The sequence below is a fragment of the Epargyreus clarus genome, unplaced genomic scaffold (assembly GCF_041222505.1).
Source record: "Epargyreus clarus isolate Ecla_fem2 unplaced genomic scaffold, WU_Ecla_fem_2.2 ptg000023l, whole genome shotgun sequence".
Taxonomy (NCBI): domain Eukaryota; kingdom Metazoa; phylum Arthropoda; class Insecta; order Lepidoptera; family Hesperiidae; genus Epargyreus; species Epargyreus clarus.
This window is the reverse complement of record NW_027332230.1, coordinates 111,410-172,357: the sequence shown is the minus strand read 5'-3', so window position 1 is coordinate 172,357 and position 60,948 is coordinate 111,410. Positions and strand designations below refer to the sequence as shown.

At 36.7% G+C, this 60,948-nt stretch overlaps 4 protein-coding genes and 1 pseudogene across 4 annotated transcripts; 1 reads left to right on the top strand and 4 right to left on the bottom strand.

Annotated features, from left to right (window-relative positions):
* Nucleotides 1-3,679: 3,679 nt before the first annotated feature.
* LOC140751729 (uncharacterized) lies at nt 3,680-9,843 on the top strand. Its single transcript, XM_073085762.1, has 3 exons — nt 3,680-3,892; nt 8,605-9,549; nt 9,838-9,843. Exons 1-3 carry the CDS (start codon nt 3,680-3,682, stop codon nt 9,841-9,843), a joined length of 1,164 nt encoding a protein of 387 aa, XP_072941863.1.
* A 9,932-nt stretch (nt 9,844-19,775) lies between these two features.
* LOC140751728 (tyrosine-protein phosphatase non-receptor type 9-like) lies at nt 19,776-20,675 on the bottom strand (annotated as a pseudogene).
* A 1,098-nt stretch (nt 20,676-21,773) lies between these two features.
* On the bottom strand, nt 21,774-22,418 carry LOC140751724 (tyrosine-protein phosphatase non-receptor type 9-like). Its single transcript, XM_073085756.1, has one exon. It carries the CDS (start codon nt 22,416-22,418, stop codon nt 21,774-21,776), a length of 645 nt encoding a protein of 214 aa, XP_072941857.1.
* Nucleotides 22,419-35,270: 12,852 nt separating this feature from the next.
* LOC140751723 (uncharacterized) lies at nt 35,271-40,483 on the bottom strand. Its single transcript, XM_073085755.1, has 4 exons — nt 39,802-40,483; nt 39,232-39,339; nt 37,088-38,893; nt 35,271-36,646 (listed from the first exon to the last, which is right to left on the bottom strand). Exons 1-4 carry the CDS (start codon nt 40,481-40,483, stop codon nt 35,271-35,273), a joined length of 3,972 nt encoding a protein of 1,323 aa, XP_072941856.1.
* A 7,087-nt stretch (nt 40,484-47,570) lies between these two features.
* Nucleotides 47,571-49,961, bottom strand: LOC140751654 (uncharacterized). Its single transcript, XM_073085630.1, has one exon. It carries the CDS (start codon nt 49,537-49,539, stop codon nt 48,703-48,705), a length of 837 nt encoding a protein of 278 aa, XP_072941731.1. The 5' UTR covers nt 49,540-49,961; the 3' UTR covers nt 47,571-48,702.
* Between the last annotated feature and the right edge of the window lie 10,987 nt (nt 49,962-60,948).

The window sequence follows — 60,948 nt, the reverse complement described above, 5'->3', positions numbered from 1 at the left end:
TTTTATTGTAAAAGTTATGCATTATACTAAGGAAGATTTGCTAGACTTTACGTAAAACGTCGTTTTTAAAAAAAAATCATTTAATGTTATGGAAAGAATAAACACATTAAAATGTTCCGTTAATCTAAACGGAGTTTAAACAGACCTTGTCTTACATTGAGTTCCTCGGAAGCGGATTTTTTTTTCCGTAGTTATCAAACGGATAGTATCAACGGATAGATTGAATACATACTCGTAAACTACCTACCAAGAAAAATGACTTCGGAAACCGGCCATTATTTAACTATACTTATTTGTGTCTACAACTGATAAAAGATTTTTTTTAAACACGCTTTTATTTTTGCCACGCTTTTATTAAACTTTGAACGGTCAGATTTATTTAAAAATTTTGAAATACTTATGACATGACATGATTTTAATAATCTTGTCCAATTCTAATTTTGTCTCATCAGGATCGTCAGATTTAAAAGTATAACTGTTTTACATAACATGTGGCTCCTTATCAATCACAACCTAGAATTTCTATGACCTGTAAAAGGTCTTTTAAAGTTGATCATGATTTTATACCAGCCAGCCAAACAAACAGTTAGTCAAACTATCTTATGATACACCTTATTACCGAACAATTCATATTTATTATATATATTTCAAACGCCTCGGATTCACCTGACTTTTATATAGTTTGTAATAAAAAATATATTAGTGCGTAATATCTGTATAGATTATATTAATATAATATGTATCATTTACAACCAACACTCTCAAGGAGACGCTCGATGTTTCTATAGAGAATACCTAGACATGACGCAATTGTGAACCGTATGAAATTTATATGAAAAGTAAATTATTGTATAAGAAAATCCCATCGAAATGTACACCTATGCTTTTATTTGATTATATTATTAAACAACATTATTATTCATTTGGCTATGATATACATATAATAAAAGATATGATATGATATAATATATGATATGATATAATATGATATACATATATTAGATCAATAAAATAAATAAATAAATAATAAGAATGAAATCTTCACGTGTTTACATCGAATATATTAGAAAAAGAAAATTTTTTGTCTGTCGGTTTGTATGTTTGAAAATGCGTTAAAACCAAAACTACGAAGTTGATGTCAAAAGTATTCATTTTTTTTAAACATTACATGACCAGGTAATGGAGAATTCCAAATTACCCACGTACTCCGTGATCTTGACAGAGGGCTTTGTATAATTCAAATTATATTTTGAATCCACATGAACAAAGTCGCAGGCAAGACTCGTTTTAAAAATGCAATTCAAATTATATTCTGAATCCACATGAACAAAGTCGCAGGCAAGACTCATTTTAAATATGGTATCCAAAAGACTATCTAAATTTATGTAGGCTTCAGTGACCGTTTCTCACTTAATACGTATAATAACTCAATTGCTGTAACTTGTAAATAGAACTAAGCTCAAGTTATAAAAGCATCAATTTATTATTATTATTATTATTATTTTACTTAAAATAATTTATTCTCAATCCCATACAAAGTGGATCCCGTTTATCAGTGACGTCACGGACGTCAGTGAAGAAGTTACACTCTAAGTCTACGCCAAATTAAAAATTAATATTTCGGAGTATACGCCGTGTTTGTGATCCTTGAGCATACCAATCTGTACGGAACAAACTGTTTGATAAGTGGATTATATAGTGGTGACGCGAAGTGCTGTGTTAACAACAAGAAAACCAAAGTAAATATTGAAATCATTCCTTTAATTGTTAAGAAAATTATAATTAACGTCATTAACATTAATCGTTACCCTCACGTTATTTAACATCTCAGTGCACAGAGGAGACGTCTGGTGAGACAATTTAACATAGCAACGCACAGAAGTGACATCTAGGGAGGATTAATCAAACTAGTTTGTATCTACATCCACCAAACATGGCCAAATGCAACGCGTGCGGAAAGTTTATGTCGGCGGCAGAGGGCGTTACCTGTCCAAAGTGCTGTAAACAAACGCACAGAGCTTGCGTAAATATTCCCGAGGGCGTCAAAGTCCAACCTCATTGGCTCTGTCCGGATTGCAAGCTGCTAGCACCACGACTGATAGACTCGAGTACCCCCGTCAAGGGTTTCAGTTCGATTTACGTAACCGAAAAATGCACACAAGAATCCCCAAATTACACCGACCAGGACATTGGTTTGAAATCTCATGAGACTGAGCTGACAGGTGAAATACGTAAACTTCGACAGGAAATGCGGGAGACTCGGGATGAATTTCGTTCCTTGAGACAGGAATTGTCAAATGTACGCCAGCTAATAAAGTCATGCGAAGAACGTGTAGATACTCTCGAGAAAAAAATAGAAATTATAGATAAGACACACCACGGACAAGAAGAGTTAAACACAAAAATACAAAATTTTGAGGTCACTATAGACGAATTGAAGCAGGACTTAAATGATCAGGAACAACAGTTGCTTCTGACGGATATAGAGGTTGCCGGTATCCCGGAGGAGGGCGACGAAAGTGTCCATCATATAATTAATGCATGCGCCACTAAACTCGGCGTACCGTTAGAAGAGCGAGATATAGTTAACTGCGTGCGAATGGGTCGTATACGCAGTGAACAAAAGGACGCGCTTAGACCGAGGCCCATAGTGGTGCGGCTTGCGCGCCGGCACACACGCGATGCGCTCCTGCACGCCGCACGCGTGCGCCGCTCGCTCACTACGGACGGACTTGGACTTCGAGCGACCTCTCGACCGTTCTTCGTCAATGAACATCTTACGAAAAATAATCGATCTATATTTTTTAAAGCTAGAGAGATAGCTAGGCGAGTCGGGTGGCGTTATACTTGGACGAAAGACGGAAAAATTTACGCTCGTAGGGAACATGGCGCTACGGCACATCGGATCCGAAATATAATGGACCTTGACAGGGTTTTTGGGAAGGTCCCCGTTGGATCAGTTGAAGACGTTCCAAAAGTCAATAATTAACTGTTGTTCAGAAATAGTAGTCTGTGTAAGTAAGTGTTGTATTGTCATGTTTATGTGGCTCACATATAAGAGTCTTGTAATTATGTTTACATATTTGTTACACTGTCCCTATGTTTGTATGTCATATAGAATACCGGTCCTTATTCTATCCACAGTAATGGTGATGCGTAATACTTATCATGCAGTGCATTGCTTACATTTATATAACAAAGTCAATAACAACATCATAAATAACTTTAAAGTATTACATTACAATATATATATACAATATAAATCTTATAACACTATTAAAAATGTAAAACGCAATTTAATTAGAAAAAATAGTAATAAAATGAAAATCAAAACACTTATGAATATAAAACAACTCAATAATAATAACTGTAATAAAGTAACGATGCAAAACAATTATAGGGAACAAATCAAGGCGGCTTTTTACACAATAAAATTCAACACACAATTACAAAATATTAATTATATAAATTACAATAACATATACACAACTTCTCCATTAAATTTTGTTCAATTAAAGACAAAAATTAGACCAATTGACCCTGCTTCTACTTGGATAGTTAGATATGTACAATTACAAATAGTCAATCTCTCCTAGGTATAATATAAAAGTTGGTCTTCTAAATGCAGGGTCTTCAGGCACACGTCACGACGAATTTATAGTTGCAATGCAACGTCATAATGTTGATATCATGGCCGTCAACGAAACATGGCTTAGAGAGGGCGAGGAAGGACGCGCGCCTGCGGTTCCCGGCTACCGGCTGCGGCATACGCCGCGTCCGCGCGATGTGCGCTCGCGCGGTGGTGGCGTTGGCTTCTACATCAAGCGAGGCATCAATACGCGCGCATTGGCGCATCCTCCCTCCCCCCCTGTTGAGCAAATGTGGATATCAAGTACGTTTAGTGGCAAAAAAATAGTTATTGGCACTGCATATAGACCGCCTTGGCTCCATATTGACATATTTATTGACGCACTTACGGCCGCGCTTGGTAGCTTCTCCTGGAGTGACAACATAGTGCTACTAGGGGACTTCAACATTAACATGTTGAATGCCACACATAATAGTACCATAAAACTGAATAACCTACTTATCTGCTTTAAACTTAACCAATGCGTTAATAGTCCTACCCATATGACGGAACACAGCGAAACTTTGATTGACGTAATATGCACGGATGCTAAAGTTAACTCAGTTCAAATAGACCATATAAATGCATTAAGCAGCCACGCATTTATCACATGCCAATTAAATATTTAAAAAAAATAAAACTCAAATGGCGACAATTGTAAGAATTTGATAAGGATCTTAAGTTAATTAACTGGAATGAAATTGAATCTATCGAAGATATAAATGAAATGGTCAACGTATTTAACTTACTACTACCTAACTTACTTTTATTTACTACTCTTATCTCATTGTATGACATACATGCCCCTATGAGGAAAATAAATATTAAGCATCAAAAGTATCCCTGGATCACGTACAATATAAAATTAATGATGAGAAGTCGTGACGAGGCCTACCTACAAATGAGAAAAAATAGAAATGATATTCATAAAAAAAAGTTTTATATAACATTAAAAAAGTCAGTAGAAGAAGCCCTATACGGAGAAAAACAAGCCTATTATAATCATTATATCAACAAAAATCTCAAAAATCCCCGTGTAATGTGGAAGCACATAAAAAATAATATTAAAATTAAAAGCAAATATGATCTCCCAGAAAATCTTTTAAAAGATGCTAATAAAATAAATAACCATTTTTTTAAATGTGCCCGGTAATCGTAATGTCTCTATTTCATATTTAAGCCATTTTGAATTTATTGTGTGCATAAACGATGTCTTTGATTTGACTGTAGTCTGCGAAACTGATATTTTAAAAGTAATCCGGTCAATCAAGTCAAATGCAACTGGCATAGATGGCATATCTTTGGACATGTTAGTTATAAGTCTACCTCAATCATTGCCCGTAATCACAGCTATGGTAAACAAGTCTATTACTTCTTGTGTCTTTCCAACAATTTGGCAACACGCACAAATAAAACCTATTCCGAAAATCTCGAATCCCGTATCGGAGAATGATTTAAGACCCATAAGTATTCTCCCGTGTGCATCTAAAATTTTGGAAAAAATTGTCGCAGCGCAGCTCTTGAAATATATTGAAGAAAATAATATACTCCCAGAGATGCAATCCGGGTTTAGAAAAAACCATAGCACGACGACCGCCTTAGCTCAGGTAGTAGATGATGTACTGAGTGCTCGTGACAACGGCCAGGGCACGTTATTGGTGCTACTAGATTTTTCCAAGGCATTTGACTGTATCAACATTACTCTCTTATTATCAAAATTACATTACTACGGTTTTAGTAACAATGCAATTAAGTGGTTTGATAGTTACTATAGATATCGGTCACAATCGGTCAAATTGAGTAATAATTCAAACATGAACATGACGTCCAGTTCTAAAAGTATCAAAGCTGGTGCACCTCAGGGCTCGAATCTTGCGCCGATCCTGTTTGCAATTTATAGTGCTGGCGTGGTGAAAAATATACAGAATTGTAAATACCACCTATATGCGGACGATCTGCAAGTATATATACATTGCAACCCTCGTGATACTCATGAAGCGGTAAATAAAATTAACGAAGATCTAGATCGAATAATAACTAACAATATAATAACTCGTTTGTAGTAGCTCTATTTCGTTTGTAGTAGTGATATTTTTGTTTGTAGTAACACTATTTCGTTTGTAGTAGCAATAATTCCGTTTGTAGTAAGTCTATTCTGTTCATATTGACGATAACTCGTTTGTAGTAGTTCTATTTCGTTTGTAGTAGCAATAATTCCGTTTGTAGTAACTCTATTCTGTTCATATTGGCTATAACTCCTTTGTAGTAGTTCTATTTCGTTTGTAGTAGTGATATTTTTGTTTTTAGTAACACTATTTCGTTTGTAGTAGCGATAATTCTGTTTGTAGTAAATCTATTCTGTTCATATTGGCAATAACTCGTTTGTAGTAGCTCTATTTCGTTTGTAGTAGCGATGTTTTCGTTTGTAGTTGATCTATTTCGTTTGTAGTAGCGATAATTCTGTTTGTAGTAGTTCTATTTCGTTTGTAGTAGCGATATTTTTGTTTGTAGTTGATCTATTTCGTTTGTAGTAGCGATAATTCTGTTTGTAGTAGTTCTATTTCGTTTGTAGTAGCGATATTTTTGTTTGTAGTTTTTCTATTTCGTTTGTAGTAGCGATAATTCTGTTTGTAGTAACCAGGGCTCGCTTCAATGTCGAAATTTAGAAATTGGAACCCAAAAAAATTGATAGTTAGAAAAAAAAAAATATTTTTACACCCAAAACATTCTGTAAATTCAAGGCCTTTATTGTTTTCTACTGATAGAGGAGTAGTATCATTTTGAACCAAAACTAAACTATAAATTATTTGGGTTTTCATCAACTCAAAACTTTCCTTTTTTTTGAATTAACTTTCATGGTATATTTTGAAGGGTGTTTTACTAATTAAAAGTCCGAAATGTTGCGAATTTTCACTTTATTATCCAAAAAAACATCATCATTATCAACATACTCAATTGTAATCCCATTGGTATCTACATCAAAAATATTGAAATAGTTTATTGTTAAAAGTGCTACATAATAAGGAAAATTTAACTAATTAGTGATAAAATTAGTGATACACATGGTTCTTAAAACTGACGATAAAATCTATTTATAATGCGCAAAATAAATTGTTTTTTCCCTATTAATCATTAACTAATCCAGTTGACCATAACTTCCATCAATTATATTGTTGCAGTTGAATAGTTCTAAAAGTTATAATTATGTTTTATGTTTGCTATTAAATATTTTTGTCTAATAATTAGTACACCTATAATTAATGGTATCAGAAATTAATATAGAATTTGTCTATATTTTCCTGCTTATAATGTATTTGACTAATCTTATTACGAATAAAATGGTTTCACATATATTTTATCTCAATTTTAATATAAAGATATTGGGATTATTCTTCGTCTGTTAAAAATTAACAATAACTAACTAATTAGTGCTTTTGTTATTTATATGATTCATATGAAGCCCTATAAAGATGCTCGCTCTCTAAAGTGACAAGATACATTCATTAAAAATACATGGATGTTTTTACCATAAAAAGTTTTCTATTGCGCATCAAAAAGTCTATTCTGAAAACAGACATTATATGACGATGAATGACCTACACTGAAAAAAAAATTTCTTGACTACCCGGGAAAAAATGAATTTGCCTAATCATATATATTTATATATGATTATATATAGAATATATAAAATTATAAATGATTATATCTAAATTTTTATATAAAATATATATAATCATATATAGACTAATATATTGTATGTATATTTTATATAAGTCTTTATATGATTATATATAATCTATATATAATTAGATCTTATTAGACCTGAGTTATCTACGCCTATATATGATTATATCTGATCAGATCTAATTGATATAGGATCATGTATATAATTAAACGTAAAGCTATGTACATAATTATATCTAATCAAATGTAAATTATAAATTTATCTTTATTAATATATAATAATAGATAATTAGATGCAGCATTTTTTAATGATTATATATGTGAATTTGTTTCACTTGCAATATCATATGATATGAAGATTGCTTATAAATAAAAATCATCTTTATAAATTATTTCCATTAATTATTTTACATTATTATAACGGTTATTGTAACATATACCGAATTCTATCACAGCTCATAATTATCTTTTAAATTTTTAAATATTAATAACGTTAATTTATTTAGTGATTTGAATTATTATCATGTGTTACAGTTATGTATTCCAGCTGTCGGGTTATAAAAAATGTCAAAAGAAAATTGCTATTCTTGTTTTTGATTTTAAATAAATATTTGTTAACTGTTAACAAATATTTATTAACATTTAATAAATCGTATTCAATAAATAATTTATTAACTCGTAATAAATATATATTAAATCTCATGATGTTAAAAAATCACTTATTAACAGTTAATAAAGCTCATTAAATATAAACAAATCCTTCTATCAATATCAGTGTAACTATACGGAAATCACATATAATTATATATGAATCATATATAATTATATATGCATTTTGTGATTACTATAAAACATTCTCTGTTTTTATCTCAGAGTCTGCTACTCCAATGATTAATAACCTTTTAAACTATAGTATTTTGTGGATGAAAAATATTATATTATATTATTATTATTATTCGATTTGCATTACTTGTAGTTATTTCAAGCTTTCTCCAGTAAGTCTTGTATAGGTAAACAGGTAGCGTGTTAGTCTTTGAAGCGTCAGGTCCCCGGTTCGATCCTCGCTCACGCTGAGTTTTTTTTTATTTTAATAGAAATAATTATATCTAATTATATATGATTATATATTCGGGATTCGGGTGTCGTATGCGCTCGGTGACGGACGCAAACACAGCGCTTACGAATATACTCTATTTTATATTCGCGGTTTGCGCGGCGATCGCCGCTGCACGGCTAAAATGGCTATGAGATCTGAACAACTCATAGCCAATGAGGTGTTGGCGTTTCTACAGCACGCCATCGACACCATGGATGAGGTCAGCATTATCCAGATATGCAAGACCAACTTCACACGTGAGGAGATCGGCAGTGCCAAGATCCTGCTGTTTGAGTCGCTCGGGATGAGCGACCGTATGCCTTCCCGCAGGAATGACGAGAAGGGAGAGAAAGGAATCCAGGACATCATCAATCTTCTTAAGGTGACTGATCCTGATGACATACCAGCATTCGTGGTGAAGAACATCCACAAGCTGCCGCCCGTCACGTTCGACCATGTGGATGTAACCAGGCTGTTGAAGGACATAACAACATTAAAGACAAGCCTGGCAGAAGTAGTGCTGAAGTTAGAAGCCTCGCAAGACACCATCAGCGACCTACGGGCTGAAGTTGCTACATTACGCAATACGCTAGCAGTAAGTAGGTCGCCAGAGGTTAATAACGTCAACACGCGTCGTGGGGCATGTAACACCTCGTCAGCAAGTTTCGAGTCGGCGAAACTTGACACGACACCGACCGCTGCGCCCGCATGTGGTGACACGTGCGTCACCCGCCCCGCACCTCCCCCCGCCGAGGTGTCGCCGTGCGTCGTCATGTCTACGCCTCAACGTGACTACGCTGCAGCTGCCTCCCGCCAGCTACCCGGGAAGCGGAAAACAACGAGGCCAGAGAGGGAAAGTGGGAACCCCCGCAATGAACCCCCTCGCAGTGCGTTGTCCAACCATGCGGCGGACAAGGATGGCTTTATTAAGGTGGTGCGTAAGAAGAAAAAGCCTCCTTGTCGTAACCAATGTGGCACAGCACCGACGGGATCTAACCATCTCCTGCGTCCTGCCGTTCCTGTGTCGCACGTGTATGTCTCACGGCTCCACTACAACACGAAGCCGTCTGACATAGTGGAGTATTTGGCGGTAAAAACCAAGTTCCGATTGGTGGTCGAAAAGTTGGAGGCGCGTAACGCGGTGAACTTTAGTTCATTTGTTGTACGCGTCCCAACTGAGCAATTGTCGACCTTCCTGAAGGAGGAGCTGTGGCCGAAGGGAGTTGTGTTCCGGAAGTTCCGTGGACGAAGAGGACCCCCGGAAGTCACCAGACTCGCGTCTCACGTCGCCGCAAATACGTGATTTAGTAATAAGTATATATTAGTATGTATGTTAGTCTGTAAAGTATATGTAATATGGACCTTGTTGTCCGAAATAAATGAATAAATAAATAAATAAAATATATGATTAGATCTGGCCAATTTTCAGGTCTAATTATATATATTGTTGTGCCGTGTGGTTCCGGCGGCGAATAGACCACCCCATGTCTGCCCGTGGGTGTCGTAGAAGCCGACTAAGGGTATCTACCGGGTAGATGGGCAGCAGCGTCTACTCGGGCATTTAACATCTTACTGCGACGGTCCCACTGGTCGCTGGGTCTGACACTGCCTGGCGTAATTCCCAAAGGTGTCACGCTTGGTGGTAAGATCTCTTCGTGGGATCTGCCTGGCTAGCTACCACCCTCAGGCCGGAGTCTACCGTTGATAACGACTCGTCGTGTTTCGGTAGTGCGCCTGGGAGCCAGTTCATCCCCTTAACCCCCCCTGCCCATCCTCTTGTGGTGTTTCCGACGGCGTAACCTTCGGGTCCGGTGGGTCTCTTTAAGCATCGTTGCTCTCGGAGGCGTGGTGCGTTGGCGCGGGGGCCAGGGAGACCCGGTGAAACGGTTGTCCGCTGGCCGCCCGCCGGTTAGTTGGGGACCCGAACCCGGGCAACACCGTCAACCTTTGGCCCGGGAGGCTGTCCCGCCAACCGGCGAAAAGTCCCGTTGCACGATTACCCTGCCGGAGTAAGAGACCGGAGTGGAGCCGGGTAGTCGTGCACGGGGGGGACCGGGGGCCCTTCCGTCCCCCGCGCCAGCATCCCACATTACCACTGTAAGCACGGCGCTACGAGACCCGCACTTTGTCCCGTGGAGTGTCGGCGGAGCACCGCAAATCCTTTCTAGTCCTTCATCTCTTTGGACCACCAATGAAAAGGCAGAAAAAAAAGGAAAAGTTATTCACAGCGGCGACCTCCTCCACACTTACCGTGGATATGTGCAACATCAGGGGGCTCCATTCCAATCTGGATGCTGTCCACCACCACCTTGAGACAGCAAAGCCGGCTTTCCTCTTTTTGACGGAGACGCAGATATCGCCCTCGGGCGATACATCGTATTTAGATTATCCCGGCTACAGTTTACAACATGCTTTTAGGCGTCGAGCCGGGGTATGTGTGTATGTTCGGGGTGATATCTGCTGCCGCCGTCTCAGCTGCCTTGAAGACAAGGACCTATCTTTGTTGTGGGTGCGCGCAGATATTGGGGGGCAGACCCATGTCTACGCGTGCCTATATAGGTCCTATAGCGGAGATGTCGAGACAACTCGATTATTCGAGCACGTCCAGTGGGCAATTGACAGGATGCTGCAGCAGTGTCCTTCGGCGGAGTTGGTGATTCTGGGTGACTTTAATGCCCACCATATTGAGTGGCTGGGCTCCCGAACCACTGACTTTGCCGGAAGAACTGCGTATGACTTCTCTTTGGCATATGGGCTCTCCCAGGTCGTACCCGGCCCTACAAGGGTACCTGATGTAGAGACCCATACTGCCTCTTTGCTGGATCTTCTGCTGACCAACCGTCCTGAAGACTACCAAGTAATGGTCAAGGCTCCTCTTGGATCTTCTGACCATTGCTTGGTAAGTTCTTCTGTGCCCTTGTCGCGTCCCATGGGGGCTCGACCCCCTGGGAAGCGACAAGTTTGGCACTACAGGTCAGCAGATTGGGACGGGTTACGGGAATTCCTGGCATCATACCCGTGGAGGCAGCTGTGTTTCGTCTCGAGTGATCCTAGCACGTGCGCTGACTCTGTGGCCGACGTGATTCGGCAGGGCATGGAATGCTTTATTCCAAACTCTGTCGTATCCGTCGGTGGGCGGAGTCAGCCCTGGTTTGATGGGTCTTGCGCTAAGACATCACGTCATAAGCAAGAGATCTACCAAACCTGGGCGTCAGCGCACGCGTGCAAGGATCCGAAGACCGCCGAGCTTCGAACGGCTTTCAACGCTGCCTCCCGTTCAGCAAAGAAGCATATGGCTAAGGCGAAGTCTAGGCACATCGGCAGAATTGGCGAGCGGCTACTTGGTTACCCCTCCGGGAGTAGAGCCTTCTGGTCGCTGGCCAAAGCTGTCGAGGGTAATTTCTGTCAATCTTCACTACCGCCCCTGCGGAAACCAGATGATTCTCTGGCCCATACGGCAAAGGGGAAAGCCGACCTTCTGGGTACCCTCTTTGCCTCAAACTCGACTCTCGACGACCGAGGGGCCACACCGCCTACCATCCCGCGGTGTGAGAGCTCTATGCCTAACATACGGTTTACACAGAAAGCTGTCAGGCGAGCTCTATTGTCTCTTGATGTCAAGAAGTCGAGTGGGCCGGACGAAATCCCCGCGGTGGTGCTGAGGACGTGTGCTCCCGAGTTGACTCCCATCTTAACGCGCTTATTCTCGCTTTCCTACACCACAGGACAAGTACCGTCTTCGTGGAAGGTTGCTCTTGTACATCCGATCCCTAAAAAGGGTGATCGCAGTGACCCGGCCAACTACAGGCCTATAGCGATAACCTCCCTGCTCTCAAAGGTGATGGAGCGTGTTATAAACACACAGCTCCTGAGGTACCTCGAGGATCACCAGCTGATCAGCGATCATCAATATGGTTTTCGCAAGGGCCGTTCAGCTGGTGACCTTCTAGTCTATCTCACACACCGATGGGCGCAAGCCATTGAGAGCAATGGTGAGGCATTGGCGGTTAGCCTGGATATCGCGAAGGCCTTTGACCGGGTCTGGCATAGAGCCCTTCTCGCGAAGCTTCCATCTTACGGTCTTCCTGAGAGGTTATGCGCATGGGTAACCAGCTTTCTGTCGGAGCGGCACATCAAAGTCGTCGTCGACGGATGCTGCTCTGATACGAAACCTATAAACGCTGGCGTGCCCCAGGGCTCAGTCCTATCTCCCACACTATTCATTCTGCATATCAATGATATGTTGCAACAAGTAGGCAACATACATTGCTATGCAGATGATAGTACGGGAGACGCTACGTATACAGGCCGCGCAAATACCTCTCGGACTCTCGTGGAAGAAAGCAGAATCCGACTTGTGTCTGAAATCGAGGACTCTCTGGAGCAGGTCTCGATATGGGGTCGACTTAACCTTGTTGAGTTTAACCCTACGAAGACACAAGTCTGCGCGTTTACCGCTAAAAAAACCCCATTCGTCATAGCGCCACGGTTCCAAGGTATCCCGCTCACCATTGGTAAAAGTGTGGGGATCCTGGGAGTTGACATATCGTGTGACGTGCAGTACCGGGGTCATTTGGATGTTAAGGCGAAGTTGGCATCAAGAAAACTGGGCGTCTTGAACAGAGCGAAGCGGTACTTCAGCGCGGGGCAACTCCTTCTGCTTTATAAGGCGCAAGTGAGACCCCACATGGAGTACTGCTCACATCTCTGGGCAGGGGCGCCCCAATACCAACTTAACCCACTTGACTCCGTGCAGAAACGCGCGGTCCGAATCGTCAACGACCCGGTGATCTCCGATCGGTTAGAACCTTTGAGTTTGCGGAGGGACATAGGTTCCCTCTGTGTGTTCTACCGGCTTTACAATGGTGGGTGTTCCGAGGAACTATTTGACCTGGTGCCTACGTCACCATTCCTCCATCGCACCACTCGCCGAAGGATGAAGTTCCATCCACACCAACTGGACTCGTGGCGGTCCTCCACGGTTCGGTTTGCACGGACGTTCTTGCCGCGGACGTGTAAGATGTGGAATGAACTTCCTCCTGAGGTATTCCCGGAGCGCTATGACATGGGGCTCTTCAAAAAAGGTGCAAAAAGAGCTCTCATACAAAGCCGGCGATGCATTGGCGACTCCTCTGGTGTTGCAAATGTCCATAGGCGGCGTTGACTACTTTCCATCAGGTAGCACGTCTGCCTAATCGTTAGGTTAAACGATAAAAAAAAAAAAAAAAAAAAAAAAAATAAGTGATTATACATAATTATATATGATTAGGCAAATTCATTTTTTCCCGGGTATAGGGTAGGGTAGGGTAGGTAGGTAGGGTATAGGGTATAAAATAATTTTCGTTTTCTTTAAAATTTTCTTGGCGCAAGAAATTTGTTTTTTGTGTGTAGTTTTCATTATAGGAATTTGTAGAATGTTTACATGACTCAATGTTTTAGCAAGAAACTCGAGTAACTTTTGTTTTCAACAAACTCATTAATTACAATGAAAAGTTTTACAATGAAAACATTTTATATTTTTATCCAGACGTATTTTTATATGAATCTGCGCAGTCTAGTTAATAACACTCTAATTAACATATTAATAGTAAATTAAAATAAAAATAAAATAAAATAAAAATAAAATAAAAATAGCCTTTATTTCTACTATATCCTATACTTACATATTATAATTAATGTTACTTAAGATAACAACTTTCAATTTACTTTTTTTACTTGTAAATTACTATACATACTTTTTTTATAAAATAAATATTTAGTGATTTTTAACAAATAAACTATTTCTAACAAAACATTGTAAGTAAAGTAAATTTAAATATTAAATATAGTAGTCGCCTCTTCGGCGTAGGCCTCTCCTAAACTTTTCCATTTATCACGTTCCCGTGCCTCACGCATCCATAAGGGTCCACGTCTCTTGTTAAAGATGTCATTCCACCTTTTACTTGGTCGTCCTCTTTTCCTTTTCATGTCCCTTGGTATCCATTCCGTTAGTCGTTTTGCCCACCTGGTATTATTCATCCTACAGATATGCCCCGCCCAGTGCCATTTGAGTAGCCTTATTCTTTTTGTTACATCTACTATTTTAGTTTTTTTTCTGATGCTGATATTACTAACTTTATCTGATAGTTTTAGACCAAGCATACTTCTTTCCATCTTACGTTGGCAGATGGCCATTTTATCTTCGTCTTGTTTCCTCAATGACCACGTCTGGCATCCATATGTTAGACAAGGCAATATCGTTATTTCGTAGAGTTTTTTCTTAATATTTATATGAATTTCGTTGTTTTTCATTATTTCCTTTAATCCCCAGTATTTCTTCCAGGCTAGAGTTATCCTTCTTTCTATTTCTTTTCCTGTATTGTTTTCAAATGCCACGAGTTGTCCCAGATATATATACTCTTTTACATATTCAATCTTTTCATTTTTTACCATAATGTCTTGAGGAATTCCATTGGTTAGGATCTTGGTTTTCGTCATATTCATTGACAACCCTACTTTTTGACTTTCCGTTGCCAGTTCATTCATCATGCTCTCTAGATCAGTGGCGCATTCTGCGAAAATGACTATATCGTCCGCGAAACGTAAGTGGTTCAATAGTTCTCCGTCTATGTGTATTCCCCTTGTTTCCCATTCTAGACGCCTGAAAATAGATTCGAGCACTGCTGTGAATAATTTCGGAGAGAGCGCGTCTCCCTGCCTAGCTCCTTTTTTAATTGGAAATTCAGCACCTTCGCATTCTAGGCGTATTTTGGCAAGACCTTTTGTATATATATTTTTAATTAAGTTTACATATTTTTGGTTCACGCCTTGTTGTATGAGTGCTGTCCATATGGCTTCGAAGTGTATAGAATCGAATGCCTTTTTGTAGTCTACGAAACAGATATATATCGTCTTTCCATACTCTTTTGTTTTCTCTATTACTTGTGTGACAGTTTGAATGTGGTCTATAGTCGAGTATCTTTTCCGGAAACCTGCTTGTTCGCGCGGTTGTTGTTCATCTAGAGTCCTCGTTATTCTGTTCAATATAATCTTTGAAAAAATTTTGTATACGTTGGACAAGAGACTAATAGGCCTGTAGTTGCTTAGATTGCTTCTATCTCCCTTTTTGAACAGTAGAATGATGGTGGAGTTTGACCATTGGTCTGGTGTGGTTTCCGTTCTAAGGATATTATTGAACAAAGCTTGCAGAGGTTTCAAGAGTGCAGTGGATAGAGTTTTGAGGGTTTCGTTTGTAATATTGTCGCTCCCTGGAGTCTTGTCATTTTTTTGGCATTTGATAGCGTACTCGATCTCTGAAGTAAGAATCGTTGGTATCTCTTGGTCTGCATTTTCCCCATTAGTCTCGTTCGGTTTTATGCAAAGGGGAGAGTATGTTTTATCTATACTAGTGTAGAGTTCTTTGTAGAATTGTGTGGCTTCATTTATGATATCAGGACGTTTTGTTAGTGTAATTCCCTGTTTATTCTTCAGATTTCCTGTCCATTCTGATTTATCACTTAACTCTTTGTAGGCTTTACGTAGACCTCCCGTTTTACTTATGAATTTTACGAAGGTATTCTGTCGTATTGTCCTTTTCTGTTGCATAAGATTTCTATTAATTTTTTTGCTTATTCTTGTTAATTCGAGTTTTACTTCATTCGTTCTCTTTTCCTTATATAATTTTTTCCTTTGCTGTAGTAGACACTTTGTTTCGTCATTTATATATTTATTTGTATGTTTGTTCTTTCGAGGTAGTTGTTTTGAAAAATTTTGTAACTCCTTTTCTAGGTTATCGTATTGATTTTGTACCCCTGTATGTGTATTAATCGTTTCAATAAATTTATTTTCCCAATGTCTGGCGTCGTTATCTGAGATATTCAGTGTGACTCTAGTATAGGCAATAGATTTTATTTTTCTTCTTGGTGGCTTTGAAGTCAATGACAGCTCACATCTAATCATCCTGTGATCAGAGTTGAAGTTCAAGCTTTTTATTATGTCGAAATTCTTTATACTGGTTGGTTGGTTTGTTAGTATGTAGTCAATCTCGTTGAAATGTTGATTGTTTGGTGATCGCCATGTCCATTTTTTGTGCGGTTTGCATGGAAACATGCTGTTCATGAAGTAGTAGTCATTTTCGATGGCAAAATCTATCAATTTTTGGCCATGTGGGCTTCTATTTCCGTGTGCATATTGCCCTATGTTATTTTCATTCTTTTGAGCTTTCCCTATTTTTGCGTTGAAGTCTCCGAGTAAGATTATATTTTTTGTGTGAATGGAGTCTAAAGCGTATTGCAATGTTGTATAAAAAGTCTTTAAATCTTCTTCGGTACCTTGTTCTGTGGGGGCGTATGCTTGTACAAGGGACCAGATAGAGTTGTCAGATATTTGTAATTCTAGTAACGCCACGCGGTCCGAGAAACTTTTGACATTTATTATATTGCGTTTTAAATGTTTTTTAATTAAGAACCCTACTCCATTTCTTCCGTTCATTCCAGGCGAATGAAATAGGATAAAATCCGTGTATTCTTCTATCATTTCCTTTTCTTTTCTTGTCTCACATAGACCTATAATGTCCCATTTTATTGACTTAACAGCGTATCTTAGCTCTTCTATTCTACTGTCCGATAATAGTGTTCTTACATTGAGGCTTGCTATGTAGAGACTTTGTGTTGTTATTTTCTTTTTTATGTTTTTGCTACTAAAAATGGTATTTTGGTTTTGAGTGTGGTTTAGGAGGCAGTGGTCTGGCTTCTCCACGGTGACCGGCCGGCTTGGAGAAGGTAGAGAGGTTACGGAGGCGCTAATTAGTTTTTTGGGATATCTTCCACATTTACAGTTGGTAGAGCCGGGGTATTAATATTCAGCTGTGACGGGCGTAAGAAACCAGTTATGGTTTGAGACTTGTTTCTTTTCGGTAATTGTATAGTCTTTTCGTTGTTGTGATGTTTCCTAGTTTCATTCGTGGTTTCTTCGGGTGATGTAGACATATAACGTTTGTTTGTATTTCTTTCTGTAGGTGTTTGGACTTCTGATTTTCGTGGTTTTATAGTCACAATTTTGTCATAGCGTAGGGCTACCTTCTTCCCCGCCTCCCGTTCGCGTTTAAGATCTTCTTGCAATTCTCTTCGTTTTTGTAGCACGTTAGGGGGGAAATCTTCTTTCAGATAAATGTTTGTACCGTCCAATGTTTTCTTCTTTTTAAGTAATTCTATTTTCCTACTTGTAGTTGTTGTTGTAACGACCACTGGTCTAACTTTTCCTGTATTTTTCCCCATTCTGTTAACGTGTTCGATTTCCCACCTTTGACAAGGTATTTTCATCATATTGTTTATGATGTCGAGTACTACTGAGAGTAGGCTTTCATAACCCTTTTCCTTTTCTTCGATTCCAAAAAATATGATGTTTTTCTTTCTTAGTTGTTTGTCTAAGTTTTCAATCGTTTTTTGTTGTTGTTCTATTTTTGTTTCCAATTGTTTGGTTTTTGTTTCAAAAATGAGGAATTTTTCGTCTATATTTTGATTTATCGACTGTTTAATGTTATGTTCCATCTCTTTCATTTCTTTCTTGTTAATTGCTATGTCAGCCTGTATTTCTTGTAAGATTTTCGCGATTTCTTCCATTGTGCACCTACTGGTCGTGCCCTCTTTTGGCAATGTAAGGAACTGTTAGGTAAGATTACTAAGTAACAGTTTGTAAGTAATCTTGCGCAAGATTCAGATCGAAATAGTTTTGTTGCCTGCCGATAGATGGCGTTATCTTCAATATCTTTATTGCGTGTGATGACTGTATTGTACGTTATGTGTAATTTTAGGTTATCACATATACAATATTGTTTAATATACGTCCTTTGGCACTTGTTCCTTACTTGGAATTTAGGTAAGCGGTTGTTTCCGTCTGTATGAGTTGCTTTCTTCGATATTCTTCGGTATAAGTATCCAAACACTATCTTTAACTGTCCGTGGTTTTATGGATATTTCTACGTAATTGTTCAATTTATGCAGCACATAACATTAGTCCTGTTGAGTCACAACTTATTTCACCTTTTTATCACTTTTTCCCGTAGGGTTACTTATTCTTATAATATTAAACGATTTTAAATAACAGAGACAATGTCAACAGTGGCACAGGTGCGCCCTCTCTCTCTCATTAAATGATTAATAGTAAATTAGTCTATCTTAATTATACAGAGTATTAAACATGATTACAACGTTAATTACACGGAAAAAGCAGTTTTGTTGAAACTGAAATTGATTTTTGTTATTTATATTACACTTACAGGTTAAAATGAGTACACTTATGTCAAGTCAAATAATTTTTTAGGCACATAATATATATTTTAATAACAATTTTTTTATTTAATATAATAAATAATAACATTAAGCATAATCTTTTTTGGACGTCCGTGTATGAATGGGTGTATGTAGCAGGGAAATTGGTCGAAAAAATGATCATACCGGAATATTTTTTTTTTAATTATCTAAAGTAACACACGACAGAATATCTTAGTTAATATGAGCGTTCAATTCACTGTCGTTAAATTATTATTTATAAAAAACTAATGTATGACTGTGGATTTTTTTGTATTTCTATCTATACATTTTATTATAGTATTTTTTTTCCTCACCTTGGAGTTATGGCGCCACTAAACCATAGCAGTTTTTTCTGTTTTTTATTATTTTGCTTTCTATATTTTATTTTAATCAAATTTATTTTTAAAAATGAGATTATGAGGCGTGCACTTTTGGATTTTCCAAACTTTTCTAATTTTGTATCACGGCGTAGCCATTTTTTGGTTCAGTGATATAGTATATGCTGTTTTTAGTATAATAAGTGTATAGATATAATACATATGTATTATAAGATATAAATTTTAGAACCACTATTTTGTTGAAGTTCTTATATCTAAAATTATTTATTATATTGAACCCCAATGAAGGTACTTAAACTATTTTTGGTTAAATATGGGCTTAATAGTCATCTTGATTAACTTTAACACAGAATATAAAAAAAATAATTCGGACATCCTCGGCCGGGAATCGAACCCAGTTTCTTTTGGTTACGCACCAAGAGCTCGGACAGTTAAGCTATCTGAGACATCGTCCGTAACAACCTATCAGTCTAATAATTTTTTTGTTTAATACAATAGAAAAATACTTATTGAAATATAGTCGATATAATTATTTATCAATACTTAAACTAATCCATAGAGTAACTACAAAAAAAAAGTATCGAAAACTGTATTTTTATACTTGTAACATTATAATTCAGCTAATTATCCACTTTTCTCTAAGTGCAAACTTTTTTTCACAATTCCATCATGATTCTCTCCAAATAACATGAGTTCTAATATTAAAGCGACGTACATTCAATTGTATCTTCACCAAAACTTCAAAGAACAGACATTTGTCTAAAAACCAAACTATATTTCCTAACATGGTCAATAAAAGCCTTACCTTCCACTTCACCGTCCGAAGATCTAGCCTTTTTCAAACGCAATGCTCTTATACTACCCAGTAAGACCTTATTAATAAACTTATACTCTTCCAAACTGAAAAACTCAAAGGACACTTGACTTTTGACACTTAAAACATTGCCTATCACTGAAACTGAATTGGTCGCCATTAACTGATCGAAACAAATGTCCATCACACAGATAGACACTGCCCTTTCAAAACAACCTACACTGTGGATCACAATAGGGCCAGAAGCACTTTCCTTGCTTTTCGCTCCACGATTTTTGTTCACCATCTCCAAGAAGGATATCAGCTGTGCAGATCCGCTTGAAGGAAGTTTATCCAAATAGTGCAAATGATACTGCAAGTGCGTTATTTTCCTTGACTGTCTTTCCATTATGTTCCTTATCGTAATTTGCAATTCTGTGTAATATTTGCAAGAGATATTTGCCGTTTTCTTCCGAATAAGGAATTCACCAACAGCATATGCGTCATCTTGAGAATTGTTCAGCCAATTACGCTTCTTTGATGTTCAGTCGATTCTAACAATCACTTCGTAACACTTTTCCCAAATGAAGCTCCAAAAATTGTAGGAATCAACTTCTGGTCCAGAATTGTGGACTATCACAAACTTCCTTTTGATGCTGAACCCGTCGACGTGATAAGTGGAAAACATATCGAACCCAATGTTCCCAACAATTGACTTACGGTCCCATTTTTCCGCCTTTTTTGTCAATTGGTGTTTGCTAACCAACAAATGTTCATTTTTGGTTATTTGCTCAAAATTCAGGCGGCTTCTTCGATTTTGAAACTCTTGGATGCTTTCTGTCTTCATTTTTGTTAAGAATGATTGTATCATTGATTGTTATCACGATCACTGACAGTATTAGACTGAACGCTGAAGATGTTATAGTCTGTTTATAAAGCTTCCACGTCGCATTTAGGTAAATCGTTTCACAGGAAATTACATTTTGAATAAATCACGACAGCTTTATTTCTGCGTTGTTAGTTTCATGTAAACGATTGAGCGGCCAATTTCCAATGAACAGTATACAGTTGTCATGTTTTATATGAATTTACGGACCATTATATTATAGAGATATTAAAAAATAAATTTTGATGAAAACAATTTTTGAATGATGTTAAGAAAACTTTTGAGAGATTTACGATTGCATTGTAAATCTTTAAGATGATTCGCAAGATGGGTTAAATATAAATAAGGTGATTAACAATTGACTTCAAGGTGTTTATTGTTTAAAAAGCGTGAGATTATTTTGGGAAAAAATAGAGTGGATTATAAAAACATCTTGATTAACTTTAACACAGAACGCAGAAAAATAATTCAAATAGCCCAAGCCGGGAATCGAACCCTGTACCTTTTGGTCACGCATCAAGAGCTCTTCCAGTTAAGCTATCTGAGACACCGTCCGTGACAACCTTTCAGTCTAATATTTTTTTATTTCACACGATAAAAAATTATTTATTAAAATATATATAGTCGGTATAATTATTTATCAATACTTAAATTAATGCATAGACTAATTACAAAAAAAAGTTTCGAAAACTGTATTTTCATACCTATCACGTTATAATTAAGCTAAACACTTTTTTTCAGTGCACATAATACTATTCTTTATAATTCTATCATGATGCTTTTCGAATAACATGAGTTCTAACATTAACGCGACTTACATTCAATGGTATCTTAAACAAAGCTTCAAGTATGAGACATTTGTCTAAAAGTCAAACTAAATTTCCTAACTCGATTAATAAAAGACTTACTTTTCAGCTCGCTATCAGAAGATCTAGCCTTTTTCAAGCCCAACACTCTTGGACTACCGTTTAAGATCTTATTAATAAAATTATACTCTTTCAAATTGAAGTCAAAGGGCACTTGACTTTTGACACTTAAAATAGCGTCTAGCACTGACACTCAGTCAGTCTCTATTAACTGGTCCAAACAAATGTCCAGCACACAGATAGACACTGCCCTTTCAAAACAGCCAATACTGTGGATCACAATAGGGCTGGATGCACTTTTCTTGCTTATCGCTCCACGATTTTCGTTCACCATCTCCAAGAAGGATATCAGCTGTGCAGATCCGCTTGAAGGAAGTTCATCCAAATAGTCGAAATGATACTGCAAGTGCGTTATTTTCCTTGACTGTCTTTCCATTGTGTTCGTTATCGTAATTTGCAATTCTGTGTAATATTTGCAAGAGATATTTGCCGTTTTCTTCCGAATAAGGAATTCACCAACAGCATATGCGTCATCTTGAGAATTGTTCAGCCAATTGTGCTTCTTTGATGTTTCATCGAGTCTAACAATCACTTTGCAACACTTTTCCCATGTAAAGCTCCAAAAATTATAGGAATTAACTTCTGGTCCGCGATTGTTGACTATCAAAAACTTCCTTTTGTCTCTGAATCCGCTGACACGGTGAATAGAGAAGACATCAAGCCCGATATTCCCTACTATAGATTCACGATCCCATTTTACAACCTTTTCCGTCGGTTGTTGTTCTTCTTTGCAATAAATGCCGTTAACTAACGGATTCTCACTGTTTTCTGTTTTCATCTTGGAAAAACAAGAATTTAGTGTTATCACGATCACGGACAATATTAGACTGAACGCTGAAGACGGCACAAGCTGATTATAAAGGTTCCTCTACGGCGTATTTCCCGACAAAAAATAACATTTTGAATAGATCACGAATAAGCTTTCTGCGATATTAGTTCCATGAAACGATTGAGTGATTTTTTAACAGCCAATTTCACGAAAAGTACACAGTTATTAGTAAAGTATTAGATGAATTTATGAATCATTGTACTAAATATTTCTATGAATATTAGGGTGGCGCAAAAAAACCGACTATTTTTTTTTTTGAGTCTCGGGTGGAAAAATGTTAGTTTTTGATGTTTTAAGAGCCCTCACCAAAGGACAGCTCAAAAAAAAATTTTTAAGAGGTCACTCCAAATTTTTCAAAATTTCAAAAATCGTCAAAAATCGAACTTTTTTTTTTTAATTTTTTTTCTCGTTAGGGTATAATTTTATAGACTAAAAAAAAAATAAGTTTCTGAAAATTTCAGTTCAAAATTTGAATTTTGAAAGGTCGCTCATAATTTTTTTCAATTTATTAGTGCATTAGTTTAGATTTTTTCGAGCGACCTTTAGCTATTCAAATTAAAATTCCATGCATTTTTTTTTGTTTATTTAGTACAATAATCGATAAAAATACATCACGAGATGAACTAAAAATCAAGCACAACATAGAAGATATATATTTTTTTTAATTTAATAATTTTATTTAACCAACTGCCAGACGTGGGTTCGAATCCCAAGCTGGTCTTAGAAACCAGCTTGGTTGAGATTTGACCTTGCCGCGTAGGTTAAGATTTTTTCAAACCAAAAAGACCCCAACGTACCACTCCCAACACTTAAACTCGGCGATATGACTAATTAACGAAAAATAAAAAAAATTATGAGCGACCTTTCAAAATTAAAATTTTGAACTGAAACTTTCAGAAACTTATTTTTTTTGGTCTATAAAATTATACCGTTACGAGAAAAAAAATTAAAAAAAAAAATCGATTTTGATTCGAAGCGAAATTTGAAGAAATCTCTCGAACTTAAGGTATAAGTTATGAAACCTAATGGATCTTGTCCGAAAAGAGCAACTTTAGAGAGTTTTGACTAATTCGTCAGCCTATAATGTATCTGCGCATTAAAATATTTCCACAAAATTACAAGGAAAAATATAAACAATAGTGGGATAAATGGGGTTGATTTTCCAAAAACGGTAGAACAAAAGTTCTGTTATATCGAACCAGTAAAGCAATGGCTAACTTTCATAGTGCTGGCTTTCAAAATGGCAAAATTTAAAATAAGCTGTCAACCCCTATTTAATCACCTTTAGGGTTGATTTTGGAAAAATCCTTAGATTAGATTTTTATTATTTTAAATCTGAAAGCTAAATACCAATTTTCATCTAGTTTACCTTAAAACTGACGGACTTTCATACTAACTTTCAACCCCCATTTAACCCCCTTAACGGTGGAATATCAAAAAATCCGTTCTTAGTGCGCATCTACATTATAAAATAAAGCTATATTTCAAATTTCAAGATTGTAGCTTCAGTAGTTTCGGCAAAACCTTGATTAATACGTTTTGAACGTGAGTATCTTTTCGCTTTTATATATATAGATAAATAACATTATGTAATTATATTGACAATAAATTGTAATAAATTAGAATGGTACACTTGTTAAATTGCGTTACCAACGAAATGCGTTTTTAAAAAGATTTATTTCTAGTTACTTAAACTAATACAGAATTTATAGAACACGAGCGGTATTAAAAATGTGTCCGAACACTGAGAAGCCTCTGACAGAACTGCTTGTCCCACCTATCTTTCTCACCATCCACTCACTGTAACACTACACTTAATGTTTCCTCTTCTGAACATTACGCTAACGTAACTCCTCCCCTCTTAGGAGAGAAGCACACCGGTAGACTGTTGCTGCACGGTAGGTTGCGATGCTAGCTGCATGTCTGCTGGTGCTGCTGATGCTGTTGCTGCTGCTGACGTCTTCTTACGGTACGTTATGTACCACCTGATGACCAGTACTGCGCCGATTGATATGATGATGATGTAGAGGGAGATGGATGACCAGCTAGGCCTTGATGATACTGGCGGCATGTAGACAGGTTCCTCGAGCTCTTTAGCTTTCTGTAGGATGTCTTCGAGGTTGTCTAACGGGACATCTTCCAACTTCACACTTATTGTGAAATTACTCGGGATGCTATACGTCTTAGGTAGCGGGATGCTCTCTTGGACGTTCAGGAACCGCCGATGCGTTGTTAGGGTTCTTTCTGCTATCTTCACTCTGCATTTATTGTTCACAGTAATAAGGGATACCCCTCTGCTGCGTTGATATATGACAACATTTCCACAAGTGGATTTAATTACTTCTTCTCTTTTCAGGATGACGATCCAGCTGTTCTCTTTTATTTGTTGAATGATGTTACCCTTAAAACTTGCTTTGGCGTAGGAACAGTTATGTGGTTCCTCGTGTTGTATATAGTTGTGCTATACAATCTTCAGACTTCTTCTAAGGTTGCCATTTTAAGTGCCGGCAAATTGCTTGTGTTTCTGTCACGTGCAGACATTGCTCGCGAGGATAGGCGAACTCATTACTACCCAAGATGAGGTAAGGGTTCTTAGGAATGAGGACTGTATCATTTTTATTCGGGATTGAATATAAATGAAGTAAGGCATAGGGAATGTTAGTAACTAATAATATTTCAAGTACAAAATTTAATGATTCGTTTGTATTATATGCTTTGACAATAATTGATTTCGTTAATAAATGAATGTTTTGTAATATAGGTAAATATGGAATGTTTAAATCTATTTCCCTCTGCATATTCGCTAATTCTTGCAACAAATAATTTGGATCTACCACACTGGGATGCAGCTGACCTAGGTTAGAAAATGTTATAGCATTCTCCAAGGTAAGTAATCTATCATAAATCTGCTGTAAGCACGTGCCTATTTGATTGTATATTGCTACTGCTCTAGTGAAGCTTTGCATGCTATTTATTTAATTTATTACCTCTACTATTTTTTCCTGATTTTTCTTAATTCTATCTAACTTATCATTATATTGACTCATAAAGTCTTTCATTAAACCTACTGCTTGATTGTTCCTTCTTTCACTAGCTACTGCGTAATTTCTAATTTCTCTAATTTGGGTTTCAAATCTCCTTGCATCTTCTTGATCTAAATTTCCTGTTATAGCTTTTATTACTGATCCTAATCCATCAATTAAACCTCTCCTACTCCTTCTACGTGCTTCTGCAATTCCTAATTGCTTAGAACCTAAATAAACTAACTTACTTTCTATAGTTTCCATTAAGTATTCTATCTGATTTTGTATTTCCTGTTTTTGTTGTGGTGCCTGTCTATAATTACGCACAAAAATAGGGGTACTATCTGTTAATCGAAGTTTATGTTTAACCTGGTGTGTGAAAATTAAAGGAATTTCTTCACAATAAAATAAATCCCTGTAATTAAAACAAAGTTTCCTAATGTCCCTCTTTTCTTCTTCGTTCATATGAAATGAAATATATTTATTTTGTATAGGCCAACGGCGGCACTTACAAATTGTCAGTTACAATATTTTCTTAAACTACTACCGGATCGGAACGCGACCTCTACTGAGAAGATCCGGTAAGAAACTCAGTGGGTTTGTCTTTTTTAATTTTAAAAATAATTATTCTTGTACGGGTTAGACCGTAACTGTTTAAAGGAACTTAATAAAAGAAAGATAGAATCTTAAAATTTTATATTTCCTTACTTAATGGAAATATACTAAAAATGGGGTGAGTGACGCGCGGTACGCTTAATGACCGATTGCGAACTAATTAACAATTCTAAAGTAAAGCAATGAATGGGTGTAAATTGCTGACACAGGACTGTACGTGCATTGCCCGTACATGCTCCCGGGCGCAAGAGATGAGATTAGTAGAGATGAGATGAATACCCTGTGAACTTAGACTAACAAGGTGAGGACATATTTTTTTTTTAAATCTAACATGCTGGTTTTGTTAATGATGATTTTGAAGGACATTCTTATCTAACTAAATGAATATGAATGTTTTAATTGCTAAAAGGGGTAAAAACGGATCGAAGTACGACCGGCGAAGTACTCCGATTAACACTTTTAGACACCTTTCGCGCACTTTCCACTTTATCAGTGTCACTTTCACTTACACTATATGCCCTATTGGGTCACTACGCACTGCGGGGTGCGGCCTCGGGGCGGCCGCGCCTGCCTCCGCGCCGCCGCCGCCTCCGTCGCTGCTGGCCGACGCTGATGACGACGTAAATGTCTCCATTCAAATTCAAATTCAAATTCAAATCTCATTTATTCAAAATTGATTCATATAGAATACTTTTTGAAAGTCAACAAACTACCACCGCTTCGGAAGGTATTTCGCTATGGAGAAGAAGCGGCGCAAGAAACTCCATACGTGTGCATATTTGCATCTTTTAAAGAGTAAATAATATACAATTTTACATAGTGGTACATATAATTATTTTTTGATGTTGGAGCTGGAGTTGTCATACCATACGGATTTATCATTTAAGTATTGATTTACATTATAATAAGCTTTTTTACATAAAGTTAATTTTATAGTAGATTTAAACCTTTTCTCGGATAGATTGATAATGTCTTTTGGTATTTTATTGTAGAAACGAATACAGTTCCCCATAAAAGAATTACATACCTTGCTTAATCTAAATTGAGGTATGGCCAATTTATCTTTATTTCTAGTATTATGACTGTGCCTATTATATTTTTTTTCCAAAGAAGAATAATTTTTGCGAGCATATAAGATATTTTCATAAATATATTGACTAGGCACTGTCAAAATATTTATAGATTTAAACAGTTCTCGTAAGGACTCACGGGGGCGAAGACTATAAATGGCTCTAATTGCACGTTTTTGAAGTATAAAAATGACATCTATGCTAGCAGCGTTACCCCACAGCAGAATACCGTAAGACATAATGCTATGAAAATAACTAAAGTAAACAAGCCTAGCGGTTGGTATATCGGTAAGATGTCTTATCTTCTTTACCGCATAGGCTGCCGAACTAAGTCTACTACATAACTTTGCTATCTGAGGGCTCCATTGTAGTTTAGAATCTAAATTTATCCCTAAGAAAACTGTTTCATCTACAAATTCTAAGTGATCATTGTTAAGGGTAACATTCATCGTCAGCTTTTTAACATTAGGCAGAGCAAATCGGACACATTTAGTCTTTTTATTATTTAATACAAGATTGTTTGCGCTAAACCAGTTGTGAATTATGTCAAGTGCTTTATTGACAGCGCTCACGTCGTTAGATTGTCTTTTAACTTTAAATATTAAGGAAGTATCGTCAGCAAACAACACAACCTTTGATATGTCCTGCATTACATACGGTAGATCATTAATGTATACCAAAAACAAGAATGGCCCCAAAATAGAGCCTTGTGGGACGCCTACTTTAACACCAGAACCTAACGATTTGTGTCCCTTAACCTGAACTCGTTGTACTCTATTATCTAGATAAGACCTAAGCAGTTTTAGAGACGTACCGCGTATACCATAATATTCCAACTTTAACAAGAGAGTTTTATGTTCTACACAATCAAATGCCTTAGAAAGATCACAGAATACACCTATAGTATCCTGCGCATCTTCCCAAGCGTCAAAAATGTTTCGCATTAATTCAACACCCGCATCAACGGTTGATCTACCTTTGGTGAAGCCGAACTGTTTATTATGGAATAAATTATAAAAATTAAAGTGCACTAATAATTGATTAAGTATTAGTTTTTCAAATATTTTACTAAAAACAGGCAAAACAGAAATTGGTCTATAATTACTAGGATCTTTGTTGTCACCAGACTTAAATAGAGGAATGACCTTACTTTGTTTCATTAGATCAGGAAAGCAACCATGATCTACGCATAAATTAAAAATTTTGGCTAAGTAAGGAGCTATAGTCTCAATAATAAAACTACAAATTTTTATAGACATTCCCCATAAATCCTCAGTAGTTTTAATATTTATATCTTTGAACACTTTAATTACTTCTTTGCTATTAACATGTCTAAATATAAATCTATCACTGCAACTTTTTACATTTTCTTTAAGGAAATTTACAGAAAGAGCAGGCGAAGACTTTAGAAATTGTGTAGTTTTCATGGGAATATTAGTAAAGAAGGATTCAAATTCTTGTGCCACATCCTTATGTGATGTGACAATGCCTTTTTCAGTATTAAGAGTTATATCATCAGTATACATATTTGACTTACCCGCTTCGGCATTTATTACTTTCCATACTGCCTTTATTTTATTATCGGATGATTTTATTTTGTTATGATAATAATTTGACTTAGCAATTTTGCAAACCCTTTTAAACAATTTAGAGTACCTTCGAACATGCTCGTTAAGCTTGGGGCTAGGACTATTGGCCCTTTCATTATACAAGTCAAAAAGAGTTTCCCGACTTATCCGAATACCCTTAGTAGCCCATTCATTGAATTTAAAACCGACTGATTTCTGATATTTTTTAAGTATAAATATTTTTTTAAACTCCGTATTTATTATTTTAAAGAAATTTGAATAAACACTATTGACATTGTTATTATAATTTAAAAATTTTAAACTATTTAATAGCTGCTGGTTAAACTTTTTTAGACGCATTTTTGTTATTAGTCTATATTCCAAAAATACTTTATTTTCTGTGTGATTATTACAGAGAATATGAACACTTTGGCCACTGTGATCCGACTGAATGCAATTTATTATGGACTTATCTATAATATTACAATTACAAAAAATGTTGTCAATACATGTAGCTGAAGATGTTGTCACCCTTGTAGGTTCACAAAAAACATTGTTTAAGTTAAATGATTTAAACAAAGACAATAATTTAGTTGTTAATAAGCTATTGTGCAAGATATTTACATTAAAATCTCCACATATTATAATTAATTTATTACTTTTGGAAATTATGTTTAAAACATCCTCCATAACAGTTTCAAAACAATAATAGTTATCATTACAAGGGGGCCTGTATACGCAAACCACAATATGTTTCTCCAGCTCAACACAAGACAATTCTATAGAACGCTCAACCGAAAGATCCACAATGTCTGAACGTTCTTTAAATTTAATATTATTTCTCAGTAATATTAAGGTACCACCATGAACTGCAGACTTACGGTTGAATGAACTGGCTATAATATAATTTTTATAACGTATAAGCAATTCGTGATTTCTTAACCAATGTTCAGTTATACACATTATGTCATATTTATATTTCTCTAAAAATAATTCCAGTTCTAATTCTTTACTCGCAAGACCTTGTATATTCTGGTGTAAGATTTTTAATATTCCACTTTTTATTTTATTTTTGCCAGAAATACCTTGTTCAGTACATTTACTTAATATAGTTTTATGTGGTATTTCTGTTGTCAGTATATTTAATTTAAAAAATGATTGTTAGTAATACTACTAACATCAGTCTGTAAAGAGGACTGCGTTATAGTGTCTATAACTGAATCGTGTATATTAAATGCTACTAATGTAGCAAGTCGTTTTTTCAATTTTTTTGACAGGTACATAGTATCCTGAGTCAAGATAAAATTGTATATAAATTTATTTATGTCAAAATACATAATATCATTATGACGACATGTCAAATTATAGATATGCATATTATTTTTATAAATTCTATTATTTTGCTCCTTTGTTAAGTTAGAGCAATATGGGAGGGCACATAAAATAAATCTGCACTTGTAGTTACTACTTAACTTTAACAATATATTTATACACCTATTAATGTCCTTATAACTCACCTTAATATGATTTCCTAACATAATAACTAAGGTAGTATGCTCATCATAGCAACCAGCAGCTATTTTGTCCATAATATAGTTAAAAGAAGCCTCCGGATAGCACATGTTAATAACCGTTTGCCTCAAACAATTATGTAATAAAGAACCAAATCCTACACCTATTCTATCTGAGAAAATTATTGTTTTTTTGGAAACACTCGGTGTAATTTCAGGTTGTGTGGAGTGTTTAACCATAGGACTTTTATATTGTGTGGGCTCGGTATTATCTGAATTGCAGTATTTGTATTGGAGGTCCTTCAATTTTGTCATTAATTTTTCTATACTTTTTTCAGACTCCAGGTACTTATCACTACATTTTGTAAGTTTATCCTGAAGATCTATAACATTTTGTTTCAATGATACTTCTTTTACTTTATTGGAATAACTTTTTTGAATATTTTTTAATAACTGAACTTTCTTGTGAGCTTTTCTTATGAAAACTTTTAACTTTAGATATTTTTTTACTTTTTTATTAGAATTAAACTTTATACAACGTGCAGATTCATTTACGGCCTGAAACTCCTGACATAAAGAAACTGAATGGCTGGTCTCATATACTTCTTTCTCTTGGTACAACTCAGCCAGTTGTTGATGTGCTTCAAGAAGTTGCTCGTCAAGAATTTTGTTGCGCTCGAGTGCCACTTCCAGTTTAACATGCAGGTCTTCACATGCTTGCATTGCTTTCTTATAATTTTCAATTTCCTCAAGAGACTCATCACATGATTGACGCAGCAATGCCAATCTGTTGTTAAGAGCCGCATTCTTGGTTTTTAATTTTTTAATCTCAAGCTCTAATTCATTTCTTTCTTCTAATAAGCGGTCACTTAAGGCTTGAGTTTGTTTGAGCTCATCTTGGGTCTTCAGCAACTTCTTCTCCACAACTTCAACAGCAATTTTCCTGGTTGAGATCATGATGCTATTGTTGTACGACCGACCACCTACAATACAGAATCAGAAGGTTAATATATTGTATAAGAATGAAAGTTTATTCTAGTGAGTGTAACCTAACCTATATGCTACACAGTAATAGAATTAAGTAACAGCTTGAAAACTGTTTAAGATAATGAAACAACCAATGTTTGAAGGTGGTAGAACCCTTTGTGGTTCGACTCCGGCGGCACCACCGCCACACCTATTTCTACCTAATAACAGCAGTGTTAGATGCTGCTGTGTTCCGGTTTGAAGGGTGTGGTAAGGGAGACAGACTTTTCCGAGGCGTTCCAGCTTAGTCCTCGAGGTAGCGGCGCATCTGTGGCCGACCTCAGGTAGGAATATCGAATCCTATCTGGGTTCATTACAGATGTCCATGGGCGGCAGTAGCCACTTACCATCAGGTGGACTGCATGCTCGTCTGCTACTCTAATATTATAAAAAAAAAAAAAAAAAAAACCTAAATAATTTACTCAACTAAATAAACGGTGCAGTGTTATAAGTGTTATATTTGACTGTGGCTAGTATTTGTCATCAAATTTTGCTTCCACTTATATAGTCAAGCAAAAAGAGGCAAATAGCGGCGCCGAATGTATGAATTTGACGTTTCTCACGAAGTGAGATATTGAATAGAGTACTGTTATAAGTGTAGTGTTCTAAAGATTATGTTAATCGTGTTTATGTATTACAATAGTTATAGGAAAACAATACTCCCCGGGTTTTTAACGAAGAACGTTAGTTGAAGTTCAAATTCGATTTGACAGCATCCACCGGCCAGATTTTAGATGAAGTTTTTTTCTCCACAGTTATTGTAAACTTGCACTCCGATTAGTAGAATACACTAGTTGGTTGTTCAAAATTAATAATATAATAAGCTTATAGCCCTAAAAACTTGAATTAATTAGAAATATAATCAATAAACCATATATAACCATAAAAACACTGCGCCTATCACTGTAATTATGGCCACGATGCTATATATCACTGAGTAGTGATGGACGTCATGGTAGGACACCTGACTTGTTAAGGGTTCGCTCTTCTTCATTCTATTTATTTTTTCTTCTAAATGTTGCAGCTGGTTCCGGTAATCTTCTCGTATTGTCGAGTTTGAGACTATCTCGGAAAGTCGAGGAATGGATATGTTAACTACGTGATTTATGGGAGGTATTTTGGGTAACTCTAATTCTGGACTGATGGTAATCTTGTTTGCATAAGATTGACGCTGCGAGTACATGTAGAAATCAGCTTACTTCATTATACATCCTTCTACAATTGCGAAAAGGCCGGCTCGGGTCATTTGCACCGAAGTAACTTGATCTCCGCACAATAGTTTCAGCTGACACATGTCACAGCAAAAGTAAAAGTATTTATTTATTTCCTTTAACGGAATCCATTGGTTTTCACAGGGTTTAATAATTTCCTTACACGTTCTTGAATTTAATTTGGTTTTACATAATACTTGATCATCCTTAATGTGATAAATCGGTTTATTTAAATGGCATAAAAGTGAACTCGACGCCTGCAAACATATGTTCATATCGTCCGCTGTTACTTGAATTAAAATATCTTTATGTAAATTTATAGCTGCGTAACTCGATACAGGTACTACACTTATCATTTGACTTTCAGACTTCTGGGGTATGGGAATAAGTCTAAATATTTCAAATCTGTCTCTATCTATCAAGGGAATTCTTATTTCAAATAATAAATAATTACTAAGCAATCTTGCTTTAATTTTTACTAAATCGTATATAGCCATTAATTCCATATTTTCTATAGGTGTTGATAGATCTCTCGGTAGCTGTCCTCCTATTATGTTTAATTCCTTTTGTAACTGTTCTGGAGTTATAAGATGAAAGTTTAATTTTCCACTGTACAGATTTGTGAGAGTAGCCATTATTGATTCCTGTGTATTTTTTAAACTAAACAAAATATTATTTGCAATCATTGCGGACGTAAAGAAATCACTCAAGAGTGTAACATTCTGTAGATCCGTGTTAATCATTTTAACAGAGTTTTCTAAGTTAGTTAGCCGTTGATTTATAATTTTATGCTGCTTATCCATTACGTTTTCAGTACGCTTTAAAATATTAAATTCCGCTTCTACAATAGAAGTCTGGTTTTTCCACAATTTTGCTAAATGATTTTGATTATCCTTAAGAAGAGTGATATCCTTTTCATATTTTTCGGCAAAACTTTGATCTAAGACACCAAATAAACTATTTGCTAGGGAACCAACTCCATTGATAAGACCGCGCCGGCGCCTGGCACGCGCGCTGTCTTGACGATTCAGTAAAATATTATCATTGTGTTTTAATTCTGAGAACTCGTGCCTTAGTTGCAACAAGACCCCTTCGCAATTTATTTGTGTTTTTAGATAGTTAATTGTATCAGGCGTTACTTTGCGGAAATCCATGCTATTAAGTTAAGATTAAAACTACTTCGCAACAATCCGCTACAAATATGTATGATGGTATATATTTTAAACCATGCAGTATGTACCACCCTCCCTCCCTCAAAGGATGCATGCAGATGCAAAAATTAAAAATATACACCACCATACATACCACCACCAACACGTGTTTCGCTCCAAAACGGAGCATCATCAGGGTAAGTTGACTCTACGACGGTTAATCGCTAAGTGACGCTGTCAACCTAATGCATGCCTTTTATAATGATATCCAACCCTCCCCTCCACAATGAAATGTAAACAACTGATGACAGTTGTGTGATAATAAGGTTATAGATTAATTATTCGCATTAAATCTGCGAATAATCATCTGTTTACTGATTGTTGGTAAAAATATGAAGTAAAGGAGAGCTGGACACATTAATTTGTTCATTCAGCAGTGTAATCCTACTGTTGTTATTGTGCTTAATAATCTCCCGTTGTTCTAATATATTAAGTCTACAGCCCTTGTCACCCGTGTGTAAAATTTCATACGTATGGTTACTTGGCACATTATGGCCCGCGTCTAATAGATGTTTAGCGAAATTTGACTTGTCTGCGTGACCACTTGTATACGCGGCTAGATGTTCGCGATAACGAATATTAAAATTTCTCCCAGTTTGACCGACGTAAACGCCATTGCAATCAGAACAAACAATTTTGTAGACGCCTGATTGTTCATGTCTACCTCTTTTTTCTTTACAGTTACAGATGGATTTAATATTATTGTTTGTTCTGAAGGCAACGCTGATGTTATGACGGCGAAGTGTTTTAGCAATACGCTCTGAAATAGGACCGAGATAAGTCAAACTGGATCTATACTTAAGAGGAACCACAGGAGGAGGTTTGTGTTTTTATCCGTGCGCATGTGGTCTCAAGATATTTGATATACTGAGTCACCGCAGTATTCCCTTGTTGATATGGATACATGTCATAGTAGACAATGAGTCTCCAATCGTCGCGTATTAAATGTAGGTTCGTTACACTATCAAAATAGAGACCATTATTTTTTGGCAAAGGCGTAATGTTGTAGTAAGCCGCTTCCGAAGACGATATTATAGTCATAAAGAATAGAATTAAAGACATGCAGATTGAAATGAAGCTGTATGTTTTCTTCTTCCTATGACGCTCGGTAGGGACTTCTTTCTGGTCAACTTTTGGCTCTTTTAAGTTAACTGAAGTGCTTGACGATGAAATTTGATCAGTCTCATGCACGGGTAATATTGCAAGTTTTACTACAGGACGTTGCATAGAACCATTCTTAGTTTTAAGTGTAACTACTCTTACAAAGCCGTCTGCTCCCGGATGCAGTTTGACGACCCGACCTAACGTCCATTTCCCGGGCGGGAGGTTATCATCCTTAATTATGACAACATCATTTAAACATATATTCTCCCTAGGTGCTCTCCATTTACTTCTTACGGTTAGAGATGTCAAATATTCCTCACGCCAACGACGCCATATATCTTTAAATATCTGCTGAGTGAGATGCCATCTCGTTCTCAGATCGTTCTCCGTATCATAAATAGTTAAAACGGGTCCACTAGATAAAAAATGGGATGGAGTTAAGAAATTTAAGTCATCGGGATCTTACGTGAGGGGACAGAGTGGACGGGAGTTAAGACATCCTTCTATCCGGGTAAGTAACGTTGTAAACTCTTCAAATGTGAGCTTTTGGTCACCTAGCACTCGTTTAAGGTGGTGTTTTAAGCTTTTTACAGCAGCCTCCCATAGACCACCTGCTGACGGCCACGATGGAGAGTTGAAGTGCCACTCTATGCCCATACTAGTCAACTCTGTCATAAGTTCTTCGTTGTAGGTATTCTTAATGTATTCTAATTGCTGTCTTAAAGCATTGTCAGCTCCAATAAAGTTTTTACCTTGATCACTATAGATATGGTCGGGAACGCCTCTTCTAGCAACCATGCGGTGTAGCGCTGCAAGAAAGGCGGACGCCGTGAGGTCTGAAACGAGTTCCAAGTGTACAGCCTTAGTCGCCATACATACAAAAACTGCCACGTATCCCTTGTTAGTCCTGATACCTCGGCCCTTATTGGCTTTGACACTCACGTGGCCAGTATAGTCGATACCACAGTGAGAGAATGGACGGGACGGGTTTATACGTGCAGAAGGTAAGTCACCCATTAACTGACGCTCAAGAATTGGACTCTGTTTCTTACACTGGACACACCGACGAAGTCGCTTCTTCGTAGCATTATTTCCACCAATTATCCAATACTTGCGCCGTATAAATGCCGTAGTAAGTCTCGCTCCACCATGAAAGGTAAGTTTATGCGTCTCATCTATTATGAGGTCTGATAATCTTGTATTATTCGGTATTATAACAGGATATTTCATGTCACAATCTATATTTGCATGCTTAAGTCTACCTCCGACCCGCAGAATGCCGTGTTCATCTATTTTCGGATTTAAATTATAGATTTTGCTAGAGCTACTTACAGTCTTGCATTCTTTCAAACGATCCATTTCGTCAATAAAGTGTTTGTCCTGGAAATATTTAATAATTAAATTTCTAGATTTAGTTAGCTCCTGTAATGTCAAATAGGCATGTTTTTGTGCTTTCCTCTTAAATCGAAGCACCCACGCCAATATTCTTATGGCCTTGGATAAAGAACTTTGCTTATCAATTAATTTCTCTATAATTTCATCCCTATTTGATAACACAACATTAGCTTGTTTAACCTTCTTCATATCTTCATTTGTAACATATAACGGCTGGTTTTTATTCTCAGGTGTATACATGGTTAGCCAAGTAGGTCCTTCCCACCATAATTTGTGTTCTTTAAGTTGACACGCTGTGAGACCTCGGCTAGCGCAGTCAGCCGGGTTTTCCTTAGACGCCACATATTGCCAACAATCCGGTGGCATCAGCTCTGTGACTTGTCGTACCCGGTTCGCGACAAATGGTTTCCACCGGTTAATGTTGCCATTGAGCCAACCCAACACTACCATAGAGTCAACCCAGCCATAAATTTTCATATCATAACTGCTAAGGCATTTCTTAATTTTAGCCATTAATCGTGCAAGTAAAAGAGCTCCACATAATTCCAGCCTTGGAAGAGATACGGTTTTACTTGCAGGTACTAAGCGTGCTTTTCCGGCAACTAATACGACAGAAGTCGAGGCATTCCTTTTAATCTTCAAATACACAACGCTCGCATATGCCTTAGTAGACGCATCGCAAAAACCGTGTAACTCGATATGATCCCCGCGGTGTGTCTTAAGCCACCTCGGAACTGTAAATTGATCGATACCTCTTAAATCGATCTTAATACGTTCCCACTCCTGCCAAATATCAGTCGGTAAATTATCATCCCATGCTAAATTGGCTTTCCAAACTTCTTGAAATAAAATTTTTAATTTTATTGTAACAGGTGATAACCAACCCAAAGGATCAAATACCTTTGAAGTGTCGGATAACAATGACCTCTTAGTTGGTCTTGCCGACGATAAAGATATTTGCAACTGAAAGGTAAATTGATCCTCTTCAGGATTCCATCCGAGGCCTAATGTTTTTGTGGACTCCGGCTGCTTAAAGTCGTATCCTGGATTTAAGCTATCACTGTTGACTCCTTTTACCAACTCCGGCAGATTAGACTTCCATTTTCTAATATTAAATCCCCCTGAGTTTAAAATATTTATTAAGTCGACTTGTAACTGTTTTGCTTCCTCTGGGGTGTGAGAACCATGCACCAGATCATCCATGTAGAAGGAGCTTTCTAATACCTCAGGTGCCATGCTGTCTGGATAGTTTGACTTCTCGTCTCTAGCTAATTGCCTTAATGTCATCATAGCTAAGAATGGTGCAGCCTTTGTCCCGTACGTAACCGTTGCTAGTTGATACTCTCGCAAATGATCTAATGGGCTATCTCTCCAGATGATTTTTTGTAAATTTTGATCTGATGGATGCAGCCAGATTTGTCTAAACATTTTTTCTAAGTCAGCTGTGTAGGCATACTTATACTGCCTCCACGCAATGATGATATCTTGGAGATCGTGTTGTAAATTCGGTCCCCGAAACATCAAATCATTCAAACTCATACTACTGGAGGTTATTGCCGATGCATTAAATACGACACGGAACTTTGTAGTAGTAGAGTCCTCACGACGCACACAATGATGCGGTAGGTAACAATTAGGTTTAGAATTACCGCTCGCTGTCGTCATGTGGCCTAATTTTAAGTACTCGTGCATAAATAATTTATATGATTCTAAAATTTCTGGCTGTTTATTGATTTTCTTTTCTAACTGATAAAATTGAGCAATGGCCTTGGGCTTGGATTCGCCTAATTTTTCCTCATAACCTGGTTTTAATGGCAGCCTTACTTCATACCTTCCATCCTTTCTCCTAGCTGTAGTGTCCTGATAAAAATTTAAACAGTGCTCATCTTCTAAAGACAATTCTGATGAATCTGCTATATCCTCTATCTCCCAAAACCTTTGTATTTCTTCCAGATTGTTGATAACGACGTTACATTGAAAAGTTTTTACGTTCCCGCTTAAAATCCAACCAAGTTGGGTCTGTTGCGCGGTCGGTAGGGTTGCTTCTCCTTTACAAACACCATCCATTAAAATGTTAGAATAAACATCAGCCCCTAATAATATTTCTACCGGGCGACTAATATAGAATTCGGGATCAGCTAATTTTATTTGATCTAAGTATGACCATTTCGGTTTGCTAAACGTACTAGTAGGCAAATTTTTAATTAGATTTTTCATAATAAGAGCATCCGTTTCGAAGCTATAATCGCAAGTTAGCGAGAAACATTGAATACTAATCATCCCCTTACAATTGCTATCCTTGGCGCCGACTCCAGATATGACCCCCTTGCATCTCTGTCGAGGTATTTTTAAGAGTTGAGCTGCTCGCTCGCTTATTAAAGACGTCTGTGATCCCTGATCTAGGAGGGCGCGCATGACGTGGTATTCGCCATCGGCGGCTTGTACCTTAATCATAGCCATCGGTAACAAAACTTCAGAGGGGTCATTCTGGAGTGACACGTGTATCCCCCCTTGGAATTGTTTTTCGAGGTTCCGAGCACTTCCGTTCATTTCTGCTGCGTTGCACCCGCGTAGGTCGTTGCCTTCTCTACTACGGTCAATTTCCTTCGTCGGGTAGGTATTTTGTGATTGTGCAAGCGCGTCGTGTAACAGGCGATTATGACTCTTATTGCATTCGCGACAAACCTTATCTGATTCGCATTGTTTTCCCGGGTGATGGGACAGACATTTAATATATTTACTTTACGCACGCATAGATTTAATTTATTGACCGTTTTTAGCCTATAATAGGGTGTCATTTCCAAAAATTGTTGGCAAAAATAAATACCGTGTTCATTGCTGTTGCACAATAAGCACCGATACTTTGATGACGCCACCTTTTTATTATTCTTCGTTTTAGGTGTCATTTTACTGCTCGTGTAAGAAGTTTTAAAATATTGAGGTTTATGTTCATTTTTAAATTTATTAATATGTAGTTGACCTTTATTAATTAAATTTTGCTTTAGAGAATAATTATCTTGATTCTTACGTAGCGATTCTAAAGACGTAAATTTTGCTTCTAAAAACTCTAAAAATTCTTTCAAATCCGGTAGCTCTCTAGGCTTCTTGACGGTCTCTACATAGTCGGTGAACGTTGCTGAATCTAATTTTTGTGTCAGTAGGTACACAATTATTGGGTCCCAGGTACTAATATCCACGCCTAAATTCTTAATAGCGTTGAGACACTCTTGAGTTGTGTCATGCATTCGTTTTATGGCAGAGACAGATTGTTGTTGTATATTTGGAAGGCTTGTTAAAATGTTCATATGAGAATTAAATATGAGCTTCTTGTTGTTATATCGTTGGTTTAATATATCCCAGCAAACAATATAATTATCAGTACTAACTTGCAAGTGCTGAATTAGCCTTTCAGCTTCCCCCTTTACCTTAGATTTAAGGTATTGCATTTTTTGAGCGTTTGACATAGATAAATTACTATGGATGGCTTCATTAAACAGATCCTTAAAAGAAACCCAACAATTATAATTGCCGTTAAATGTTGGTATTTCCATCTGAGGTGTGGATTTTTCCAAATGGGCAACCGACCACATTTTCTTACTAATGGCTCTCTTAATATCCTGGTACTTGCGTTCATATGATGCAAAGGCACGCTCATAATCCTCATTGGATCCGTTCAGCTGGCTGTCCAGTTCCCAGTGCAACGTGTCGATAATAGACCAGCGGGACTGGACAGTGCGGAGGGAATCCTCCAACTCCCACCTTTCACTTATATCCTCTACGTGTATATATTCTATTGTGCGGTGAAAAGCCTTAAAGTTACTTTGCTGTTTTCGAAGCATATCCTCCGTTAAGCTTGTCATCGAACTTGACGATTGTGAGGCAGCCTTACTGCTACCCTGTTGCGGAGTAATTTGAGGTAAATCAGCTTGCCCCTGCGGTTTAAGCGCGAATGTCGGCGGTTTTAAAAGTGGTGACTGCGGCCTTTCTGCAGCTGCCACCTCACTACTTCGTATGTGACCTTTTATATTCCCATACCTCTCGTTCATTCCCTCTAAATCCTTATTTATAAAATCACGCACATTGGCGTCTAAATCCATTCCCGACAATCTCGAGTAGTTGGCTTCATACTCGAACCAATACCTATCCAATAAATCTAACCTCTTCTTAATATATTCAGCGGTCTTACGACTAGCACCATCCTTCTTAAAATTGGTATACACGCTTTCAATAGCCGACGCCAGCTGCTGCTGGTTGGCCAAGAGGTCACTGACCGAAGACATGGTTAAAGATGTAAATTATAAAAAAAGAAAAATGGATAGATCTTACTTTTGACCACCCTGCACCTCACTGAATATCTGAACCCTTAACTTCTGCTCAGGCTCTGCTATTCTTAATATAACAGATTTCTTCAGCACGTGGCACACACTAAAATGTCTTGTCAGCGATATGCACTATGTCTCTATAGGATCCGGTAAACGAAATCACACACGTGTATCGCGAAATGATCCCGCTTTTCCGAAGCTCGAAGGACCATGTACGGGTTAGACCGTAACTGTTTAAAGGAACTTAATAAAAGAAAGATAGAATCTTAAAATTTTATATTTCCTTACTTAATGGAAATATACTAAAAATGGGGTGAGTGACGCGCGGTACGCTTAATGACCGATTGCGAACTAATTAACAATTCTAAAGTAAAGCAATGAATGGGTGTAAATTGCTGACACAGGACTGTACGTGCATTGCCCGTACAATTCTCTTTTTAATTTTTTTTTTAAATGCCATTATTTTTACATATAATTAATAAAGCATTAGCTCCAGTATCTTGCTTTACATTTATCTAAAAAAAAAGAAGTTTGTTCAGCAAGATACGCTACACTTTGACATTTTCTTAATTAACTAATAATTATGTTATTGATCAGTCCCAAGCTGTTTTATCATTAATATAATCAGAAATTTTATAATAAGCTTTACGACTAAGTTTGCTTTTGATAATAACTTTAATTATTAATTGACAAATTTCTGATTTTGATGGGCAGTTTATTATAAAAACGTATACATTGACCCACAAAAGAATTACTTATTTTGTGGAGACGAGTAACATGTGTAGAAAGGTTATGTTTGTTCCTTGTATTTACATTATGCGTGTCACACCGTTTTACAAATTTATCAATATTTTTCCTTACATAAATTAGGTTTTCATATATGTATTGGGATATAACAGTTAGAATATTTATTTCTTTAAATAGTTCTTTTAGTGAAGCTCTTGGAGGCAGGCTGTAGATAGCTCGTATAGCTCTCTTTTGCAATATAAATATATCATTTAGGTGTGACGAGCACCCCCATAGCAATATACCATAAGTCATAATGCTATGAAAGTAACTAAAATAAACTATTCTAGCTGTTTCTACATCTGTTAGAAGTCTAATTTTTTTAACAGCATATGCCGCCGAACTGAGTCTACCCGACAATTTATCTATGTGGCAGCCCCATTGCAATTTGGCGTCAATAGTAACACCTAGGCAAACAGTTGATTCCACGGGATCCAAAACCGTTCCATTTAATAACACATTGGTTTCAACATGCTTCACGTTGGGTAACGAGAACTTGATACATTTAGTTTTCTTCTCATTAAGAAGAAGATTATTTATGTTGAACCAATGGATAACTTTCGAGAGAGCATTATTTACTTCGTTTACATTTATTTACATAATTATTTAATTGCCTTTTAATCTTAAATAAAAGTGAAGTGTCATCAGCAAACAATACAATCTCGTGATTATTCCCTACATAGTAGGGCAAGTCATTAATATAAATTAAAAACAGAAATGGACCGAGTATTGAACCCTGCGGCACGCCCATTGTAACAGAAGCACCGGGCGATTTTGTACCATTTACATCAACCTTCCGAATTCTATTATTTAAGTAAGAAGTCAAAAGGTTGAGAGCCTTGTTCCTGATTCCGTAGTGGTGTAATTTCCTGACCAGTGTCTCATGGTGGACACAATCAAAGGCCTTAGATAAATCACAAAACACACCAAGGGCATCACGCGAATCATCCCAGGCCTCATAAATATGTTTTAACAATTCAATCCCCGCATCTACAGTAGAGCGATTCCTTCTAAAACCAAATTGGTTGTCATGAAGTATTTTGTTTTTATTAAAATACTTCAGCAGTTCATTTAAAACAATTTTTTCAAAAATTTTACTTAATGTTGGTAGAATAGAAATTGGCCGAAAATTGGTTGGATCAGTATTACATCCCGATTTAAATAAGGGAATCACTCTACTTTGTTTCATAAGGTCAGGAAAAACACCACAAGTAACACAAGCATTGAACACAGAAGCCAAGTGCGGTGCAATAAGGCCGATAATGGAAGAAACGGCTTTAACGGAGAGCCCCTATAGATCTGCAGTTTTCTTAGAATCAAGACTATTGAAGGCATTAATGATATCATTCGCATTAACAACTGAAAATTCAAATCCTGTGTTACATTCATTTACACTTTGTTTAAGCATGTTTTCAGCGGAAATAGGAGATGATTTCAGAGTTTTAGTTGTTAAAATAGGCATGTTAGTAAAGAAATTCTCAAACTCTGATGCCACCTCTAGATCCCCTTTTACATCAGTAATATTTATTTTTAAAGTATAGTCTTGCTGATATGTCAAATTCTTATTAGTTTCACTATTAATAATATTCCACGTTGTTTTAATTTTATTTGATGATTTTTTAATCTTATTTCTTAAATATAGAGACTTAGCACAGGAACAGGCCATCTTAAATATTTTAGAATATTTTTTTACATATTCCTTAAATTTAACATTATGATTATAAGATCTCTCATAGTATAATTCATATAATTTTTGTCTACTTTTGAAAATACCTTTAGTTGCCCATTCACTAAATTTGGCAGTGTCACTTATAGTTATCGGTTTAAAAACTTTGCTAAATTCACCACTGATCAGATTAAACATAGAATTATATAATATATCAGGGTCACCGTGTACAGGCAAAAAAGGAATTTTTTGAGCCAAATTGCTTTTAAATAGTTCAAGGCGGTTATTATTTATAGGAACAAACTTAATTTCCTTTTTTTGGACTTTCTTAACTTTCCTAGGGAAAACTGCTAATTGACCACAATGGTCAGATTCTAAATTATGTATAATTGATGTATTTAAAGGTTTTAAGTCCGTAAAAATATTATCTATACAGGTTGAGCTCATAGCAGTTATCCTAGTCGGTTCTCGGAAAATGTTGAATAAGTTATAAGATTTAAAAAGCAGAATAATTTTCTTACTTTGAGGTGTATTTTCTAGTATATTGATGTTAAAATCCCCACAAACAATAATTCCCTTATTAGAATTCGAGATTTTAAATAAGACTTCTTCCATTATCTTTTCAAACTCCTCATAAGATGCAATAGGGGGTCTATATACGTTAACAACCAGGAACTGGTCAATCTCTATACAAGAGATTTCAATAACTCTTTCAGCAGACAGGTTCACGATGTCTTTTCGTTCTTTATATTCTATATTTTTATTAACAATTATGAGGGAACCGCCACGTATCATGTTTGTTCTGCTGAACGAGCTGGCAACCTGATGCTTACAAAAATTAAATTGGATTTGCTCGGTTTTCAACCAGTGTTCTGTTATACAAAGAATATCCACATTACTATTATCTAAGAATAATTCTATTTCTAGATCCTTGCCTATCATACCTTGAATATTCTGATGCACCAGGTTGATCGATGATAAATTTGATATGTAATTATTGGTATTACTAGTATTGCAAGAGGTTGTCTCTATTGTCTTATTAATTAATTTAAATTATTGGTAATGTCAAAATTAGCCAAAATATTGGCAGAAGAAATGTCAATATTATTAGATCGCTCAATAGAAGCAACCTTGGTAGCCAAGTTCTTGGCTGTAATATCAAAAAAATATGATAGCGAAACAGCTACCTGTCTTTTTAAATATCGGTTAAGATAATATTTATCTTTTGTCAAATAAATTTTTTTAACATAATTGTTAATGTCTATTATATGAAAGGAGATGTTTCATTTTCGGCCATCTCATGTACACTATATCTAAAAAACACGCATAATTTGTATAATTGAAAAAAAATACACATATATTTTGATAACCTAAAGTATTCCTGTTTAAAAATATTAAAAATAAGCATTCCTCATTAAAATATTATATGGCGGGATACTGTCAATGTCAAGTTTTCAAAACTGTCGATGTCGGTCAGGGAACCTATGTGTACCCCACACATAGGTAGGTACTATACTCTTTGGATGTCGGTAATTCTGTATTTCGCTGTTTTTGTCGTAAAGTTATTGTTACCTCAGTACTTTACAACCTGGCTTTTGTTTTGTGTATCCCGTCATTATTTCTGAATTTAATTAATTAAGAGATAATAGATGTAAGTGACATGTCATTAATAGATGTAAGTGACATGTCAAATTGAAAAAGAAGAAGTTGTCAATTTGATATGTGTAAAAGTTGATATATACATATTATATAATAGTGGACTCCAATGTCAACGTTGAATAAATATGTACTGGTGAGAAGATTCGATTTCAATCCTGAATATGTTTCTGCTCTGTGCTGCTTACGATTTTGGACTGATTCTACCTTACTTGTTTACCCAGCTTATGTTTTATGGACTCTTGTAATTTCGTGCGATCGCTGTGGATTGTGTTGACAAGGATTCAATATCATCAGGTAATAAAATATACATCAGTTAGTTGTATTAATCGTGAAATAATCGCTAATAATTTTAAACTAGGGAAGCTAATCTTTTTACATTCCTCTTTTTTTAGATAATTACAATAGCAAAACATTTTTGGGATGACATAATAATCAGTTATTATTGCAACTGCATCGCTGGGCAACGAACCGTACTCGTAGGTAGTTGCGCTCACATTATGATCATTGTTTGATGTTTGGGCTGAGCTCGTCACAGGATATTACAGAACCTGCTACATGATTGTGTAGTTGAATGTGTGTTGTGTAAGTCTTGGGAACAGGAACTTTCACCAGAAAAATACTTGATCTTCAGTTTTGAAAACGACCGTTTATTCCACGTCAAGTAACAGTTATATAGTGATAGAGAGAGAAAGATACAAAGTAAGGCAAGAGCAAGAAGGACAGAACTAGGCTAACGTTAATGATTTGAAATTTATAAAAGATCGGTAAAATGCGAGAAAGAGACAGACAATTTGAGATTAAATTTGCGCGTGCGTTCGCCTTGCGAGTCGGTTCGGCACTGGCGCTCCCGACCGAGCGCAAGCGATTTTAAACGACGCAGATAACGGTGCATTGACATTGTGTACGGCGCGATCCGGCTGGCTCGCGCGATCCGTCTTGCATAATGGTAATGCTACAGTACTCCCCTGCTGAGACCGCTACTGCGGGCGATAATAGTCAGGAAAGTGCACCCTTCTACCATATCTGGTTTTCCTCTCTGTGGTTGTTGACGGTGGAGTTGGCGTCGTCTCAGATGATTGCGAGGGTTGAACATCGGCTTCCTGAGTCATGAAGGCAGGTTTCAGGCGATCAATGCTGACTGTAGTTTCTTTCCCTCGTACCTGAAGTTTATAGTATTTGGGATGACGCTCTAGAACTTTGTACGGTCCAGCGTACGGCGGTTCTAGCGGTCTTCGGATGAAATCCTGCCGCAGGAAGACGTGTGATGACTCGGCGAGGCTGTGAGGTATATAAAATGTACCTTTTCTATGCCATGATGCAGGTGTTGGGGTGATCTTAGCCATATGACTACGAAGTCGCGTTGCAAACTCCGTGATGTCAGCTGCCTTGTAGTCATCTGTGGGGGCAAGGAATTGGCCTGGTAACCGAAGTGATTCTCCGTAGACCAACTCTGCTGGTGTAGCCTGGATGTCCGCTTTCCATGCACTTCTTATACCCAGAAGTACCAATGGCAAAACTTCAGTCCATTGTGATGAAGTGTGGCACATGATGGCACCCTTCAACTGTCGGTGAAGGCGCTCGACCATGCCGTTAGCAGCAGGGTGGTAGGCGGTAGTGCGGTAGTGTTTCGCACCAACCAGTGAAGCGATGGCTCGGAACAGGTGTGACTCGAATTGACGTCCACGGTCAGTTGTTATTTTGAGGGGACAACCAAATCGGGCCATCCAGCCAGACACCAGCGCGGTTGCACAGGTCTCCGCTGTGATGTCTTTGATGGGGTACGCCTCAGGCCATCGTGTAAATCTGTCAATGGCGGTGAGGCAATACCTGTAACCACAAGAAGACGTTAGAGGTCCAACAATATCGAGGTGGATGTGGGAGAACCTCGATGTTGGGGAAAGGAATGGGGATATTGGGGCAGAGGTATGGCGTGTTATCTTACTGCCTTGGCATGACAGGCATTTGCGAGACCACTCTCTACAGTTTCGGCGTATCCCTGGCCACACGTACCTCTGTGCGACCAGTCGCACTGTAGCTGTGTTCCCAGGATGACTGAGATTATGTACTGACTCGAAGGCTTGACGTCGAAGATCTGGTGTTATGTACGGACGTGGAGGCTGAGATGACACGTCACAGTATACATAAATATCAGTATCCGGTATTCTAACCTTTTTCAGCTTCAGTGACGATCCAGTTTGTAGTAGGCCTTGTAGTTCGAGATCAGCATCCTGTGATTGAGCGAGTGTCTCATAGTCAATACCTTGAGAAACCTCTTCAATTCTTGACAAGGTATCGGCGACAATATTCTGCTTACCGGGTATATATTTGATATCGGTGGTGAATTGGGCAATGAACTCCAGGTGTCTGTATTGCCTGGGTGAGCATTTCTCCTTAGCTGCACTAAATGCATGGGTAAGAGGCTTGTGGTCCGTTATGATAGAGAAGTTACGCGCTTCTACCATGTGGCGAAAGTATTTTATTGCTTCGTACATAGCTAACAGTTCTCTATCAAAAGGGCTGTATTTTTGTTGCGGGGAGCTGAGTTTCTTTGAGAAGAAAGCTAATGGTTCCCACTGATCACTGATCCTTTGCTGCAACACAGCACCGATGGCAACGTCTGAGGCATCTGTAGCTATACTCAACTCTGCTTCTGGGTGAGGATGAGCCAGTAGTGTTGAATTAGCAAGTGAGTACTTACAGTCTTCGAATGCTTGCACCAGATCAGGTGTCATCTGCACTGGATGCGACCCTTTAACATTTGTACCTGATAGTAGAGCGTTGAGAGGCGCTTGACGACTGGCAGAGCTGGGTACAAAGCGGCGATAGAAGTTGATCATACCCAGGAATCGTCTTAGCTCCTTCACCGTCTTAGGTACTGGGTACTCCATGATAGCCTGCACCTTAGAGTCTAGGGGCCTGGTACCAGCTGCTGAAACATAATAGCCAAGAAAAGTTACATCAGACGCTCCTAGTACGCATTTGGTTGTGTTTATAAGTACACCGTATTTTTCCAAACGCCTGAGTACTTGGCGTAGGTGCTCTTTATGTGCTGTTTCTGTCGGTGAGAATATTAAAATGTCGTCACAGTAGCCATATGCAAAGTCCTGTAAGCCATGTAATACTTCGTCGATAAATCTCTGAAACGTCTGTGCGGCGTTTCGTAATCCAAATGTCATGTGACTGAACTCGAATAAACCAAACGGCGTGGTGATGGCAGTCTTTTTAATGTCCTCGGAATTCACCGGTATCTGGTTATATGCCTTCACCAGGTCTATAGTCGAGAAAACTTTGCAACCTGATAATTGATGTGAAAAGTCTTGGATGTGTCTTACAGGATATCTATCAGGGATGGTTCGTGCATTCAGTGCTCGATAATCACCGCATGGTCTCCATCCATCATCTTTTTTCTTCACCATGTGTAATGGTGACGACCATGGGCTTTCAGATCGCCTGGCAATTCCACTAGCAAGCATCTCGTCAAACTCCATCTTTGCAGCTTTTAAGCGCACTGGGTCTAAGCGACGTGGTCGACAGGCAACTGGAGGGCCTGGAGTCGTGTTTATATGATGAACGGTATTATGTTGTACTGTACGTACCATACCAGCAGGACGTGTGACCTCAGGGAACTCTCTTAGGATGTCGTGGTAGTCTGACTCACCGCTAACCGTCTTGATGGAAGCTATATCTTCTGGAATGTTTTGACGAGGCACGGTGATAGATAGCGAGGTCTTTCCATCAATAAGTCGCTGATTCCTGCAATCCACAAGTAAGTCATAATAAGACAAAAAATCGACACCAATGATGGGTTTGGAAACATCTGCTATTGTAAAGTTCCAGGTGTAGCTACGTCTGAGTCCTAGGTCTAGATGTAGGGCGATCGGTCCGTAAGTATGGATGGTACTACCGTTAGCTGCTGACAGGTTGTACTTGGACTTAATACAGGACGTCTTAATTGCCAACCGTGGGAAGACACACAAGTCTGACCCAGTGTCCACCAAGAACTGCGTCTTCGTTACCCGGTCAGTAACAAACAGACGGCCTGTTTGGGTGGGGCAGTCGTAGGCCGCTACTTCCGGCTGCCCGGGGCGTTTCCCGACTTAAACTGGCATGGCTCACTGCATTTTTTAGCGTTAGCTCCGAAATTATAGTGATACCAGCAATGGGGGTGATCCAGAGGAGGCTGTCGGTTGCGCGACTTGCTGCGGTGGCGGTTGCCTTGGGACCTGGATCGAGAGCGAGTACGCGGGTTCCTGTAGACATAAGCGGTAAGCTTAGCAACTTGTTTAGAAAGGGCACAGATCTCGTGGCCTAGCTCATCAACCCTTGATGGTGGTGCTTGCGATGATGACGTGGATGCCACATGGTTGTAAGGCGCGGATGGTGCTATCGCGTGAACTCGATCTGCTAATTCAGCGAGCTCATCGAGAGAAAGCTTAGGCTGCGAGGCAATTACTGTTTGCAAGCTATGTGGCAAGCGCCCAGACCATAATGTAAGTAATACGTCATCACTTACCGAAGGGCCAGCGAGATTCTTCAGATGCCGTAAAAATTGAGATGGCTTACGATCTCCCATGTCTTCATGCAAGAAAAGCTGCTTAAGTTTATTTTCTTTACTCACACTCAACCGTTTCACAAGTTCTGTTTTCAGTTTTTCAAATTTACCCGTTGCTGGCGGCGTGCATAAAATATCTTTAACCTGCGCCGCGTACACGTGCTCCAGTTGAGATATCGCATAGTAAAATTTAGTTGAGTCGCTAGTAACATTGGATAGTACGAATTGGCTTTCTAATTGAGCGAACCACAGGTCTGGATCATCTGGATAAAACGGTGGGACACGTACTCCGACTCGAAAAACTTCACCCGCGTTTTCTGCTTCCGCCTTATTTCCGCTGTATTGCTCCATTATATCTGTGTTCTTCTTCCGGGGTCACCAATTATGTAGTTGAATGTGTGTTGTGTAAGTCTTGGGAACAGGAACTTTCACCAGAAAAATACTTGATCTTCAGTTTTGAAAACGACCGTTTATTCCACGTCAAGTAACAGTTATATAGTGATAGAGAGAGAAAGATACAAAGTAAGGCAAGAGCAAGAAGGACAGAACTAGGCTAACGTTAATGATTTGAAATTTATAAAAGATCGGTAAAATGCGAGAAAGAGACAGACAATTTGAGATTAAATTTGCGCGTGCGTTCGCCTTGCGAGTCGGTTCGGCACTGGCGCTCCCGACCGAGCGCAAGCGATTTTAAACGACGCAGATAACGGTGCATTGACATTGTGTACGGCGCGATCCGGCTGGCTCGCGCGATCCGTCTTGCATAATGGTAATGCTACAATTGGATGAAAATATTGATAAGGGAAGATATTCAAAATGAATAAATAATGTATCTAAGTGAAGAATAAATAAAATATTATCTAAATGTGTAGTTAAAGTTGTTTTATTTACACACTTAAATGGTTTAACTAAAATAAATTGGTATAGAAGTACTTATTTTGGTATGTTTGTTTTAAGTCAAGATTTATGAAAGTAAATATAATTAATGTTTATCAAATATAGGTATTGTTTCTCAATACATACAATACAATATTTATATATGTACGCCCAATCGCGTAAAAAATATATTAAAAAGTATATAATGTACATAGTCAGTTAAAATAGAATGACAGATGACATTATTACGGTAATCACTACCGCCATGATGTTTTTCCACTGTTGTGTTGCAAGTTTAAGTGATAATTATTGTTTTTTAACAATGAAACGAACATGATTTGAAGAAAATGAACTACTACGAATTGTTCTTTGCATGTTTTCTTAGTTTTTAGTATAGTGTACAAAAGGTGGCCGGGAGCCCATACATTTTGAAACATCTCCTTTCATACTATTATTACATGTCAAATTATTTAATGTCAAGTTAAGATTATATCTATAATTATTTTCCACCTGTGACATATTGTGACAGTAGGGAAAGGTAAACATTATGATTTTATCTACTTTTAGACTATTTAATGCACTGTAATAATTTGATAATGTGTGTTTGTTTACATTTCCTTTATCACCGATTAATATAATTAATGTAGTATGGGCACTGAAGTTATAAGTCAAAATTTTGTGCATGATATTCTGATATGATAAACCAGGCATACAGTAGTTGATTACCGTATGGCTCTTACATGCTTTCGACAAAAGTTGACCTATATCCTTGCCCATTTCGTCGCTAAATATTACAATATTTGCATTTGTTGCTGTGCAGTTGGGAGTTATCGAGTTATTTGACACTTGAGAGCTGTCAGTGGCAGGTAATACACATGATTCAGCCACTCCCGAGTCACACTTAGGCAATGAACAATTTGTTAATGACGAGATGTCGGGATCCCCGGTTTGTTCCGATGCACTGCAAGCCATCAATTTGTTCATTGCCAAAATGTATTCTCGCAATTGGTTTTCAGATTGATCGTATTTTGATGTGACAGATTTTAATTTTGCCTCCAAATGATCAATCTCACTCTGAAGGTTTTGTATGTCATTCTTGTACTTCAGTGTGTTATTTTTCAATTTAGAGGCATACATATCCAATCTATCAATGAGTTGCAGTCGCTCTCTATTTAATTTGACATTTTTTATGAAAAATTTATGTTTTTTTATGACCTTTTGTGTTTTACGAATATATTTATTAATATTTACATATTTTTTAAGTTTGTTTTTGCTACATTTAACCTCTTTATTGATATTTGGCATATTTAAACTATCATTAGTTAAGTCAATTGTGACCATGGGTTTAGAGTTAAATGTAGCAGAAACCATGTCCGGGGCACCGGTCACCAGCTCGTCGAATAAGCTCTGATTCAATGATGCGGTGATGTTATGTTTGGTGGCTTCTGATTGACATATTTGTCTATTAACATCAATTACAAGAGGCACCTCTTGTAATTGTTGTTCTAATAAGTCGATACGGCATAAGGCCTTTTCATATTCCAAGCTGCATTCGTTGAACCCGTCAACCACGAGCTGAAGCCGGTCCCGGTCCTCTATGGCGTCTTTACATTTGAAATGCAACTCTGTCATTTCTAATTTTAATTTCTTATTAATATTCAACAAGTCTAATAGCTCCCTTTCGTTATCATCCCTTTCTCTGTTTAAATCCTCACATTACTGTTTTACCGACTTCAACTCAGTCAAAGCCAGTTGAAGCTTTGTTTCTTCTTGACGAGCCAAAGCCCTGCGAGTTATCATTTTATAAAAATAAAAAAGTTAATTAATAAAAAAAGAAAAGGAAAAAAAATATATATGTGCAGAATAAAACAAAGAAAGTTAATCTAAAAATGAAAGGTTCCACAATAAGTACAAAAAGTCACAGGTGAAAAAAAAAAAAAAAAGAATTGTATCATTCAAATAAATAATAATAATAATAAAATAGCACAATGATTCCTCAGAAAATATAAAAAAGAGAGAAATAAAACAAAAAAAAAATGTGGGATGCAGAGGTTTGAACCCGCGTATGCGTCGAAACTATCTATCAAGTTAACAATCCTTAGTCAACACACCAGAGACTACTACGAGTAATACGCGAAAAATGTAAACTATTATGGCGCGTTGAAAAAGTTGTGTCAACTTTAATTTAAAAACACCCTTGATTTATTTTATTAATTTAACGTTGTCTAAGTATATTTTAAATCGATTTATTAACAAATTACACAAACATAATCACTAACAAAGCATCTATTACGATGATAATAGATTACTTGCGATTATCTTAAACCACTGTCCACTATTATCTAATTGTTTTCATTTGGTTTTTGTACACTGCACCGTCTCGATAGTTTATCACTTAATTACTATTGTTGCACTAGCTTTTTACACTGGATAACACTTTCTCAGAAGATTTATAAGCTAACAATTTATAATACAACAAAATATATATAAATAAAGGGTGTAATATATTATTTTAAAGTTAATTACTGAGGAACCAATGTTACCACGACAGCTGTCAGCTGTCCGTAATCGATTTAAATTTGCCTTTAATAAATCGTCACTATATGCTACATTAGTGTATACGGGATGTTCATTTTTTACTTCACATAACGGATCTAAGTATGTCATTTTAACCGGGTAACCTTTCCGTAATCTTATTTTATTTTCCGATTTATTTATAACTGTTGTCTTAATAACTCCACTTTTTACTGCTACTACAGCCGCGGAAAACAATAAACCACTTTCGGTTTCTTGTTCTTCTAGTTCATAGATGCCTTCGCTATAATTGCAAGCTAATGATATTACTTGTTCGCTGTACGGATGGATTGTGATGTATGATTTAATATCGTTTTTAATTGGAATAATTGTCGATTCAGTTTTAAAGATCATATTTTTCATGTCTATTTGTGCACCTAAATAGCCTAATAGGTCAACTCCTAATAGTCCGATAAAGTCTTTGTCAAACTCAAACAAAAGAAACTTATGTGTTAGATTACACCTAAACATCCTCGGCAATTTCAGATAAGCAACTTCATTATGCTTTGTTATACCATGCGGCGTTTTAATGTAATGGGTCTCGGCTTTTATCTGCATGTTTATCTTTAAGTTTCGGGCTACATCCGGGCTTATAAGAGACTGCGAAGCTCCGGTTTCTAATAAAAATCTGCCGCCTAGTTCGCTAATGTAAATATACGGCAATTTATTACTCTTATTAATATTAACATATACTAAGTTTCTACTTTTTGTTCTATGAACTGGTAAAAATTTTCCTCACACTCTTCTTTTCCTACCGTAGAATAATGAGTTTCTGGTTTGAAATCCTGATTATCAGGATCCTCATGGTCTACCTGGAAATTGATTTTATGTTGCACTGGTCTATTTGACGGGCCAGGTGCATTAGGAATCCTACGAGGTTGAAGTTGTGCTTGAGGAGCACTAGGTCTAGGACCTACTTGTGTCACATTTCGTACCTGATAATTTGGATTATAAGAATAAGGTATTCTCTGCTGATTTGGCACTACTCTAAGAGGCATGCTCTGCTTCGTCCTAGCTTCTAACTGTTTTTTGGTTTTGATTTTTAACTCTTCCTGCTTGGCTAACGCTATAGCTACTTCCAGATCATCTGCACCCTTAACTCGTATTATAAGAGCAACTAATCTAACTGATCGAATAACACTTCAAGAGCCATTTTCTCGTAAAATGTTCGCTTATCCGGATCTGCATTAATTAGTGAGTATGTGAGGTCCCTAATTTTCTCTGAGAACGCTTCAATACCCATTTTGTCTTTTGTCGAGTGCATTAATTCTTGCACTAATTGCACTTCGTCGCGAAAGTCACCAAACCGTTTTCTGAGTATTAATTTGATGTCCTCCCACGTTTTGAAATCCCCGTGTTGCGATAATGCTTCTACCGCTTTCCCCGTGAGTTTGTTACGAATTAGGCAAGCTGTTGAAGTATCTTGTCTATTCTGTGTTATCTCTAATACGTTCTCTACACTTTTTATATAAAACTTTAAGGTTTTCTTATTACCATCGTACGTTGGTAGTAAGATAGAAAAGGTTGCATAATCTAGTGTGGTGTCGCATTTAGGTTGTTCTGTCGTCATTTTAAATACGTCTGCTCAACACTAAATACACAAAATACACACTAATACAAACGAACACAAAATAAATTGTATAGAACAATATTAGTAAGAAAGGAGACTCAGGAGTAACAAAGTTAATGCTTACCCCCCGAGCATTACTGATTTGAAGGTGAATTCTGCCGGAGTAGATACTTCTGTGCTCTTCTTCTCTTCTTTCGTTGGCCGCCGTAGTTCTTGTTTTGGATACACGCCGCGACACACCCTATGCTTGATTACACGTACACCGTTTACTCAGACTTTAGGTCGCGGTTGTGCCGACTTTGTCAAGGCACAGGAGAGGTCGTTTATTCAGGCGGTATCCTACCGACTGCGCCAGTTAAATTGCGTTACCAACAAAATGCGTTTTTAAAAAGATTTATTTCTAGTTACTTAAACTAATACAGAATTTATAGAACACGAGCGGTATTAAAAATGTGTCCGAACACTAAGAACCGTCCCACCTATCTTTCTCACCATCCACTCACTGTAACACTACACTTAATGTTTCCTCTTCTGAACATTACGCTAACGTAACTCACTTTATTTTTTTTTACGTAAATTGTAATGGGCTATTATGTAATGTTTATTTATAAGAATAAAACAAACTAAAAATTTGTACACCGGATCAACCGGTAGTATATGCCGAATGCAATTACTATGTATGAACAACTTCATAAACGCATGCTTTTACAAATAAATAGATTCATTCATTCATTAACTTTCGTTGCTTCCAGTAGAAGTCCTTTTTTTTCGCGCGGGTAACTTCAAACGGTTAACATTACGCTCTTATATCTCCAGTGAAAATATTAAGTTTTGTCTACAAACACAGCCTAAATCAGTATTTGAAGTAGTGATAACAATAAAGCAAAGTGTAATACATCTTATAAATCACCTTATCCTTATCTCAAATTTTGGAGAAAAACTTGTGTTTTTCTCCAAAATTTGAGAAGTGAAGACAACGAAAACGGTTCAAGTTTGAAAAAGTGACGAGTGCAAGGCAAACGCACAGTTATGCAAAGGACCGAACCGCGAGAATCGCGCGAAACGCAGAACTCAAGCTTTCGTCATCACTAACTGTGTGATATCTACATTTATGCCAATCTCAACAAACTTTTGAAGAATACATTTAATTAAATAACAGACAGAATAATCAAAACGTTATACAATGGCATCTCCCGACAATATAACATTAAGAAGCAGAAAAACTACTCAGCACACACAAAGGAGATGTTTCAAAATGTATGGGCTCCCGGCCACCTTTTGTACACTATACTAAAAACTAAGAAAACATGCAAAGAACAATTCGTAAGGGTTAATTTTCTTCAAATCATGCTTCTTTTAATTGTTAAAAAACAATAATTTACACTTAAACTTGCAACACAACAGTGGAAAAACATCATGGCGGTAGTGATTACTGTAATAATGTCATCTGTCATTCTATTTTAACTTACTATATACATTATATACTTTTTAATATATCTTTTACGCGAATGGGCGTAGATATATAAATATTGTATTGTATGTATTGGAGAAACAATACCTATATTTGATAAACATTAATTATATTTACTTTCATAAATCTTGACTTAAAATTAACATACCATAATATGTACTTCTATACCAATTTATTTAAGTTAAAACATTTAAGTGTGTAAATAAAACAACTTTAAGTATACATTTAGATAATATTTTATTTATTCTTCACTTAGATACATTCTTTATTCATTTTCAATATCTTCCCTTATCAATATTTTCATCCAATCATGTAGCAGGTTCTGTAATAGCCTGTGACGAGCTCAGCCCAAACATCAAACAATGTGAGGGCAGCTACCTACGAGTACGGTTCGTTGCCCAGCGATGCAGTTGCAATAATAATTGACTATTTTGTCATCCCAAGAATATCCTTGTCTTGCTATTGTAATTATCTAAAAAAAGAGAAATGTAAAAAGATTAGCTTCTCCAGTTTAAAATTATTAACGATTATTTCACGATTAATTCAACTAACTGATATATATTTTACCTGATGATATTGAATCCTTGTCAACACAATCCACAGCGATCGCACGAAAATCACAAGAGTCCATAAAACATAAGCTGGGTAAACAAGTAAGGTAGAATCAGTCCAAAATCGTAAGCAGCACAGAGCAGAAACATATTTAGGATTGAAATGGAATCTTCTCATCAGTACATATTTATTCCACGTTTACATAGGATTCCACTAATATAATATTATAATATGTATATATCCACTTTTACACATATCAAATTGACAACTTCTTCTTTTTAATTTGGCATGTCACTTACATCTAAACCAGATACTATTTAAAAGGTTTTGTAATAATTATTATAAATAATTAATTAAATTCAGAAATAATGACGGGATACCGAAAACAAAAGCCAGATTGTAAAGTACTAAGGTAACAATAACTTTACGACAGAAACAGCGAAATACAGAATTACCGACATCCAAAGAGTAACCTATGTGTGGGGTACATATAGGTTCCCTGACCGAGATCCACAGTTTTGAAAACTTGACATTGACAGTATTCCGCCATATTTAATATTTCAATGAGGAATGCTTATTTTAAATATTTTTAAACAGGAATACTTTAGGTTATCAAAATATATGTGTATTTTTCTTCAATTATACAAATTATTCGTGTTTTTTAGATATAGTGTACATGAGATGGCCGAAAATGAAACATCTCCTTTCAATCATTCAGATATACTAGAAACGTGTAATTCACAATCATCCATCATTGAATACAGTTATAGCAGCCTTCCAAATGTATCCCAAAATAATGAAAACAACTCCATAGTAAATGAATTGAATGATCTACGAACTCAGCTGAATATCGCTAATCAGGAGATTGACAATTTAAACGTCCAAATTACACAGTTAAAGAAGCAGATATCAGACTATGAACGACAACTAAAATCCTTAAAAATGCTAACTATTGATAATATAAACTTGGGTAGATCAATAACACCGATAGGGAGTACCGTTAGATTGCCACTTCAACAAAATGATACTTCTACGCTGAGAAGTAAAATGGTCACATCTTTACCTTATACGCCGTTCGCAAGTAAACCTCATCTTTCTCTAAATGGCACGATTACGATTCTTACGGCGCCAAAATTTGAATGCGGATCCTTATATCTCGCTTAGTTTTCGAGATATCGATATTTAAAAATCGAAAAATAAAAAAAAAAATATTCTTTTAATGATGTATTTCGATAGATTTTTGGAAAAGAAAACGAAAACAAAGAATAATTTTTTTCGATATCTTGCTTAGTTGTCAAGATATTAATAAATACATTATTAAAAATGTTGGAATTTTATTGAAAACATTTTTTGAAGATATATTTTATCCTTTATTATGATTATCACTATTATTATGATAATAATAATAATAAAAAAAAAACCTAACCTAACCTAACCTAACCTAACCTAAACCTAACCTAACCTAACCAATACCAACTCAAATTTCAATCACCTCTAACTTCGTTGTCCCTTGCCCGATTTCTTATTATTTATACCATAAATTATTTTATACAATCGTACTCGTCTCAACGATACCATTTCGCACATACCACTTCCGTTTCTCTCCGTTTTCTAAATTTTTAAATATAATTTTCTCCGTTTTTCAAAAATCAATTTTTGGTTTTTCTCATTTTCCTGCGCCGTTTCTTAACGAAAACTCTTCATTTTTCTTCTACCGTATTCTGCACGTCCTCCCCTATCCGGAGATACCAGTCGCACCCGTTTCCTCCGCGCCGTTCCTCGGCAATTTCACTTTTAAAACGCAAAAAATCGAAATTTTCGAATAATTTTTGAGTATCGATATCTCGAAAACTAAGCGAGATATCAAAAAAAACTATTCTTACTTTTCGTCTTGTCTCATCGAAATCTATACGGATCCGCATTCAAATCTTGGCGCCGTAAGAACCGTAATCCCCCCCTCTAAATTATAAAAAGGACTATTCATCATCAGCAAAAATAAACAGCAGTACTGAAGACATTAAAGAAACATCTGAAAAATTATGTAAGTGACAAAGTTATTTTATCAATTGGAGAAAATGACAAAAACCCCTATAACATAGTTAATGCTCTGAGTTCAACCCTGGACAAATTGCTCCATTTGAAAAACATAACAATATATGTATAAATACTTGAACCCAAAAAATTTAAACCTATTAATCAAAACGAGAAATATTGTTCGCATCCCAATCAACTGTAAACAAATTCGTTCATACAAAAAGGGAACTATTCCTTATTATTTTTCAGAAAAGAACTTAACCACTAACACACTATTTCATACAACACAGAAATACGTACCAAAAAGAGGAACTATTCCATTCTATTTTCGTAAACAAACACAAAGAAGCAGTTCAACTGCAGTGGGTAAAAATAAAACACTTCGCACTACTGCTAATATTAATTTGCACAATTCAAACACAACTAACAATTTTTTTCGAGACTAAATTAACTCATAAATTTTCCATTTTACACCAAAATATAGCCGGTGCATTTAATAAATCCGAATTAGTAAAACTTGCTATCTTAGAGCTGTCCCAGCGCGAAAAAATTAACACTGACGTAATATGTTTAAGCGAGACATTTATCAACAAAGGTTCAGATTTTTTGTTAAAAATACCCTCATATAAATTAGTATCGGCATTTTCGCGTTCCGCTAAGCGAGGTGGCACTTGCATCCTTATAAAGAAAGAATTAGAGTTCAAAATTATACCCAACATTCAAAATCTATCGTGTTGTTATTTGTTCGAATGTTGTGCTATTGAAATTCCCTCCGTAAATCTTATAATAATTTGTTTGTATAGGATCCCAAATGGGGACATTCAGGTATTTTTTTCAAAACAAGAAGAATTGTTATATTACTATTATGTCGGAAAAAATCGAATAAAAACATAGTTTTATGTGGCGACTTCAATATAGACATTTTGAAACAAAATAATAAAACATTAGAATTAAAAAATATCCTTAAAAATTACAATCTTGACATTCAAATCAATAAACCAATGAGACAGTCAGCCTGTATAGATCTCATGATAAGCAACATTAAAAAAGTAAATACGAGTATCCACTACCTAGCATTATCAGATCACGAGACAGCACAGATACTCACCTTTGATACTCAAAATAAAACCTCCTCCTCATTTTGGTACGAGACAGTAAGAGATTGTAGTAAGGAAAATATGAATAAATTTATCGAATGCCTGTCATCCCTTACCTTTCACAATATTTATGAAGAAGAAACATTTGTGTGTGTGTGCGCGTGTATGTATATGTAACATGTGTGAGTAATGAATTATTTAGGGTCGAAAAAATTCTTTAATGATAATAGCTTCCAGTGAGAGTGATTCAAATTTACGGCAGCAAGTTGCTTTCTCAACAATGCAGTCTTATATTTTATTTTAAAACATTCCGTACTCATTTTGTTCCTTAAGGGAGGCGGCAGGTCGTTCCATATACTTGCTGCAGTAAACTTGAAGCACCTTCTGTATCGGGTAGTCTTATGTACAGGCACTTTTAATAGATTTTTAGAACTTGAGCGTAAACCTTTATTATTACCAGTATCTTTTGCCCAACGTAATTTTTCGAAAAGGTATTCGGGTTTTTTATTCCAGATAATCCTGTGAACAGTGCAAGCATATTGCAGTTCTCTTTGCGATTTCATATTTAGGATGCCTTTCCTATTCAAGTATGGGGTAATGTATTCTCTTTTTGGCACATTAAAACAAAAACGAATGCAGGCATTTTGAACCCGCTGTACGGCTCTCTCTAAGTTTGTGTTTAGCCCTGGTCCAAAGATAGAACTGCAATAATTAAAATGCGACAATACCAAAGAGTTACATAAAATAAGACGAAGCTCTTCGTTAATATATGGCCTTATTTTATATAACGTCTTCAATCTAAAGAAAGCAGTTCGAATTTTGCCGCTTACATGTTCGGTAAACTTTTGTTGCCCATCCATAATAACACCTAGATTGCGCGCAGAGTTTACTTGCTCAAGAACCACATTGTTGATATTTATTTTGTCTTCATAGGCTTGGACATTTTTTATTTGGTTTTTAGTGCCTAAAATCAACACTTGAGATTTACTCGGGTTAAGAACTAGCGAGTTATTTTGGGACCAGGCATATACATTTTTGAGATCTTCATTAATTTTCTTTATGGCATGTTGTGTGTCCTTACTATTGAAGGAATAATAAATTTGTGTATCATCGGCATACAAGTGATACTTACAGTTTTTTATTTCCTTTGGTAAGTCTGCTGTGAATATTGAAAAGAGAATTGGGCTTAATAATGCCCCTTGAGGCACACCACATTGGACTGATCTCAGAGATGAATATCTTTTAGAACCATCCTTGTTATCTGTCATCACAACTTGTTGCCTACCTGTAAGGTAGTCTTTAAACCAGTGAGAGGCATTTTTAGAGAAACCGTAATGCTCTAGCTTGGGTAAGAGTAACTCCGGGAGAATGCAGTCAAAAGCTCGTGAAAAATCAAGCAAAACCAGTATGCTACTTAAACCCATGTCCGAGGCTTCCGTGAGATCATCATTAACGTGTAGAAGAGCGCTTTCTGTACCATGTTGTTTGCGAAAGCCGGATTGAAATTTGGGGATAATGGGTTTATTTTCTAAATAATTCAGTAGTTGATCCAATACTACTTTTTCTAAAACTTTAGACAGGACTGG

Coding starts and splice junctions, on each gene's coding strand:
- LOC140751723 (XM_073085755.1), bottom strand. CDS start 40,483: ATGTCTTCGGTCAGTGACCTCTTGGCCAACCAGCAGCAGCTGGCGTCG. Junction 38,894..39,231: donor TACGTCTTTAGAATCGCTAC/GTAAGAATCAAG, acceptor AATGCGAATCAG/ATAAGGTTTGTCGCGAATGC. Junction 36,647..37,087: donor AAAGGTATTTGATCCTTTGG/GTTGGTTATCAC, acceptor ACTCTATGGTAG/TGTTGGGTTGGCTCAATGGC.
- LOC140751654 (XM_073085630.1), bottom strand. CDS start 49,539: ATGGAGCAATACAGCGGAAATAAGGCGGAAGCAGAAAACGCGGGTGAA.
- LOC140751724 (XM_073085756.1), bottom strand. CDS start 22,418: ATGAAAACAGAAAACAGTGAGAATCCGTTAGTTAACGGCATTTATTGC.
- LOC140751729 (XM_073085762.1), top strand. CDS start 3,680: ATGTTGATATCATGGCCGTCAACGAAACATGGCTTAGAGAGGGCGAGG. Junction 3,893..8,604: donor TGAGCAAATGTGGATATCAA/GTACGTTTAGTG, acceptor GCGTTTCTACAG/CACGCCATCGACACCATGGA.